The sequence below is a fragment of the Sphaeramia orbicularis genome, chromosome 5 (genome assembly GCF_902148855.1).
Source record: "Sphaeramia orbicularis chromosome 5, fSphaOr1.1, whole genome shotgun sequence".
Taxonomy (NCBI): domain Eukaryota; kingdom Metazoa; phylum Chordata; class Actinopteri; order Kurtiformes; family Apogonidae; genus Sphaeramia; species Sphaeramia orbicularis.
In genome coordinates, this window is record NC_043961.1 from 42,446,207 (window position 1) to 42,503,560 (window position 57,354).

The 57,354-nt window shown below is 42.0% G+C and overlaps 1 protein-coding gene and 2 long non-coding RNA genes across 3 annotated transcripts; 2 read left to right on the forward strand and 1 right to left on the reverse strand.

The window, feature by feature from the left end:
* Window positions 1-209: 209 nt before the first annotated feature.
* On the reverse strand, window positions 210-18,557 carry LOC115420080 (uncharacterized). Its single transcript, XM_030135286.1, has 5 exons — window positions 17,719-18,557; window positions 17,401-17,568; window positions 17,144-17,322; window positions 3,368-3,611; window positions 210-889 (listed from the first exon to the last, which is right to left on the reverse strand). Exons 1-5 carry the CDS (start codon window positions 18,301-18,303, stop codon window positions 425-427), a joined length of 1,641 nt encoding a protein of 546 aa, XP_029991146.1. The 5' UTR covers window positions 18,304-18,557; the 3' UTR covers window positions 210-424.
* A 22,399-nt stretch (window positions 18,558-40,956) lies between these two features.
* LOC115418956 (uncharacterized) lies at window positions 40,957-41,390 on the forward strand. The gene is made up of 3 exons (XR_003935380.1): window positions 40,957-41,007; window positions 41,110-41,143; window positions 41,340-41,390. It is a non-coding gene; the product is annotated as an uncharacterized LOC115418956 (long non-coding RNA).
* Window positions 41,391-42,578: 1,188 nt separating this feature from the next.
* On the forward strand, window positions 42,579-43,362 carry LOC115418957 (uncharacterized). The gene is made up of 3 exons (XR_003935381.1): window positions 42,579-42,648; window positions 42,729-43,045; window positions 43,295-43,362. It is a non-coding gene; the product is annotated as an uncharacterized LOC115418957 (long non-coding RNA).
* Window positions 43,363-57,354: the final 13,992 nt, after the last annotated feature.

Consider the following 57,354-nt stretch of genomic DNA (forward strand, 5'->3'; position numbering starts at 1 on the left):
TGATGGACGAGTCCACCTCTGAGACCTCAGCCTCTGCTTCCTCCATGGAAGGCGTGGCAGTGGGATATGCAGACCCTTTAATGATAAAAAAAAGCAGCTACAACCTGTAAACTGTGTTGAAGAATTCTTCAGTCTCTGTCCTTAATTATTGCAAACAAAGGCTTTAATCTGAAACCACCTGGATTTACTGGTTACTGGTTATTTAATGGTCACATGCCCATCACATGGCCGTCACATGATCGTCACATAACCGTGGGGAGCTGCACGTCAATCAGGTGACAGTTTTATTTACCGTTCCAGTGAAACATTCAGTGATTTTTCTAAAAGTAAAAAATATTCAACATAAAGCATCAGTCTCTGCTCTCCTACAGTTCCCAGAATGCATCTCAGCAGCCCTACAGAATGGAGGCGGGGCTGGGTCTGGTCAGGGGGCTGACAGGTCGGAGCGTCCCACCTCCGAGTGTCCTTTGAGGAGGCCAAGTCGAACCACCACCACCCTCCTCTTCTTCTGCTCCGGGCCTTCGTCATCATCCTCCTCCTCCTGCCGTTGCTTCCCTCGCTCCTTTTTCTTCTCTTCCTCCTTCCTCTGCTTCTTGGCCTTTTTCTTCCTCCTCCTCTTCTTCTCCTCTTTCTCCTCCTCATCTTCATCCTCCTCATCTTCCTCCTGAACTCCGTCCTGAACCTCCTCCTCCTCCACCTCCTCTTCCTCCACTGCCAGCTCCATTTGCGTCATCTCTTCTTCCTCGTCTTCATCTTCTTCATCTTCCTCATCTCCTACCTCCTCCTCCTCTTCATCCTCCTCTTCATCGTCTTCTTCTATGTCTGCCATTTGCTCTGCTTTCAGCTGTTCTTGTTTCATCTTCATCCTCTGCCGTCCATTCTGTGTTGGCTGATTCAGATAACAGACAGTTAGTCTCTATGTCATCCCCTTATGGCAAAATATCACATATTAACAAATAAACAAATCTGATACTATCTCCCTGTGGTCTAAACAGTCCTATTTGCCAGTGGATGATCCTGACTGACTTGGAACAATCCACATTCAAAATATTCAAAGGAAGAAGCTTCACTGTCTTCTTTATCGCCTCCTTTAGAGGAGGACACACTGGACTGTCCTCCACCCAAGGACAGACAGACAACCAAACCACAACAAACACAACCATTCACACATACAGGATGCACGTTTTCATCTCATTCCACAGCTGATGACATGGAGGACGACATGTTTTAAAACTTACCGCAGCGTATGACTTTCATCACAATTTTTTTTTCAAATGTGTAAAGCCCCAGTGATAGCCTAATTATCAGTAATCCATTAGTCTTTCTGTGCTTATACACCTGAATCACTTCCTTCACGGTGAACAACTTCAAAGATGACTCCATCATAAACACAGTGGAGTTTTTTACATAACAAACCAAAACAACACTCAGGCCTTTCCAGAATTTTGGCGTTAAGTGCATTGTGGGAATGACAATTCCACACAGCAGCAATTTAGCTGTCTCTTCGTGAGTGCTGAACCCAAATGTCTCCTTTACCTCCATCCACTGACTATACTCATTCTTTAAAACAACCCTGGTGGATGTATAGTTTTATGTTGTAGCGATCTGGCTCATTTTCTTGCCGAATCTGCGACAAAGTGCTTTTACTTGGTCGCCATTCCTACAATGCACTTTGCAACAAAATTTTCGAAAAGGCCCATTTCAGTTTGTTATGTAAACAAGCGTACTGTGTTTATGATGGAGTAATCTTCAAAGTGGTTCACCGTATGGGAACAGATATGGGAATCAGCAAACAACATGTCATCAGTCTGTCATAGGGCAACAAAACCCAATTTAGACTTCTTCACTGTCTACAGATTACTCCCTTGTTCAGACACAAACTGGACAACAGTAAATCAGAACTGCGCACTAAATGTAATGTTGAGGTGGGGAGTTTTATTCATTGTGTCCAGACTTGTAGATACATTGATAAATACTGGCAAGATGTAGAAAATTGACTACATTTAATTTTTGACATTAAACCTAAAAAAAGACCTGGTGTGTTTACTGTTTGGTCTGGCGGACACACAACTTACAAGTACACATTCCAAAAGACTCCTCTCTTTTCTCACTTCATGTGCAAGGAAGAACATATTGCTGAAGTGGATAGATTGTAAATCCCCCACAATAGCTGGATGGCATAGGTTATTTTTAACATGCTACCCATGGAATACTTAACATAGAGGTCTAGCTGTATGACTTAAGTTTTCTTCAGAATCTGGTCCCCATTCCTGACTTACATTGGTACAAGACTAACTACCATTGTTTTGAAGGGCCTGGTGGACCATAAGTTAGAAAATACAGTACAGATCAAAACATAGTGGGTTACCTGAGTTACTATGCAATTGATGCTAATGATGCTGCTGTGGTGGAATGTTAAATATGGATGCTGTCTTTGGGGGGATTCCACCCACTCTTATTTCTATGTATCATACATGATTTTTTTGTTTATGTATGATATGGCCCCATCCCCTGTTGTTTTTGTTGTTGTTATGGTTGTTTTTGTCTAAAACAGCACTGTTGATGTGCTTGTCTATGCTGGTTTGTGTCAATGTATATTTGGCTATTCATAATGACATATGATACACAGTATATGAAGGAAAAGAAACTGTATTTTATTTTTGTCACACATGGCATAATCTTCCATTCATGTCTCTCCAGCCTCTTGCTTTATATTTGTATTTATTCTTTTTGTTTATTTTTTGTTGTGTTGTATGAAAAACCCAATAAAGATATTGACCAGAAAAGTTGTTCGCCATGGGGAAAGTGATTCAAGTGAATTAGCACGGAAAGACTAATGGATTAGTGATAATTAGGCTATCAATTGGATTAGGGTTAGAGGATGGACAGAAATACAGATGTAATGAAGACAGAGGACAGACAGAAATACAGACGTAATGAAGACAGAGGACGAACAGAAATACAGACATAATAAAGACAGAGGACGGACAGAAATACAGACATAATGAAGACAAAGGACGGACAGATATGTAGACATAATGAAGGTAGAGGATGGACAGAAATCCAGACGTAATTAAGACAGACAGAAATACAGATATAATGAAGGTAGAGGACGGACAGAAATACAGATGTAATGAAGACGGGGCACACAGGAGAAATGCAGACATAATGAAGACAGAGGACAGACATATATACAGACAATAAAGACAGAGGATGGACAGATATACAGATATAATGAAGACAGAGGAAGGACAGAAATACAGACATAATAAGACAGAGGACAGACAGAAGGCTCCATGTATATATGTGTCTTTATTGTAGACCATGAATGGACCATGTGGTACTATGCAGTATTGTGGATACTCACCCCTCCTCTCTTGCCCTTGCGGAGTCGGAGCAGCAGTAACCTCACGGTGTCCTTGTTCTGACACAGTCCCATGGTGTTGAGGGCCTCCAGGGCAGAACCAGAGCAGCCCTGCAGCCGGAGCTCCGCCCCCAGAGCCGCCTGAAGGAAGTTGTTCTTCCAGATGTTCCTGGTGAACAGAGGGATGGAGAGTGCCACGACAGCCCGGCGCTCCAGCAGCATCTGGGCCTGTTCCTCCGACAGCTGGCTGAGAACGGAAACAAAACACACATAAACACAGGGACGGCTCTTTCTGGGCTGGGCCGGTACCGTGTTATGACAGACAGACACACTGGACCCTGTTATACAAAAGACCTGCAGTGCTGAAGTCCACAGATGAACACGGTACTGTCTAGTTTACAGGTGTGACTCAATCAATCAAAATGTATTTATATAGCACCAAATCATAACAAAAGTTATCTTATGACACTTTACATATCAAGCCGGTTGAAACCAGACTCTAAGCCAATTTATAGAAACCCAACAGAATCATCCAGGAGCAAACACTGAGCACACTGTACATGTACTACTAGGTACATGTTCAACTGTGTATATGTAGTACTGTTTAAATGTGCTACTGTTTAGTACATACAAGGGGACTTGTTTCAGTGTATGTATACTACTGTGTACTGGAGAAAATAGGAGCCAATCAGTTCTGTGACTTCCTTCAAACCAACAGTCAACTGGAGAATTTCCAGTCAGGTTTTAGGGAGCATCATAGTACAGAAACAGCACTGGTCAAAGTTACCAAGGACCTTGTAATTGCTTCAGATAAGGATCTTGTTTCTATACTGGTCTTATTAGACCTTAGTTCTGCATTCGACACTTGACCATCACATCCTCCTGCAACAGTTGGAACAATCAATTGGTATTAAAAGATATGCATTAATATGGTTAAAATCCTATCTAACAGATCATTTTCAGTTTGTTAATGTTAATAATTAATCCTCTCAGTGCACTACAGTTAGTCATGGAGTTCCGCAAGGCTCAATTCTAGGACCAATACCGTTTATGTTATACATGCTTCCTTTAGGTAACTTAATAGTGAAACACTCCGTCAACTTTCATTGTTACACTGATGATACCCAATTATATTTATCCATTAAACCTGATGAAGCCAATCAGCTACTTAAACTACAGGAGTGTATTAAAGATATTAAAGATTGAATTACCAACAACTTTCTGCTGTTAAACTCAGTCAAAACTGAAGTCACTGTGCTTGGAATGTCAATTCACACCCTGCACACACGCACACACACACACACACACACACACACACACGCACACACACACACAAATACACAAAGTGGCCTAAACAGTTTGTTAGCTGTCCTAAAATAAACAGTTTGGTTAATTTTGTTGTCAATGTTGCTCTTAAGTTTGTTAAAACAGAATACTAGTTTGTCCTTTTGCTAATGTTGCACTTCATGTGGAATTTTTTTGTTATTTTTATGCAGAATGTGTACTGACAGAACTGTGATTAGATTTTTGTTGTTTGTTCAAAACTACCTTTCAGGGAAAATTGCAAAACTAATGTTTAAAATACATTTAGTAATTATAAGAATTACATTACTCCTGATTTTCTATATTCTATTGTCTCCAAAAATTGGGGGGAAAATGTTCAAAAATTCATAATAAATGCATTAAAAAATATTTTGAGGGGTTTTCTTTCTTCCCGTACCGAACCAAAAAAAAAAAAAAAAAAGACAAACCATGGCTTTCAAAACTGAAAACGTACCAAACCGAAAATTCTGTGCACCATTACAGGCCTAATAATAATGTATTAGACTTCTATAGCACTTTTCAAGGCACCCAAAGCACTTTACATTATTGATCCATTATTCATTCACTCTCACAGTCACACTGGTGGTGGTAAACTACAACTGTAGCCACAGCTGCCCTTGGCAGGTTGACAGAAGCGTGGCTGCCAATCGTACCAAACAGCACCTCCGACCACCACCAATCATACACCAGTGTGAGTGACACTATCATTTAACTCACACATAAATAAGATTTCTAGATCTGCCTTTTTTCATCAGTGTAATACTGGTAAAATCAAGCATATTTTAACACAGAATGATGCAGAAAAAATTAATTCATGCTTTTATTACATCCAGACAAGATTATTGTAATCCACTTTTCTCAGGCTGTCCCAAAAAGTCTTTAACAACCCTTCAGTTAATCCAGAATGCTGTTTCCCTGAATGAGTATCAGAGACCACATTTGTCCTGTGTTGGCTTCTCTGCCCTGGCTCCCTGTAAAAGCTAGGATAGACTTTAAAATACTCCTCTTCCAAAGCCCTTCATGTCCAGGCACCCAGTTACCTGAAAGAGATTTTAGTTCCATACAATCCATCTAGAGCACTATGCTATCAACATGCTGGCTTACTGGTGGTTCCTAAAATCTCTGAAAGTAGGACGGGAACTAGAACCTTCAGCTATCAAGCTCCTCTTTTGTGGAACCACCTCCCTGTCTTGGTTTGGAGGAGACACCCTCTGCATGTTTAAGAGGAGGAAGAAAACTGCCCTTTACGATGAAGCTTATATTATGATAAAGCTTATAGTTATGGCAGATCAGGCTGATCTGAGTTCAGCTGATACAGACTTAGACTGGGAGATTCATCATGACATAGTGATCTCCTCTCTGCTCCTCCTCCTGTCTGTCCTCCTCTCTGCCTGACTTCTCTGCTCCTCCTCCTGTCTGTCCTCCTCTCTGCTCCTCCTCCTGTCTGTCTTCCTGTCTGCTCCTCCTCCTGTCTGTCTTCCTGTCTGCTCCTCTTCTTCGGTCCTCCTCCATCATCATTATTCATTACAGACTGAGCCCGAAGGGTGAGTTCCTCTCACTCACAGAGTGAGAGGACTTGCCTGAAGGCCCTATTGTACAGTATTTTGTTTGTATTTATATTACTCCACCTCCACTTTCAACTGGAATTTGACCCCCTCAACATGCTCAAAAATTCAACAAAATCTGGCTGCATATCACATCTGGCGAAATATTCGATAAAAAATATAAACATTAATCCCTTATGTGCCAACATGTATTCTGTAGCACCACCCACATACACAACAACGACCCTAGTGGCCAGTAGGAATGTCGTAGAGACATGAAACGAACACTGAAATTTTTGTCTGAAACCCGACAAATCATATGCTGAGTTAACTCCAACAGAAAGTTAGCAATTTACCTTTTGATGAAAAAAATGCTCGCACTCAAACTTCCAGTATAAAGGCTGTACAGACATGAAACCAATGCCAAAATGTTGGTCTCATCTAACCAATTCAATCAATTTTTGTAATGGTAAATTCCCAAAGAAACTTTGCAAAGTTTGCAATGTCGTCACACAAAAACGGTGACACCAATCTCAAGAATTTGGCTAACTTTTGATGCCCCACTTAACTAGATACTGTACACTGATTTTGAGCTCATTTGGCCAAATGGCCAAGGAGGAGATAGTTAAAATATGACGTCAGCAAGAACGCTGACTCAGCATTTTGGAAATTTCAATCCAATATGGCCGACTAAGGGTTGGTTTAGGGGCGTGGCCATAATAATATTTTTTGTTTGTCTCCTCATGTTAAATCTAAGTACGGATTTTCGTGGCTCTATGACAAACTTTACGTTGGACATACTCCCATTGGTGTAATGTATTTCCACTTTTCAAGGGGGCGCTGCCGCAGCATGTCTTTATCGACGTCTACGAAACCTATATGTAAATTCAATTTCTCGCACTTCTGAATTTTGGCAAAATTTGGTGAGTTTTCGTAAATGTTCAAGGGGTCAAATTTGAGCTCAAAGCGCAGGAGAAGGAAAAAAAATAAAATTAAAGCCGCAAGTGGCATCTAAAGGCCCTCGCCACGGGCACATCCAGTAAAAGTATGTCCATCGTTCAGCAGGTGGTGCTCTAGCACCAAATTTTAATGTCTTCTGATGAATGGGTGTAGGCCTGGGAGATTGACAATTGACTCAAATTTGAGGTAAATCAGTGTTCATATGTACGAACTAAAGACATTTTTGTATAAGTACATCTGTAGAGGGTGCTATGCAGCCAAAATTGAATTTCTTCCATTGAATAGGTGTAGGCCTGTGAGATGTACCCCTCAGTCAAATTTGAGCCAAATCGGTGTTTGTATGTCCAAAGTGATGCAATTTTACTGAAGGTAAATTGTAGGGGGCGCTATTGTGTGAATTTTCAATGTCTTCTGACAAATGGGTGTAGGCCTGGGACATTGACAACTGATTAAAATTTGAGGCAAATAGATGATCGCATGTCCAAACTGAACCACTTCTAGTAAAATTAAATTTGTAGGGGGCGCTATAACACCAAATTTAATTTTCTTCTGATAAATGGGTGTAGGCCTGAGAGACAGACGTGTGAGTCAAATTTGAGCCAAATTGGTGTTCGTATGTCTGAACTGAAGCAATTTTAATTAAAAAAAATGTTTAAAAAACTTGAAGGGGGCGCTGTGGTGCGAAATTTCAGTTTCTTTTGACAAATAGGTGTAGGCCTGGGAGACAGATGTCTGAGTCAAATTTGAGCCAAATCGATGTTCGTATGTCCAAACTGATGTCATTTTTGTAAGCTTTGAGCTCATTTGGCCAAACAGCCAAGGAGGAGATAGTTAAAATACGTCAGTGAAAACGCTGACTCAGCATTTTGGAAATTTCAATCCAATATGGCTGACTAAGGGTGGGTTTTGGGGTGTGGCCATAATAATATTTTTTTTTTGCCTCCTCATGATGAATCTGTGTACCGATTTTTGTGGCTCTACGAAAAACTTTACGTTGGACGTGCTCCCATTGGCGTAATGCATTTCCACTTTTCAAGGGGGCGCTGCAGCAACATTTCTTTACTGACATCTACGAAACCTATATGTAAATTCAATTTCTCGTACTTCTGAATTTTGGGCAAAATTTGGTGAGTTTTCGTAAATGTTCAGGGGGTCAAATTTGAGCTCAAAGAGCAGGAGTAGAAAAAAATAAATAATAATTAAAGCCGCAAGTGGCATCTAAAGGCCCTCGCCACGGGCACGTCCAGTAGAAGTATGTCCATCGTTCAGCAGGTGGCACTCTACCACCAAATTTCAATGTCTTCTGATGAATGGGTGTAGGCCTGGGAGATTAACAACTGATTCAAATTTGAGGCAGATCTTTGTTTTTATGTCCAAACTAAAGAAATTTTTGTATAAGTAAATCTGTAGGGGGCGCTATGCAGCTAAAATTAAATTTCTTCCGTTGAATGGGTGTAGGCCGGCAAGATGTACCACTCAGTCAAATTTGAGCCAAATCGGTGTTTGTATGTCCAACTTAATGCAATTTTTGTAAAGGTAAATTTGTAGGGGGCGCTATTGAGCGAAATGGCAATTTCTTTTGATAAATGGGTGTAGGCCTGTGAGATTGAAAATTGATTCAAATTTGAGCCAAATTGGCGTTCGTATGTCTGAAGTGAAGTAATTTTCGTAAAGGTAAAATTGTAGGGGGCGCTAAAGCTCCAAATTTAAAATTTTTCTGATAAATGGGTTTAGGCCTGACAGATAGACATTTGAGTCAAATTTGAGCCAAATTGGTGCTCGTATGTCCGAACTGAAGCAATTTTAATAAAATTTTTTTTTAAAGACTTGTAGGGGGCGCTGTAGTGCGAAATTTCAGTTTCTTTTGACAAGTAGGTGTAGGCCTGGGAGACAGATGTCTGAGTCAAATTTGAGCCAAATCGGTGTTGGCGACCGCGTCACTGGCGATTTCGTCCCCATGCGCCCACTGCAGACTCTATAGGCCCTGCGCCGGGTTTACTCGGCTCGGGCCTAAAATAAATAAATAAATAAATAAATAAATAATCTGAGCAAGAACAATATAGCCATTTCCGTGGCAACCACATATTTGGCCTTATTTGAAAGCTCTTGAGCTTCCCCACATGTCTGTGGGGTCAGATGTCACGTGTCGTGCACTGACACCCACGTGACTGACCCCAAGTGGGAGTGTCCCATTGACTCCCATTCATTCTGAGCAGGTGTAAATATGCGATTTGTGCACATGTCATATACATCTTTGGAAAGGTCTCAGTGCCGTGAATGTGAATATGTGTGAGAGTGGCGACAGTGATGAAAGGCGACCGCGTCACTGGTGATTTCGTCCCCATGCGCCCACTGCAGACTCAATAGGCCCTGCGCCGGCTTTACTTGGCTCGGGCCTAAAAAAAAAAAAAAAAGAATAAGAATCTGAGCAAGAACAATATAGCCGTTTCTATGGCAACCACATTTTTGGCCTTATTTGAAAGCTCTCGAGCTCCCCCACATGTCTGTGGGGTCAGAGGTCACGTGTCGTGCACTTACACCCACATGACTGACCCTGAGTGGGCGTGGACCTTTCACTCCCATTCATTCTGAGCAGGTGTAAATGTGATTTGTGCACATGTCATGTACATCTTCAGAAAGGTCTCAGTGCCGTGAATGTGAATATGTGTGAGAGTGGCGACAGTGGCGAAAGGTGACCGCGTCACTGGCGATTTCGTCCCCATGCACCCACTGCAGACTCAATAGGCCCTGCGCCGGCTTTACTCGGCTCGGGCCTAATGATAATAATCTGAGCAAGAACAATATAGCCGTTTCTATGGCAACCACATTTGGCCTTATTTGAAAGCTCTCGAGCTCCCCCACATATCTGTGGGGTCAGGTGTCACATGTCGTGCACTTACACCCACGTGACTGACCCCGAGTGGGCGTGGCCCATTGACTCCCATTCATTCTGAGCAGGTGTAAATATGCGATTTGTGCACATGTCATATACATCATTGGAAAGGTCTCAGTGCCGTGAACGTGAATATGTGTGAGAGTGGCAACAGTGGGGAAAGGCGACCGCGTCACTGGCGATTTTGTCCCCATGCGCCCACTGCAGACTCAATAGGCCCTGCGCCGGCTTTACTCGGCTCGGGCCTAATAATAAGAATCTGAGCAAGAACAATATAGCCGTTCCTATGGCAACCACATATTTGACCTTATTTGAATGCTCTCGAGCTCCCCCACATGTCTGTGGGGTCAGAGGTCACGTGTCGTAGGGCTGTGCAATTAATTGAAATTCAATTACGATTTCGATTATTACACGCAACGATTACAAAAATTATGTAATCGAGAAAAAACGATTATTAATTTTGAGTTGTTTTAATTCACGCACACGCAAGCTACCATGAGCTGCTCTGCCCCGCCCCCCTCTAAGCTCCAGCTGCCTGCAAGCCGGCAGGTCCACCCCAAGAGGAAAGTTGAACTTAGCGGTCTGGAAAAATGGCAGGAGAATCCCAGCAGAAGTGCTTGGTAAACAAAAAAGGCAAGTCAAATTCAATTGCATGGAATCCCTTTGGGTTTGATGAAGAAGACGAAGACCAAAAACACATCACGTGCAAAGTGTTTCGTAGTTATGTCCGCACCGACCGGTAACACAACAAACCTCTATAACCATCTAAAGTTTAACCACCGCCACCTTTATCATAATCTTATGAAAAACTAAAACGCATAAAAACAACTTCGTCCGCAATGCAATCTTCAGTTTCCGAATCTCTTTACGCTGCAACTCCCATATTAACCTAACCCTAACCCATATAACCCTAACGTGCGTATTCTAGATGGCTGATGTATACAGAAGGCCTGAACTGAAACCTCACGGCACGCCACTGAATTTACTATGTTTCATACTACATTTAACATACTTGAATTTATAATTTGCACTTTACGTGAGTTTTTTTTTTTTATTGCTACAGTTCTATGACAAGTCTATAGCAGTTTAATTACAGTGCACTATTTATTTACAAAAGGAAACATACTTGAATTTACAGTACACTTACTTGCATTCAAAGATTTTTTGGTTCATACAAAAGTGAACATACTTTGTTTTAGTGGTTAAAAGCTTTATTTATGTTTAAAGAGTATATTTAGGGACCGAGCCGAAAGGTAAGGCCCTCTCACACAGTGAGAGGCCTTGCCTGCAAGCAAGGCCCTATTGTTATTCGTTCGTTATGATATTATTATTATTCACACACCACTTTGACCTGGATTTTGACCCCCTAAACATGCTCGAAAACTCACCAAATTTGGCACACATGTCAGGCCTGGCGAAAAATTTGATAAAATGTAAAAATTAACCCCATAGGTGCCAAAATGAGCTCTCTAGCGCCCCCTAGAAACACAAAAACGGCCCTAGTGGCCAGTAGGAATGTCGTAGAAACATGAAACCAACGCCAAAATTTTCGTCTCATCGAGCCCGACAAATCACGTGCTGACACTCATGACCTAACTCCAACAGGAAGTTCAGAATTTGCCTTTCAAAGTAAAATGCTCAAATTGCAAACTTCCAGTAGGAATGTCGTAGACACACAAAACCAACGCAAAAACCTTCGTTTAATCGAGCCCAACAAATCACGTGCTGACACCTATGAGCTATCTCCAACAGGAAGTTCGCAATATGCCTTTCAAAATAAAATTTTTAAAACTAACTCCGATTACACTGTTTGTCGTATTGACTTCTAAATAGCACCAAAAGATAGAGTGAACCCTCCTCAAAAAAGTTACTTTGCACTTTTTCCATAACTGTCTTAGTTTTTTTTTTAGAAGCCCGCAAATTTGTGATGTTTGGAACTCATTTTTCACTTTGGAGTTTTTCCCCCACATGTGACATATCTACGCGTTCACGGGACTGAGAACAACGCTCACATGCAAAAAATTTTTGAGATAGGATGTACGGTTATTGATTTATAGCAATTTGTTTATTTTCATACTTTTTCTACTTCAGACTGCCATTTGACCCCCTTAACATACTCCAAAACTCACCAAATTTGCCATGTATGTCATGGCTGGTGAACACTTTGAATCAATATCAAATTTAACCCCTTGGGTGCCAAAATGGACTCTGTAGCGCCACCTATGTACTAAAAAACACACAAAATCTGCCCAAGCGGCCAGTAGGAATGTCACAGAAACATGAAACAAATGCCAAAATGTTGGTCTGATTGAGCCCGACAAATCATACACTGACACTCATGAGCTAACTCCAACAGGAAGTTGGCAATCTGCCTTTGAAAGTTACTCTACGTTTCTGCAATTACTGCTTATTCATTTCACACTTTTGAATGAAAAGTTATAGCTCATTAAATTCCCACAAGTCTGCAGAATCCATAAGTGAAAGAATTTTTCAGATACGACCTACGGTTCTGGAATTACGGCGATTTTTTGAAGACTGTTTAGTTTAACTTTTCACAATGACAAAGTCCCTATAAAACTCTTGCTGGTGCACACTGGCAGGTGTCTATAGTGCAGTGGTTCATGTAGCTACCTGTGGAACAAAAGGACCGGGGTTCAAGTCCCAGGCAGTCCAAATTTTTTCATTTTATTTTTTTTTTTTTAAACGCGTTTTACTGCATTGTATTGTGGATATTGGAAATTTTGCACACATTCAAAAGTACATGGAGTACATTTTTTCAAAATAAAACCCCAATTAACAATAATACAAAATGTCTATTACATAACTTCTTTTCATTTTTATGACCAAACGCTCAACTGTTTGTACAATGTTTCTTCATTCAAAAGTACTCTTTCTCACAGACACACATGCTCACACAATAGGGTTTTTCCAAAATAATAGCCTTAAATGTGATAAATCATCACTTTTATGCTCAATTATTCACACAATTCATGTTTCTAACTGATTCTTTCTCTCACATACAAAACAAATGCACATACACACAGTCGGGTTTCCAAAATAAAAGTCTCATTTAAAGGTGATGGTGGTTTCAGCAGAGGGTCGCTGGTGTTCTGTAGAGATGTAAGGAGGACAGACACTAAAGGGTGGGAACTGGTATGGGGACGGAGAGGTGTGAGTGGAGCTGAGGTGTCGACGGTCACGGGAGGCGGATCGCAGGGGAGGCAGAACGCCCGGTGCGAGGTCCCGCCCAATGCTGCTTGCAGCTTTAATTTACATTGCTTTGCAAGAAAAAAATAAACAACTTTAAGATTAACAAATAATCGTTTTTAATAATCGTGATTTCAATTATTGCTAAAATAATCGTGATTATTTTTTTTTCTATAATCGAGCAGCCCTAACGTGTCGTGCACTTACACACACGTGACTGACCCCGAGTGGGTGTGGCCCATTGACTCCCATTCATTCAGAGCAGGTGTAAATATGCGATTTGTGCACGTCATGTACATCTTCGGAAAGGTCTCAGTGCCGTGAATGTGAATATGTGTGAGAGTGGCGACAGTGGCGAAAGGCGAGCGCGTCACTGGCGATTTTGTCCCCGTGCGCCCACTGCAGACTCAATAGGCCCTGCGCCGACTTTACTCGGCTCGGGCCTAAAAAATGAGAGGGCCTTACCTTTCGGCTCGGTCTCTAAAAAAAAAAAAAAAAAAGAATCTGAGCAAGAACAACATAGCCGTTTCTATGGCAACCACATATTTGGCCTTATTTGAAAGCTCTCGAGCTCCCCCACATGTCTGTGGGGTCAGATGTCAAGTGTCGTGCACTTATACCCACATGACTGACCCCAAGTGGGCGTGGCCCATTGACTCCCATTCATTCTGAGCAGGTGTAAATATGCGATTTGTGCACGTCATGTACATCTTCAGAAAGGTCTCAGTGCCGTGAATGTGAATATGTGTGAGAGTGGCGACAGTGGCGAAAGGCGAGCGCGTCACTGGCGATTTCGTCCCCATGCGCCCACTGCAGACTCAATAGGCCCTGCGCCGGCTTTACTCGGCTCGGGCCTAAGAAATAAATAAATAAATAAATAAATATAATAATAATCTGAGCAAAAACAATATAGCCGTTTCTATGGCAACCACATATTTGACCTCATTTGAAAGCTCTCTAGGTACCCCACATGTCTGTGGGGTCAGATGTCGTGCACTTACACCCACGTGACTGACCCCGAGTGGGTGTGGTCCATTGACTCCCATTCATTCTGAGCAGGTGTAAATATGCGATATGTGCGCATGTCATGTACATCTTCGGAAAAGTCTCAGTGCCGTGAATGTGTATATGTGTGAGAGTGGCGAAAGGCGACGGCGTCACTGGCGATTTTGTCCCCATGCGCCCACTGCAGACTCAATAGGCCCTGCGCCGGCTTTACTTGGCTCAGGCCTAATAATAAGAATCTCAGCAAGAACGATATAGCCGTTTCTATGGCAACCACATATTTGGCCTTATTTGAAAGCTCTCGAGCTCCCCCACATGTCTGTGGGGTCAGATGTCAAGTGTTGTGCACTTACACCCACGTGACTGACCCCGGGATGGGCGTGGCCCATTGACTCCCATTCATTCCGAGCAGGTGTAAATATGCGATTTGTGCACATGTTATGTACATTTTCGGAAAGGTCTCAGTGCAGTGAATGTGAATATGTGTGAGAGTGGCGACAGTGGCAAAAGGCGACCGCGTCACTGGCGATTTTGTCCCCATGCGCCCACTGCAGACTCAATAGTCCCTGTGCCGGCTTTACTCGGCTCGGGCCTAATAATAATAATAATCTGAGCAAGAACAATATAGCCGTTTCCGTGGCAACCACATATTTGGCCTTATTTGAAAGCTCTCGAGCCCCCCCACATGTCTGTGGGGTCAGACGTCACGTGTCGTGCACTTACACCTACATGACTGACCCCGACTGGGCGTGGCCCTTTGACTCCCATTCATTCTGAGCAGGTGTAAATATGTGGTTTGTGCACATGTCATGTACATCTTCGGAAAGCTCTCAGTGCCGTGAATGTGAATATGTGTGAGAGTGGCGACAGTGGCGAAAGGTGACCGCGTCACTGGCGATTTCGTCCCCATGCGCCCACTACAGACTCAATAGGCCCTGCACCGGCTTTACTTGGCTCAGGCCTAATTATAATCTGAGCAAGAACAATACAGCCATTTCCGTGGCAACCACGTATTTGGACGTATTTGAAAGCTCTTGAGCTCCCCCACATATCTGTGGGGTCAGATGTCACGTGTCGTGCACTTACACACACGTGACTGACCCCAAGTGGGCATGTCCCATTGACTCCCATTCATTCTAAGCTGGTGTAAATGTGATTTTTGCACGTCATGTACATGTTCAGAAAGGTCTCAGTGCCGTGAATGTGAATATGTGTGAGAGTGGTGACAGTGGCGAAAGGCGACCGCCTCACTGGCGATTTTGTTCCCATGCGCCCACTGCAGACTCAATAGGGCCTGCTTTACACAGCTCAGGCCTAATAAACCCTCATCAAAAAATATTATTTGCAGCTCCCTTAGTTTTTTTTTTTTTTTTAGCCCTGAAAGTTGCAAAGTCCGCAACTGATCAGTCACTTAGGTCTTTTTACCCCCACATTTGATATATTTTTGCGTTCAGAAAACTCACAAGTCTCACATGCAAAAATTTTCAGACGCGATGCACAGTTATGGATTAATTTCAGTTTGTATGAGCGGTAGTTTCTCACTGATTTTAACACAGACATGTCTGCTCCATAAGGAGCCATGTTACAAACTCAGACACATAGCAGTCGTGTAGTAATAGTGATTAGTGCATCACACTGCCATGCAGTAGACTCAGGTTTGACGGGGGTTTGCCAAATTTTATTGTGCGTGTATGACATTTTGTTTGATTATCTATGCCAGTTAGTCCCCCACTATCTGATACTTCCCTTTTGATACTTAGATTAGATTAGACTTTATTGATCCACTCAATGGGGAAATTACTTTGTTACAGTAACAGCACAAGACGTAACAGGCTGCCGGCATCCCCGGCGCCATAAATCTTGACAGAATAATGCAAAGCACAAGTATAAGACATCATACAGTTTACACACAGTACACGTGGACACATGCTGGAATTTTTTTCATGGATTTAAAGGGAGTCGGGGGACAGTGTGAATAATTAGGCCGACAGCAGACGTCAAGTGGGGGGCGGGGGGGATGGGGGAATGGGAGATGCATGAGCTGTGTAAGAATTGTGGAATGTGTGTGCTAAGATAAGCGACACCAGTGGGTTCGCTCTGCCAAAATAAAAGCATTACCTGTATTGTTCCTCTCTCTGAGAAGAAACTGACCACTGTACCACCAAGCAACGGTTTAATATGAGTGCAACAGGTGTAAGCAACGTGAAGTAAATGCTTAGCAGCTATTAGGGTTTACAAAATACAAGCTTAATGAACAAAGTTCATCATGAGTATTATAAAGTACCCCTTTTATGACACACTCAACCGTTTCTACAATTTCAAATAATTAAAACTTATTCTCTCTCGCTCTCTCTCTCTCACACACACACACACAGGGCAGGGTTTTTCAAAATAAAACCCTCATTAAAAATGCTAAATAATGAGTATTAATCACTTTTCTTCATTGTTATGATCAAACGTTCACCTCTGTACAATTTTTTTTTCATTAAAACTGATCCTTTCTCCCTTACCAGGTGATTAAGTAGTAGAAGATGTCTGGAAATGACACATCAGGCCACTGAATCAGATCCTTTGCCCAGTCTTTTAAAACATATGGACAACAATCCAACTCCAGTGTATTTAATTTTTTAATATATTGATCCATGTCAGAAGGCAATAGCAACTCAAAGTACATTATGACAACTTGTTATAGTTAGCAAAACAAGTTGAAATTCCACGTTTTTACATTAAAGCGGACAGGGGGGGAAGGGCTGTTTTCACCCTCAGGTTTCCACACCCCCAGCTGTGATGTTGTTGCCAACCATATCTATCCCCTCCAGGGGGTGGGGTCTGCAGACCCAGACTTACTGCCTGCTCTTGGCGAGGGCGTTCATGTCTGGGAACAGCGAGCGGAGGCAGTGTGTGACGAGTGGCGCTCGGTCCTGAGCCCAGTTCAGACAGCGTCGCCATGGAAATGAGGTCAGCGGCCTCCTGCTGGTCACCTTCTGATGGAAAGGACTGTCAGCCTGCCGTGACAGGGCCTTCATCTGCACAAACACACAAAACACATGTAACACAAACCAAGACTGTAACCAACGGAAACAGGGACGGAGCTTGGGCCTGACCTCCCCCTTCAGCTGTTTACTCAGGAAGTCCATCATGTGTTTCCGGGCTCCTTTGGCCGACCACAGCATCTTGAAGGCAGACTTATAACAGGACTTGCTCACTAGCAGAGCGGCTTTGCGCTTCTTCCCCATCCGACGCTCTTTCATCTTCTTGTCTCTTGACTCTGACTGAAACACACACAGGATTAAATACAGATGAGAATTATTCAACCAGAACATCTGGAGAGAAAGACTGTGTAAAAGCTCTGGGTGACTTTCCAACAGAAGGAAGGATAACTCTCCAGAATAGTCTGGAGGTCATGCCAGTCCATCACGTACCTGTTTGTTCGGGGGCGGCTTCAGCCAGATCGGTCGTTTTCCGGTCTGTTTACGTTTGCATTTGCTGCGGATCATCTGTGCACACGTCTCGCAGATGAATGATTTGTCATGAACGATGGCGCCCGGGAAGGCCCAGTGCACGGTGTCCGGGGTGGTGAAGGTGTACACCGCCCTCCGGTCGAACCTTCGGCCGCGTCGCTCAAACTCACTCTTGCAGCAGCTGCAGTTTCTGTCCTCCGGCCGCTTCGGTCGCGTGCGACCATCGCGTGGCACGGTAACAGCATGTCCGGTGTTGTCCTCGGTGTTTGGGGGATGAGGCCCGATCTCCACAACATTCCCATCGGCACAGTCCACCTCCGCACCGACGGCCGGATCCACGGACAGGGACGAGCCGTGCTGCCCGTTCTGATCCGGCTCGGTCGGAGCACTGAAGCGGTCTGGAGCGATGCCACAGCCGGAGAAGGACGCCTCCGCCGTTGGTCTGCCACCGGCGGAGGTGTGGGCGTAATCGTGCTCGTTAGTATCAGACTGAGGGCCTGGGTCCGCGTCGTTGGTCGCGATGGTGTCGGTGCTTTCACTCGCCATGATGAACGGAGGGTCCGGTCATAGCGTTAGTAGGGTTAGCAGAGCGGCTAACAACACGAGCAAACCTTCAAAACACCCGCGAAACACGGAACTCTGGAACTAAACTTCAAAGGTGACATTCACTGAATACTAGAAAAATACTTGATCATATCCAATCAATACAATAACCGAGTTATAAATATACCGCCTCTAGAAGCTAGAGACAGGGGGAAGCTTTGCGTGAACAGGAAGTAGTACACAGATAAACACAACGGCTTCCCCTGGTCAGGGAGAGGACGGCGCCCCCATCGGCGGGAGGAACACACTTTCCCCGACGAGCCCTGGGAATGGACCGCAGCTGTTATACATGTCATCCATGATGTTGTCCATGTCACCCATAATGTCACTTATGTTATCCATGATGTCACCCATAATGCCACCTATGACTTTACCCTTTCATTCTAACCCCCCCCATTTCCCTGTATTCTTGTTTTCCCCACATTTTACTATGTTGACATTATTTTGAGAAAATTTGGTATAAATTGGAAAAAAAAAACAAAAACATTAAACATTACAGCTTTGACAGTATAAATAGATAGATAGATGCGAATCTGGGAAATTGTAGTGCAGCAACAGCATTTGACAAAGTAAAAAATACAACACAAGAGCAAACACACTATACATAATAAATTAGAACTAAGTACAAACAGAACTGGGTAAGAAATCTGGATAATTTAACAGTAAGGTGAAATAATAAACTGTACTGTGAAATGTAACTTTCCAGCTGGATGGAGGTGCATAAATAACAGTAAAGTACTTAATGGAAATATGGTTTAAGACCAGGTTTAAACATCAGAGGTAAGTTTATTGTAAAGATGGCATATGACAGGACAGATTCCCTGTATTTGTCCGTTGGACAACGGAGCTGTAACTGTTTGCCTAAACTCTAAAAATGTAATTGTGAGAGAAAGGTCACATTAAAACAAACTATTATTCTACTGTTGTAGTGTTCTTAATCCAAATTATAGATAGATTATAGATCTGTCATCAGCCTCTTACTGAATCCAAATTAAAGAAAAAAATCTCACTTTTATCATGTAGCTGATCTGAGATCTGCAGTCCCACCACAGCTCCTTACTGTCTCTGTTTGTCATTAATCAGTCATATGACCCCCTTCAAAACGTAGTTTCTGAGAAGTTTCAGAAAACAAGGCTTAGGCTCCTCCTCCTTGCTTCTGATTGGCTAGCAGTGACTGAACACATCAGGGACACTAGACTAATCAGCCAGATGATGTTTGAGCCATGGCAACGCTACATCAGCTGGCTGCTTATCTCCATGGCAACTATCTCACAAGCTGTTCATGGTCTTTTTGCAGGGGATGGTGGAAACAACAGTTCCTGTCAAGAGTCCGGGCTGAGGAAAACGCAGACGCACATTGAACAGATGGAGAATGGAGACGTGGAACATGTGTGTGTTTGCTTCCTCTGCAGACAGTTTTTGGTCCAAACGGCATCAGTCCTCAGCCGGTCTGAGGTCGGAATGATAACAACAGCTGCTATTTCCTACTGAGCCTCAGATCTTCAGTTTTCTATCCATTCTAGCATCTTGGCTCTGTGTTCAGGACCACTGCACAATTTATAGATTCAGCATTATTATCATCACCATCAAACCAAGGGGCAAGGGCCTCAGCTCCAATAAAGCAAATGCAAATCTTAAAATTGTAATTGTACCATCACTGAAAACCCCTGACTCCAACAGACTCACTTTAAACACCTAAACACACCAGGGGCCTATTGCACAAAACTAGGCTAAGGGGTTAATATGTTGGTTATCCTGGCTCAGTTTAAGCACAAAAGCAGGATAGGGGAGAGTGGGATATGTTACAATATAAGTTACCATGGAGATTTATTCTGTGAAGCTAGCCTGCTCCACACCAGGCTAAATTCCAGGATTTATTTAATCTCATCCCTTATCTCAGTCAGCAGTCACCACAGATTGAAACCAATAGTTATTCCACTGCCCACTACACAATGGAATCACATTCAACTAGACCCACTGTCAGTATTTCAACATTTGTGATCAGTAATTTCAATAATTTTACATAAATTTGGATTTTGCAATCATTACACCGATTCAGTGTAATTGTGTTTGTTCAGACATTTCAAACGCTATACATTGTTCAGCATACAATGTTTGAAAAACTGGAGAGGAATAGGTTGAAGCCTAAGCTTATTCTGCCGACACCTCCATTCATATCTCAGAACAAAATGAAATAAAAGATACCAATGCCTTTAGCTTAGTAACAACAAAAAACCTAAGCAATTCAATAATTTTAGTGGAAAAATTAACATTCACATTCTTCATATAGTTTCATGAGATTTCTTTTAAACATAAACAGCGCTGTACCGTCTTTGAACTCAGGATTTAACTTGTTCCAATTAAACATTTACTCCAACAACACAAAGACTAAATGTCTTCATATTTGTTCAAACAGAAGGTTTGTTGAACACATGACTTCATCTGAAATTGTAACAAGTACAACAGAGGACCCAAGAGGAGAACCAGGAGCTCAATATGAACTGTCTTTATTTTATTAGCAGACAAGCAACAGAAAAGGAATGGGCAGCAGGTGAGTCAGGGACAGGCGATGGGTCAGTAACTGAGGGAGCCAGTGGAATGAAGACAGGAGACATGGTCAGGGACGGAAGGCAGGTTGGTTACCGGGGAGCGAGCGGGCGGGCGGGCGGGCGGGCAGGCAGGCAGGCAGCAGGCAGGGCAGGTCAGAGATGGTCAGGATCAGGATCAAGGTTCAGACAGGAAAAAAAACCCTGGAGACCAGGGCCGGACTGAGACTCATTTTCAGCCCTGGAGTTTCATACCTCAGACCGGCCCACTTTAGATCAAGACCGATTATTATTAAAATCATGCAATTATAACCTTACATGTTAGGTCTACACACTGTTCTGCAAAGCCTTCTAATTCAGTGTATTTTCTAAAATATTTCCAATTCAGCGCAAGTAAAGGTTGCTTCACAATGTGGATTTATTTCAAAAGTGAGTGCACATCTCCAACATTATTATTCCTCACAACACAACAATAACAGAATCTATATTTTTGTTCTTATAAGTGTTAACATTTTTCAAACCTTTAAAATGTTTGAAATGAAATGAAAGTATAAAAATATTAAAAATAAAAAAAAAAAAAAAATAAAGCTTGCTGCACTTTCTAATAACTATTATTTTTATATCCTCTGCAACAAAAGATTTCCATCACAACTTACTTGCGGTTTGTTCCATCGATGCTATTGAAAACTTTTGGTATAGTGATACTAGGGGTTTGATGAGGATGATAAGAAAAAAATATGTGTATCCTGTGACTGAGGGCGACCAAAGCAATCAAAGCTAACAGCAGACTAATCTTCATCTGTGTCATTTGTGCCTAGTGGTTCAGGGTTGTGCTGCTGAGCTGCTCCTCTGTCATCAGTAGACTCTGCTCTCCCTTTCACACTTCCTCCAGTTTCCCTAGACTCGCCTGCACCTGGATCACAATAAAAAATATCTACAGACATTTTGACTTACTGAACTAATTAAGATATTTACATTGGCAAAATATGCAGGCTTATTTGATATTACTTTAAGCTATTGCCTTTCAGTTGTGGGCTTTGTGTATTTACTGTCTCACTTTTAATAATAAAAAATAAAATAGGTCAGGACTATCATTTGGGTCTAGAAAGTGGTTTTAGTGGAACTAATGCTTGTTCACACAGTCTGTTCCAACAGCTCACCTTTTCCTTCCATCCTGACAGGAACAATCCCCTCATCACTACTGGCTCCTGGCTCTGCTTCTGACACTAAAGCACATTTTAAAAATGGTCATAATTCTCAGCACAAATCTTCTATTTTGCAAAGCCTTGGTGTCAGTTTCATCCATGTAGTGCTGAATCCTGGAGCATCTTAGAGCACCTTTCATACTGAACAGGCCTACACCATACTATTCATTGGAGCCTATTTATTAATAATCTTCCCTCTCTGAGCAGTCCTACCTGCCCACTCTGGACTTGTGGGCTCATGGCTGGTGTCTGCTGCTGGATGTTCTTTCTGACTCTGAGGAGCTACAAGACAAAGTTTCCCAGTTATGTGGCGTCGTATCATACTATTATTTAAATTACATAACGTTATGTTCCACGCCACAATGCCACACAATTCATTGACTCGATAATTAACTAGCTTGAAAGGTGGTTTATCCGGTTCGTCGTCCTTATTAGTTTCCAACTGGGAGGTCGTTTTTGTGAAAAAGTTGCCGATTTTGGCACATTTGGCTGCGTTTGCTTCCAGAGCTTTCCTCTTTTTAATTCTTGCCTTCTCCACACCACCTTTGCTCTTTCTATTATCCATGTTTCAAACAGCAAACACAGCTGACCATCCACAGCCTACAGAGCACAGATCGTATATGCTCCACAGCTACAGTACAGAGCTACTAACCGTATGCAAGGACATGTTACGCCAGGTCACGGTGTGTCCGCAAAAAAAAACAGGAAGAAAACAAACAGTTTGCTAGTAGAGGGGGTGTGGCCCAGGAACAGCGGCTGCAGATTACGTGATCAACTCAGTGCTATGACTGAACACCGGCCCCCAAAAAATAAATAAATAAATAAAATATTAAATACATATTTAAAGTGAACTCCGGCCCTCGCAGCCCAAATATTATACAGGCCCACCGGGAATTGTCCCGGTCCTCCCGATTAGCCAGTCCGGGCCTGCTGGAGAGTCACACACAAGGTAGAGAACAATGCGGCAAAGAACACAGAGCAGAGACGTGAATATATACACTCAGCCTGGTGAGCCACAGCTGTGCTCACAGGTGAGTGGAGTTAGCTGATGAGGAGGTGTGGTTGAATGAGAGAGAGAGGAGCGGCAGAACAGACAGAGGTGTGACAGAAATTATGAACACACATTTTAAACAAGCTCTGAATATGAACAGGCAACAGATTTTTTTTTAAATTTTAAACATAAATTGTGTTGTTTTAAAGTGGACTAAGTCACTGAACTTTAAAGTTTTTAACTTGATAATAAACTGATGTGTGTGTTCCCTATAGGACACTTCATTGATCACTGGTATTGGCCTTTTCTGAATAATGGTGATTGGATTTGTATTATTTCTGTAAGTATTCCCCCACACCTCCATGCAGTATGTCATATTTCAACTTCACTTCTTGTGTATAGTTATTCCAAGGAATTTGATTTCATTTACCCTTTCAGTCACTGTATTATTTATATTTAGATAACTGACAGTTTCCCATAGACTATATATGCCATATAAATATAAACACACAAAGAGTAACATGATGTTCCTTTATTGAATAAGGATAAATCAAAGTAAGTAAACCATCAGCTCCTTTAAAACTGAAGTCACACAGTGACTCAACAAGATAGAACGAACAGAATCAAAGCATATTATAGAACAGAAGAATAAATACACATTGAAAGGTAGAATACAGCCCACATGTCTGCACACTGAAAGAAATGCAGGACATTGCGGAGGACAGCACAAGCCACAGTGATGTCACAAGACCTCAAAAGGCTGACCCTTAAGTGGTGAAGACAGTGAAAGCATACCTTCAGGAGGTCAAAGGTCATTTGGATCCTGGCCCTTGTCCTGGCATGGGGATGTCTGTAGGCCTGTTGTGCTTCCTGGGGGTCTGTGCATGGTGTCAGGAGAAAAGGCTGGTTGGTGATGGCAGACCCCCTGTCCCGTAGCAACACATCAGACAATTCACCTGTCAATACAAAACCTCAGCATCACAACTTTTAGAAATACAGTGACATTCTGGACACAGCCATGATGTAAAAAGTGGTTATTAATAGAGGTTGTGTCGCTCACCTTGTGATAGGCGTTAATAGATTTCAGAGGTCTGATAGACTTGGGAGTTATGGACCGAGCCAGGCCACTTTGACACAACACTAATGAGACAGTCAGCATTGACCATCTGAAAAGATAAGATGAAGACTATTAACCAAACAATGCACATCACAAGCAATGCACAGTGTTCATTAACTCATAAAGGCCCAGTACTACTTTTAAATCAGTTCCCAAATGAATTTTCTCTGTATCTAACCTTTCTTAAGTGATTTATCACCATTCATTATAATATTCTCTTCTGTACTTTGTATTTCATCAGTAACTAGAAGCACTCGGAGAGCGCAGACCTCCGCCAAGGCTGATCAGTGGCCCCCCCCGTGGGCCCCCCCACCCCCGATCACCACCAAAATGTAATCATTTCTTCCTTATCCCATTTCCAACAAACCCTGAAAATTTCATCCAAATCTGTCCATAACTTTTTGAGTTATGTTGCACACTAACGGACAGACAAACAAACAAACAGACAAACAAACAAACAAACAAACAAACAAACAAACCCTGGCAAAAACATAACCTCCTTGGTGGAGGTAATAATCAGGTATTTTCTTATATTTAATTTGCTGACCATGAAGATGTTCATAAAAGATCAGATTAAAGTTGGGGGCATTATATCAAAAACAGAGACATTTTCATTCACTGTCATTGATCCTACTCCATGGGTTTTACTGGTGAATCAATGCTGTAGAAGATGACACTGTTTCCACATTCAGTACAGAGCCTCTGAACGTCCAAATGGGTCATATCTGAAGACCCTGAAAAGATGACAAACTGTATTTTGCACCAATAATTTATGTATTGATAGGATTAATTAATCAGTAGATGGTTTTGGTTGGTGATGGATGTGTGGGTCTTTATGGGTTAATTGACAACATTAGAAAGTCATGAATCATGATAAGATAAGATCTATTTATCCCAAAGGGAAATTCACCGAAGTCAGTGAGCTCATCTATTTATCAAAGTTATACAGTCTGATGGAGTTACATTTACACAATTTCACTCACATGTGCTGCAGGACAACTTTCGGACAGTCATCCCTCTCCTGTAAGGGTATTAAACTCTGGAACTCACTGCCATCAGAAATAAAATCCATCTCAGAGTTTAAGATGTTCACCACCAGAACCAAAACCTGGTTAAAGACAAAACACAACTGTTCTCATCTGTAAATATTGTGCATATTGTGTAGGAGAGTGAGTGAGTGAATGAATGCCTCATATAAATGCAACACTGCATTATTGAATTGTATGTTATGATTGTTTTAAATTATATATATTTTATATTGTACTGCAATGTTGTGGAAGAGCCCAGTCGGGGACTGGAATTGAGAATTAGCACTAGCTATAAACTCTACATGCATCACATCAACTGCAATTATGTTTGACTGCGTTGTCCCTGTCAAAAATAAATAAAGAAAGAAAGAAAGAAAGGCGGTACATTCCCCTGCCATTCTACATTTAGCAAATTTGCCTCTTGGGTCCTAGGGAGCTGGTAGCTGCCTGTGTTTGTGCCAGTAGCGGTAACCATAGACCATAGATCATATACCTGAGCAATGAAGAAACAAAAAAACCATAACAGCGTTTTTTCAAAAACAAAAGATTGCAAGTATCATATGCCTGTTGCCCATTGTTAACTTAAAAAGGCTTTTAGAACAGTTTCAAATCAGTAAAAATCTGATGGGCTGGATTTTAGACTTTTTAACGGACAGGTCACAAAGAGTGAAGATAAATGGGGTTCTGTCCGACCCAGAGTTCTCCTCCACTGGTTCTCCCCAAGGCTGTGTCCTGTCGCCACTTGTTACACACTATACAAATATGTTTCAGAGTAAATATGAAAACAGGGCCATCATTAACTATGCCGATGACTCGGTTATCATCAGCCTACTTAAAGAGGGGGAGGCCAGTCACGGACCTGTCATTGATGGCTTTGTCCAGTGGTGTGAGGAGTCCTACCTTCACCTGAACATATCCAAAACAAAAGATATGGTCATCAATTTTAGGAAACAACAGGACAGGCATGGAGTCATGTTAATTAAAGGTAAGACAACAGAGCAAGTGCAATTATACAAATACCTTGGGACTATAGTCGATGAAAAACTGAGTTTTAATGAAAACTGAAGATCTGTGTGTGAAAAGGGCCATCAGCTGCCTGAGAAAACTGGCACACGTCCACATTGACTGAACGATTGTAACTTTGTTTTTTACCTCCGCCAAGGAGGTTATGTTTTTGCCAGGGTTTGTTTGTTTGTTTGTCTGTCCGTTAGTGTGCAACATAACTCAAAAAGTTATGGACAGATTTGGATGAAATTTTCAGGGTTTGTTGGAAATGGGATAAGGAAAAAATGATTAAATTTTGGTGGTGATCGGGGGTGGGGGGGGCCACTGATCAGCCTTGGCGGAGGTCTGCGCTCTCCGAGTGCTTCTAGTGTTGAGTCTGTTTTATCTTTTTGCCTGGTGGTGTGGTTTGGTCCGACCTCAGTTGCAGAGAAAAACTCACTGAATCAAATAGTCAGATGGTCCAGTCGCCTGATTGGTGAGTCCCAGTCTTGTCCCGCCTCCCTGTTGTAATAGGCTGAGTACAAAGGCAGAACCCAAAAGCAAGACCACAAATACCAAATAACATTTAGTGTTTTTATTAAACACTTTCACAGAAGAAATAACTCTACACAGAGAATATTTGTCTTCTGAGAGGCCTCCGGTTCCGGGGGTAAACATCTGGACTGCAGGTGGGATTGACAGACGGCCGACTCGGGAAAACCCCCACGGAATCCCCACTAGGGACAGATAGAGGGTGGTCAATAGACAAGCCAGGTCATACACGGGAAGACAATCAATAAAGCAACGGTACATGGGGGAGAGACAAACTCACGGTAGATATCCAGGCGGAGGTCGACACACAGGTGAACGTTGGAGGCTGAGGTATTAAAGGGAGCAGGCAGAGACGAAGACAGGTAACGAACCAGGTCGGGAACAGGCAGGCAGGAAAAGGTCAGGCTGAATCGAAGGTCGAGGGACGAAAACGGGTCAAACACGGCAGACAAACGAACAGGATCCAAGTAATGCTGGTAAGTGAACACAACGAGTTGTAGAGCACAAACTGGCAAAGGAACAGGGGAAAACACAGGGTTTAAATACACAAGAGGGCGGGAAGACAATGAGACACAGGTGGAGATAATCAGGGAGGAGCAAGGTAATCAGGTGAAAGGTGAACACAAAAGGAAGTAAAGACACCAGACAAGACACATGAGGGAAACTTAACAAAATAAAACAGGAAATGACAAACAAAACAGAAAAGACAGACAAAGTCCAAAAGCCGACATGACACCTGTAGACTAAACAGGTACAGTGGATGGTTTCATTAATTCTTAATAATGACTCCCATCCTTTACGGGGGGAATTTCAGCTCCTTTCCTCTGGATGAAGGTTTTTAGTTCCAGGGTGCAGGACATGGTGTTATAAAAACAGCTTTGTTCCTGTTGCCGTCACTGAGCTCAATAAGAAATAGTGACATTGCACTTTATTTACTTATTTTAGTTATTTATCCTATTTCTTTGCTCTATTTATTATTATTGTGACTTCTAATTTTTAAATTTTGTATTCTTATCCTGGTTTTTATCCCAGAGGCTGTTTTTATCTTCTTGAGGTTTTTTACCTCCGCCAAGGAGGTTATGTTTTTGCCAGGGTTTGTTTGTTTGTTTGTCTATTTGTCCGTTAGTGTGCAACATAACTCAAAAGTTATGGACAGATTTTGATGAAATTTTCAGGGTTTGTTGGAAATGGGATAAGGAAGAAATGATTAAATTTTGGGGGTGATCGGGGGTGGGGGGGCCCACGGGGGGCCCATTTCCAACAAACCCTGAAAATTTCATCAAAATCTGTCCATAACTTTTTGAGTTATGTTGCACACTAACGGACAGACAAACAGACAGACAAACAAACAAACAAACCCTGGCAAAAACATAACCTCCTTGGCGTGGGGGGCCCACGGGGGGTCCACTGATCAGCCTTGGCGGAAATCTGCGCTCTCCGAGTGCTTCTAGTTATTATGTTTTATTGCATCTTGTTTTTATTTATTTGATCTTATTTATTTATTTTATTCTTTTACTTATCCATGCTGCTATACTGTTGAATGGTGGAACACTGAGCACTTTCTGTCTTGACACTGCTGAACAGGTACAGTGTATGTTTTGTTGTAATGCCAAATGCAATCACTATGTCTGCAAAACAAATTTACCCACGGGTATAAATAAAGTAACCTCGAACTTTGAACCTTGAACCTTTAACTTCCCCAGATGTGGCAGATATTCATTTTGTAATATTTCATAATCTGACTCTGACCATAATAAAAAGGCATTTTTACTTACCTGAGGCAGACTAAATGTAAAATAACAAGCTTTTTAGGCTGCTATTAACACTTTGACTGCCAAGGATGTATTTATACATCATCTGAATCCATCACTTGACTGCCAAAGACATATAAATATGTCAAAAGCATTTTTTTATTGCATTGTTATGCTGAACGTCTTGTCCAGCTCCTCTGTGTTGATCAGACTTGTATCTTCAAAATAAAGTCTATAAAACTGCATTTGAATACAAGATAAAGAAGTATAATACAGTTATGTCACATTTATCTCACATTCCCCAGTCATTTGGCCAAAGGCGGGGCTGGCTCATCCTAGTTGTTCTGAAGCAGGAAGAGCAGCTGTATTAGGTCTTAGAAGACAGGGAGTAGAGTAGAGTAGAGTAGAGAGAGGGAGAAATCTCAATATTCTAATTACACACACACACACACACACACACACCTATCTATCTATCTATCTATCTATCTATCTATCTATCTATCTATCTATCTATCTATCTATCTATCTATCTATCTATCTATCTATCTATGATATTTGTGAAGTGGCCGTAGGCCTGACGTTGGAAGGTCTCAAGGTATTCTTACAAAGACTTTGACAACTGTAGATGGTGTTCATACGACACAAAATCATGTTATTTTCTCACGGAGGCCTCAAGATGCTCTTGCGTTTTGAATGGCAGCTGTGCTGACTTTACAGGACGGCCGTAAGAAACTATTGCTCCCTCCACGAATGTCTACGAATGTCTACAAACTCCAGAACTCGTAAAAACCAGGAGATTCATATGAACCCATTGTTCGTAAGAAGCTTTGTGACTGAGGCTTTATCTTAAGCAGTTAGAAGGTCATTGGTAACTTTGACCAGTGCCATTTCTGTACTATGATGTTCCCTAAAACCTGACTGGAAGTTCTCAAATAGACTGTTGGACTGAAGGAAGTCACACAACTGATTGTCTACAGTTTTCTCCAAAATCTTAGATATGAATGGAAGATTTGATATGGGACTATAGTTAGCTAAAACTGCAGGGTCAAGGCTAGGTTTTTTAAGAAGAGGTTTAATTACAGCTACTTTAAAGGACCGTGGTACATAGCATGTTGATAATGACAAGTTAATCATATTGAGGAGGTGGCTGCTAAGCAAAGGTAAAGTGTCTTTGATGAACTTTGCTGGAACTGGGTCTAAGAGAGAGGTAGTTGATTTTGATGAAGAGACTATTGAAATTAGCTGACTGATCTCTATGTGAGAAAACAATCCATAAAACCAAATGGTTCAGTAGTCAACTGTAGTTTCTGGGTCTACAGACTTGGCTATTGAAGCATCTGGTTCGATAGTCATCACATCTATTCTGGATCACTGACAATCTATAAACCCAAATTGGTATGAATTCAATCAATAGTTTTGCTGCTAGTGTTAACAAACAAAGCAACAAAGAGACAAACAAGTGGTGCCAAGCACAACAAACCCTATCCCTTGCATGTATAGTAGCTTATTTTGGGATCGATCCAGTTGATGTCATCATGTCTATGCATGTGCTGATGTCAGCAAATCAGTCACCTCTATATATGCCCCAAGTTTGAAGTAAACTGAAACAAAATTCATGTTTTTTAGATATTTGAAATTTCGCCCAGTATAAGTAAATGGAAGAAGAAAAAAAACACTCAAAAATTAAAAAAAAAAAAAAAAAAAAAAAAAAAAGGGAGCTTTGACCTAATTTTCTCAAAATGTAACCACATCTATTCTGCACTTGCAATCTATAAACCAAATTTGGTTTGAATTCAAAAATGAGTTTTGCTGTTACAGACATTTGAAATTTCACCCATTATAAGTGAATGGGGAAAAAAAGATTGGAAAAATTCATACAAAATTTTTACTTTGGCCTACTGTTCCCAAAATGTAATGAGATATATTCTGGGTCACTGGCAATCTATAAACCCAATTTGCTATGAATTCGACCAATAGTTTTGCTGCTAGCGTGTTAACAAAGAAGCAATCTGAACCAAACACAATACCCATTGCCTCCCATTTAGGGCGCGGGGTAACAAATGAAACTGCCATCAGCAGTGCGTTTGCTGATGGTTTTCGACAGAACTTTGGCCTATATTTTCACGCTTTATAATCTGATACTTGTTGTTTTTCTCTATCTGCAAAATTGAGCAAGTTACAGTCAAAAATTTGGTATTTTGAAAATCATGACTTTGAGTTTGACCTTTGAAGGCCATCAAAGGTCAACAAAATTGATACCAAATGAAAGACCATGTCCAACTTCCTGTAAGTCAATAATATAAAGTTAGTCGATATTCATCTTAGTTTTCAAGATAGAAGTCGTTTTGTGAATATGCAAATTAGGTGCTTGAGCCCTGGTCACTTTAGATCCCAATAACTCAAAATCTATGAATATATATATGTGTGTGACAAATGATGTAGGTAATGAATAAAGAATTGAATTTCCAATAAGTACCCCACCCCAGAAGGGAAGGCAAGGGGTATTGTTTTTAGTTCAGTTTGTTTCTTTGTGTGTAAACAGTCTAGCAGCAAAACTATTGGTTGAATTCAGACCAAATTTGGTTTATATATTGCCAGTGACCCAGAATAGATCTCATTACATTTTGGGAACAGTATGTCAAAGTCCAAGTTCTTTATGAATTTTTCAAATCTTTTTTTTCCCTATTTACTTATAATGGCCAAAATTTCAAATGTCTGTGGCAGCAAAGCTATTGGTTGAATTCATACCAAATTGGGTTCATAGATTGCCAGTGACCCAGAATAAATGTCCTTAATTTTGGGAAAAATAGGTCAAAGTTTAAATTTTTTATGAATTTTCAAAAAACAAAACAAAAACAAAAACAAAAAAAAACAACTTTCTTTTCCCTCCCATTTACTTGTAATGGGTGCGATTTCAAATGTCTATAAAAACATCAATTTTGTTTCAATTTACTTCAAACTTGGCACATATATATAGGTAATTCATGTGCTGACATCCGCACATGCATAGACATGATGACATCAGCTGGATCAGTGCCAAAAATAAGCTACAATACGTGGAAAGGTGGAGTTTGTTGTGCGTGGCACCACTTGTTTGGCAACAGTTTGAAATCGCTACCATGAATGGAATGGAAGTTATTAATGACAGACAAATTTTATATGCATTATCATGCAACCATAAGTCATACAACCTAGAGTTGTGAAATTAGGCATATGAGAAGGAACTTGCACCGAGATATTGCATGTCAGATTTTGGTATGATCGGATGAATATTGGTGATATTACAGCCATTTTAAATGTCAGAAAATTGAGTTTACTAACCCCCTGATATTTACCCTGTGGTGCTAATGAGGGCATGGCCCTTATGATGTCATGATTCATACCATTGGATGCAGAATGGGAAAATGCACAATTTGGCTTGGTTTCAAGTTGATATGATGATTTTGACAGAAGTTAGGGTGAAAAATCCATTTTTGAACTTTGGCCTATATCTCAGCTGTACTTTGGCCTACTATTGGCAAAAACTAATTAGGTCAACTAGAGAATATGGCAAATCATTTAGTCATGTTTTTTTTAATCAATAATGCTTAAAGTGTGACCGTTAGAGCAGACAAACAGACAGACAGACAAACAGACATATGAACTGACCAATATGTTTGCCCTCCGGCAAACAACAAACAAACTGAACCAAAAACAATACCTCTTGCCTCCCCCTTGTAATAAAGGTTCCCAATTGTGGCCAAGCCCCTCCTTTCCCAGAGCAAAAAAATATCATCAGTCAGTGAGACCAGAAAGGCATGGTTCAGATTGAGCAGGGTGTAGGCGGAGATTTCAGCCAACTAAAGCAATTTTCTTATTTGATACCAGACTTTAAGAGAGCTTGTGACTATGAAATTATTACCTGCAACAGATGTTGGGGGTAAAAGTAAAGAGAAAAGTAGAGCGGGGAGAGAGTTTCTAGTAAGACTCTGTTCTATATCAAGCCAAGACAAGATGTGGGCAGTAACTCTATGCAGATATTTATTTTGCCAGTACATAAATGCTATACTGTTTGCAGCCCAGTAATACTGGCTAAAGTTTGGTAGGACAAGTGTGCCGGCCGACTTTGGTTTAACCTCCTAAGACCCAGGACATGCCAGCAAAGTACAAGCTTTTTTTTTTTTTTTTTTTATTAAAAAAGTGCCTATATTGGAAACATCATGATGCAACAGTTTTTTCGATGCAGTTTTTAAATTTTTAAGTAATGTCCTTTGTGGTGGACAGTTTTCTTTTCTTTTCTTTTTTTTTTTTTTTTTTGTATAAAGTTGTCAAACTCTTGTCCACAAATGTGGACAGTGGGTCTTAGGAGGTTAATTATATGTTTGTTTGTTTGTTTTTAGAAATTTGATGTACCTCAAAGCCCCACACAAAGGGTAAGATGATAGAGACTTATAATTTAAAAAAAGGTTTTTGGCAGGAATATTAGTATGAGAGATAATGGCAACAGCCACCAGGATTCAATATCTGATTTTAATTTGTCTTCCATACCCAAAAAATTTATTGTATGAATTAATTTAGCATCTTTGGGAATAAGTCCTAGGTATTTACTTCTATCAGAGAATATTTGGAATGGTAAGTTATTTAGAAAATTTGGGTCTAATTCACCTTTAACCCTAAGTCTAAAATGGGCTGCCTGGACTTTGTTTTATTATTTTAACTCTGAAAATGTTAGAAAACATACTGTGAGTAAAGGCTTTTGCACATTTTCCCAGAACACTTTGAAGTTTGAATATCTAGCAGTCATTTACAATTTACTGCGTGTTATAGTACTGTAATAACAGTTTAATATAAAGAAAAACACAAAAACAGAATTTGATTTTAGAGTTTTGTTAGAGAAAAACACTTAAATTGAATATGGATAAAAGACTTTGAATGTTAAATGAACTTTTAAATGTATAAAAACTATTTACAACAAAATGTATGATTCTTTGTCTTTTATTGTGCAAAAACAGGGCAAAAGTGCAAACTATATACACGCATTTTTGTCTCTTCTCTGGCCACAGAGTGCCTTGATGTTCAAAGTCATTGGTGGTGCTGCCAGAAACAGTTCGTGTCTCCCTACAGACACAGGCCCATATCACAGGTCTCACACATCCAGGCAGTGCTCCTATGACAAAGTTTGCAGTGCCGGCACCCCTGGCCAGCTCTGCGAGTTTCACTAAGTCTGCTGCTGGTGGGGACAGGTAGGTGTTTCTTCCCTGGGGGAATCTGAGGGCCATTTTTCAGAACCACGCCAAGGAGGTGTGCAGTCAGTACCTCATGAAAATGCTGCTGGGTCATAGGGTTTTATTGCAGGCTGGCACAGCACTCTTTGTGTTTGACAATAGAGTTTGCACTGCAATGTCTACCAGATGCTTAAAAACAGTGGTGGGCCATCTCCTAGTCTTCCCGTGGACTGAATTTGTACCAGTCATCATGTGTCCACTCCCCCCATGTATTTATTATACTGTGTGACTGTTGTTGGTCTGGTGATCGTGATCTTTTGTTTTGACCCATCATCTGTTTTCTGCCAGCACCACTCTGTGTCCCCACTGTACACAGGGTGGACACTTGAACATATGGAGACTTCTCTCACAACCATCCACTTGAGGAAAAGAAGCTCCTCATCCCTGATCCACAGGATACTGCCTCAGGGTTTTTTGGTGAGGGAATTTTCATTGGTGGTGGGGACACTGACACTTCTCTGCCTGTATGAGAAGAACATTACTTTCATTGCTGTCATTTCAAAGTACTTGTATATGCTGAAACAATTTTATTCTCTACATTTGGCCCATCCTTTATATGATACACATCACTACTGTATGAGCAGTAAGCAGCCATTGCACTTTGCCCGTATGTTCCACAAGCTTAGAATCCCTGCTGCCTCAGGTGTCGGAGGAGTATGGGACTGGTGTAGAAATTGTTTGTATAGACAATATACCCAGGCCCTAGGTAGTCTTTGTTGATGACTGCTGCTATAACGTCAAAAAACAGCCTGTTACCCGATGCCACGGTGGACTTGCCAGTATATAGAATGAAGTCTGTGGTGTAGCTGGTGGTGCCAGCTAGGGGTGTGCAATATGATGATTTTAGATCGTGAAGGATTAGAACATATCGATGATCCAACGAAGCAGAGAGATTGTGGGATGGGGCGGGGGGGGGGGGGGGGGGGTAATACGGTGGTGCATTCCATGCCGCATATGCCCCACAATGACAGTCAGGCGTACTTGACTCTGTGGATGTTACATCACACACATTGACCTGTTTTAAATGTGAAATTGGTGCGCTCGATTATGAAACCTCAAGCGTACCCGCACTGTATGCCGACATGAGTCCTCCACGTACTCCACATACAGGTACATCGCATTATACTCTTAGAATAATGTATGTCAACACTAAAAACCTGTTCAATCAGCTGAAGAAACAGCATCCTAAACAGTAAGAGTCAAACTGAACTAGAAGACCAACCACACCACATCCAGAGGCAACTGGTATCATTAAACAAAAGCAAACAACTGTGACCCAAGCATTTAGTAAAGGCACTGTATGAGAAGCGTAGCAAGTATGTTCCACATAGATTCTTTTTTGCAGTGCCTGGATTCTTCTTCTCAGGTTGGACTTCTTCCACCATCCAAGTCCACCCAATACACTGATTAGCTACCAGTTGAAAAGCCAGAATTACCCACCACCTGTTCTGGAAGCCTGGAGGATTATTTGAAACAGACATTTCTTCATTGATATTTTTTTCTGTATTTTTTTTTTTTTTTTTTTTTTTTTTTTTTTTTTTAACTTTTCAAGTTTATAGAAAGCTACCTGAAAAACCAAGTGCATTTTAGTTTGTATGTTCAAGAGAGTACTTAATCAGAGTGGTGTTGTTTACATTTTAGTATGTTTTTGTTCTTGGCACATGTTGGCAAAACTGCACAAACTACATTAAAAATGTTCTGGAAGGTTCTTTGGGCTAAATATATATATTTTTTTTCTTTTAGGGCTGTGTTTTACATAGGGAAATTGTTTGGTGGTACTGTTGAGAAACTTCCAAATTAGTCTCAAAGATCAATGTAAAGAATCGTGATAAAACTGACATGGTGATTTTATTTTTTAAAAATCGTGATATGATATTTTTGCCATATCCCCCACCCCTAGTGCCAGCCAGCACAAAAAGTTTCCGCCCCCACTTTGTCAGCTTAGCCTTTGTATATTGCTTTATGCTGAGCCTGGCCTTGGTCTCAACCATCCTCTCATCCACTGCAAGGTGGCGTTTTGGATAATATATGGATTTGCAGTTCATGCACACCTTTTCCATGAGTGGTCTGACCCGGTGGAGATGGTCATAATCGTCTGCGCCCTTTTTCTTATCATTTTCTTCACATTTTTGTGTGTCACTCATATGAAGATTTGATAAGATGGCCACAAGCCGGTCTCAGACCATGATGGTGGCAAGGAATGTATTATGACCCAGGGCCATAATTTATGTTTATACGTGTATATTTGTTCTGATATAGTGCTGTATTTTCCCCCCAGTTCTGCAGGGGTGCTGTGCCTTTTTGTTTCTTTTTGTTTCCCATGCGGGAGGAAGCTGATTGGTGGCACCAAATTAACCCACCTTTAAAAATGGCCCTGGATGCAGCACCTCGGTCTCTCTCTCTGGTCTCTGAACAGCTCCCAACAGAGATCATGTCCCTGTTGTCCAGCACTGGTGTTTATTTGTTCTGTAGTTTTGTCTTGTGTAAATAGTAAATATCCCATTCAGTCTTAATTTCTGGTTGGGGAGGGTGGCTCATTTGTTTTGACATTTTTCTCTTGTTTTGATTAAAGGAGTTTAGATTAGTTTATTGCATTTTTATTTCTTGAATTTATTTTTGAGTAGTGTCACAACAGGGGAAATGAGAGGACTCAAATGCACGGTACTAAAGGGAAAAAAAAAACACAAGTTTATTAAACATAAATGAAAACTAAACAATGGAAAAACACAAAACCTAACACAAAACCTGGGTCAGAGTCCGTAGAGAAGATGAACAAATGTCCGGATTATGGAGAGGAATGGACCAGCGCTGCATGGCTGCAAACCTAATCCTTAAATAGGCTGGAGGTAATTGGCTGCAGCCACGCAGCACCAGCAGGTGAGTCAGATACTGATTAACTGAAGAGATGAGGAGAGGGAGGAGCTGAGGGCCACACAGGTACAGATCATGACAGGGAGGGAGGAGCTGAGAGTCACACAGGCACAGATCCTGACAAGTAGGAAATTTAGTTTGACTTTGAAGATGGTTTTGTTTGTTGTTTTGGCTGAGCCCTCCCCGAACATTTTTTTTTTTTCCCTCCGAGTACTTTAAAAAAATATATTTGGACTGTAGTTTTCTGGTCTGGCACTGTGCTTGGGAGTTAGGAGAGGACAAAGGGAGCACATTATGTGCATCCTGGTTAACCCCTTGGCGGGATCGTAACAATGCCACATGAAAAACTGAGTTTTGAGGGTAAAGTCTGTCATCCTGGGGAGATCCAGTACTGACACGTAGAGCAGCATGCCAATAACTTCTGCATTTCAACAGAAGTAATGTCAGTCCAGCTGAACTTTTTTCCCTTCTCCAGATTTTTTGTTGTTTGTGTATTCACACAGTCTTCTGTATTCTTGTGTATTCACACACTCGTACGCACACAAAGTAAAACATACTACAAACTTACATATATTCTACATGGTTCATACTCTATTCTAAAAAAAACAAACAAAACACCAGACAATATAAGTATCGATTTACACATACAATCAAGTAAAACAAGTTAAAACTAGGTAAAGAAAAGTAGAGTGCTTTCTTCATTGAGAAATTCAACTAGGAAATGTAACTTGGCTAACTTAACCTTTCTTCTTCAGGTGTTGCTCCCTCAGTTGCTCCTTTTATCACAAAATCATCCAAAAACCTCGAGGGTGGTCTTGTCACTCAAGATGACCATCTTGTCGATATATTCTGACAGTAAATCTAAGTTGCTATGAAACGCTGTTATCCGCCCCATTATCCGCTTGATTACTCAGGTCTACAGGCTCCTTCTCCAGGCACAAAATGGCATCAGTATGTCAGTATATGGCCACTTGACCTGATCGAATGCCTTTTGAGCATCAAGTGGAAGAATAGCAATTTTCAAATCATTACTGAATTTAGAGTACATAATATTCAGCAGACACCTAACATTAAACAAATGTATATCTCCCTGGAATAAATCCAGCTTGATAACGATGTATTATATTTGCTATACAGTTGTTGTGTCTATCAGCAAGAATTTTAGTAAACACTTTTAGGTCACAGCCAAGGAGGGCAATCAGACAGTAAGAAGATGGGTCAGTTTGGTTTTTGCCTTTTTTCAGGATCAGGGAGATGTTAGCCAAGTAAAATGTATCAGGGAGCAGGCCAACAGAGTCATTGAGCTTTCTTAACATGAAGGGAGCTAAAATGTTTAAATAAGCTTTGTGAAACTCAATACTGAATCCAGTGACAAACTGAGTTGAGTTGCCTTTCTTAGTCTTTTCTGGTAAGCCTGTGATTTGGAAATTGACGCATGTAGATCGGCCCTCCAGATCAGTGAGCTTGCACCTGATGGATTTATTAGCCTCCATTAGCTCCGTGCACCACTGCTCCAAAGGTGTGAAACGAGACTCATGGTCAGTCATGCACCCCTCCAAGTTGGCAATGCATGTGGTATGATCTGTTAAGGAAGCCTGCACCTTGTGAAGGTTGGAATCAAGCATGTTGAATCTGGTATTCATATCCTTGTCTAGCTTACTGATGGCTGCTAGAATGTTAGCCAGAGCGGGCTGTGAGCTTGAATGTTCTTCAGTGCTGGCATCGGTGGCAGAGTAGCTTGCTAAGCTAGGCTAGGCTGAATGCTAACGTCGCTGTTGCTCTTTTCCATGACAGAAGCTGTTTTGTCCATTTTCTTTAGGTTTAATTTTGGCTGTATATGTTTCTTCTTGGTTTTGATTCTGCTGGAGACACTCATTATTACCTCCACCAAGGAGGTTATGTTTTTGCTGGCGTTGGTTGTCTGTTTGTTTGTTTGTCTGTCTGTGCAAGATAACTCAAAAAGTTATGGACGGATTTGGATGAAAATTCCAGGAAATATTGATACTGGCACAAGGAACAAATTATTAAATTTTGGTGGTGATCGGGGTAGGGGGCACAGGGGCCCACTGATCTGCCTTGGCAGAGGTCTGCGCTCTTCGAGTGCTTCTAGTTGCTAATGTGTTAATTTTAGCAAGTTTTTGGTGAGGATGTGTGGGAGCTACCCAGTGACACATCTACTCCATCTGGCGCTCATTAGCCACACCATACCAAAGACCTCTGTAACATCATCCCTCAGTGATTACCACCCTGTTACATTCACTGCCGTCACCATGAAGTGCTTTGAGAAGCTGGTGATGAGGCACCTGTACGGTGGCCGACAAGGGCCAAACACAATGCAACGGCCCAATGCGCATCAGTTAACGAAAACAGCTGCGAGTACAGAAATGATGCAAAATCACAAACACAAACAAAAGTCTAAACAAGGTACAAAAAGAGGATCGTGGTGCAAATGGAAAAAATGCGCTGTAAGTCACAAAAACAAATGCATAATCATTAAATGTGCTGCAAATAGTGAAACGATGCAAAACACAAAAGATGCACAATAAGACAACATCTGCAAACGAAAAACGCTGCATAACCAGTCAGTAGAACGGAACTGCTCCAAACCTGCAGGGGGCGCTCTTACCGGAACAGCTCAGTGGAGACACACACAGGATAGTGAAAGATACCGAGAACAGCTGACTGACAGTGTTTCAAACTACAGCAGGAAGGTGCAGCTCAGCATGGTAATGTGACTTTTATTTGATTATATTTTACACCAGTTTCTACACCATAAATACATCACTGTACAATGCGCCACGTTACGTGACATTTATTTTCTCGTATTTTACACCAAACTGTAGTCTGTAAATATAAATAACTGTACAACACTGCACATTTGCATGTCTATTGTTTGCCTGCTTGTTAATAGAGATAAGATAAGATAAGATAAGATTGGAGATTGACACAAAACACCCGTTTTAATAGTATGCTAAAAAGTCCCACTTAATCCCAGTTTTCCATACCTAAACCCTGTCCTTTTTTCCCTTCGCAGATGTACTGTCCATTCTGTGGATCTGCGCTTACAGCCTCCCCTGCCTTTTGCTGTGTATGTGGCAAAAACATTCAATTTTAAAGCATGTCAACAAGGAGACACCTGCCACTAGTGCACATGTTGATGTTGCACAACCTAGCACCAGTGCAGGTAAACAGATTCAGGATTTTGTGACATAAAATGATTAGAAGGGGTTGAAATGTTTAGATCTTGTTGTTGTATATTCAAAATCACTTCTCTCTACCACTAGCCTGGTTTAGTAACTAGCGTCTGAGGCGTACTAAAATGCCTTGCAGAAAGTAATTTTATATGAACCTAATTGTAAAGTCAGTTGGAGTGTTGAATCAATATATAATTCCTATGTGTTTTTTTTCTAGTGGGAACTAAAGCATAGAGACGTTTTTCAAGTTTAGGGCAGTTAAAGAGAGGGAGAGAAAGTCATTCTTTTCAAAGAAACGTCAGACCTCAAAGAGCCAACAGAAAGAGAAATCAGTGAAGGTATGATCTGTTGTTTACATTACATAGGTTGTACAGATTTAGCTGTCAGTGAAGACCCACGTCTTGTTACATGACCAATCATATTGTTTTGCCATGTTGTATGAATTTCCATTTTATTTACTATGTTATTTATTTTTTTTGCAGATATATGTTGGGGTTATGAGGTTGACAGGTGACTCCCTAAAACCTGTCGGAGGGAAGTCAATCCCTCTTCACATTCAGCCTCACTGGACATCAGAGCAGCTGCTGGCTGCCGCTGTTAAAAAGCAAATAAATTTTAACCAGAACATGTAGGATGTTGTCCATGTTTTGTTGTACCCTGATGGCAGAGAAGTGAGAAACATCCCAGGTACAGAAGAACCTTTCACTGTCCAGAAGTACAAGGAGGCAATAGAGAAGGCCTACCAGAGAATAACACTCTACATTTGCACTGCAGAGGATTTTGAAACCAGCCGTAAGTGTTCTTTATGCCAAATTCCATTTTGTATTACATTCATGGTTTGATTTTCAGAGTTTTTTCCCCCGTCTATCTTACCTGTGAAAGATTAATTCTGCCCAATTACTCAAAACATTATAGTAATTTTTCAAAGGTTGTACAGGACAGTCTTCTAGTGAAGATGACAGTGTTGTCCATGTGAACTTGCCATCTGAGGAAAATGAACTCTCCGACACTGTTTTAAGTGTGTATATCTTAAAGATTTCATTTAATGTAATTTGTTATATATGTGTTATATTATGTGTTGTATGCAGGTGTGGGACAATCCAGATAAAGTGAGCACCCCAAGAATGGAGAACATTTTGCAGGGGTAAGATTTGCCTTTGTCAAGTTTGTTTATTTATTTATTTATTGAACAAAACAAGTAATCAGTAGTGGAGCTGTGAAATTCATGTGTTATTGTTATTCTCAGACCCTCTGGATGCCAACAACCAGAATCTCATCAAGTAAGTTTTTTTTTAAAAGATTAACCCAATAGTCTTGATTGTCTTAACATGAAATTGTCAAATACCAGTAAATAATTTTGAAAATTCACTCCAGTCATCTTAAAGTCCTTTGTATCCATCCTTTATGACGTGCATTAGTTCTAAACAGGTGGACAATGCAAAGTGATTAACTTCAAAAATTTATTATTTTCACTAGGATGGACAGCAACCAACTGCCCAGGATCAGTTAAAATCTTCACAGAATCTGAATACCTGCTATAGGTAAGTTGGTGAACAGTTGTAACCTTAACATATTTGGTTAGTGTGTGTAAATATGTGTTGAATAAAGAAAATAATAGATATCTAGAAAATGGAAGGCATTATGCTAACATTTAGCCTATTTCCTGCAACCCTTTCATATTTTTGATACTTTTTTCTTGGAATGTCCAACTGTTTATTCACATTCATTTTTAGTGCTAGATTGCAACATTACAAAATGTCAAGCCTGTCCCCAGACGATAGTCTGGTTTTGTCTGTCTTTTATGTTGTCTGTCATTTCCTGTTTTATTTTGTTAAGTTTCCCTCGTGTGTCATGTCTGGTGTCTTTGCTTCCTTTCCCTGATTGTGTCCACCTGCTCTTGATTACCTGACTCTGCCCTAATTTGTTCCACCTGTGTCTCATTGTCTTCCCTCCCTTCTGTGTATTTAAGCCCTGTGTTTTCCCCTGTTCGTTGCCAGTTCGTATTTTCCTTGTGAAGTACTTACCAGCGTTTTTGATCCTGTCTGCCAGCCTACCTGTTTTTTGACCCGGTTTGCCATCTCGTTTTTGCCTGTCTGCCTCATTCTGACCTCTTGGTTTTGACCTCCTCGCCTGATTTTAACGGTATGTGAGTTAGCCTGATCCCTATGTCCTGTTGCCTGTTTGACTGCCTTCCCGTGTATGACCTGGTTCTGCCACTGACCTCCCTCTGCTTCTCCCCAGTTGGGAAACCGACGTGTACCACCGAACCGGATGGTGGGTTTTCGTCTCCGGTCCAGGGAACTCACCCTGAGAGGATCCCCGCCACCATTATCCTCAAGATTTTGTTCTGTATCATTTTTACTGAACTGTCAGTGAGCTTGGTGTTTAATAAACACTGTGAATTTTTCAGTCTGTCTCTGGGTCGGGCATCTGTGTTCAGTTCTCGTACTCTGAGCATTACAGAAAATGCTTATTGAAGACCAGTTTTTCTACATTTTCAAACAGCTACCCTAGCACACACCCAAATCAAAATAACATCAGAACTCCAACAAACACATTTTGAAAATTTCTGGGCAGTGTAAGAATGTACTAAATATTCAGGTATCGTTGGTTTGTCATCCTGTGTAAAACAAACAACTGAACAGACACAAACAGTTAAATTTGTATTTTACAGCTGAATCTATGAACTCTTTCCCTGCAGCAACTACACCAACATGTATGCACCTATAGTTGTTGACAGTGAGTCTGAGACAAATGACCACACAGACTACCCTGCAAAGGAAAGGTAGGATTTATTACTAGTTAGTACCTCACTCTTATTTTGGGCTCCAGTGTTGGAAATTTTGCGCTGATATTCTCTTACAGTCCACAGGATTTGAGCTTGAGTACTGTAGACATTATTTCAGAACTGGCCTCCAAGATTACCAATACATCATACAGCAGGTTCAACATCAACAGGGCAAATATATGGGATGAAGTACTCAGAGGCTTCAAGTGACCAACATATGATCCATCCCATGAAATTTTGGTTAAATTCACTGATGATGAGGGACGAACAGAGGATGCAGTAGACACTGGTGGTCCCAAATGGGAGTTCCTTACCCTGCTGATGGACTGCCTTAGATTACGGAGAATCTTTGATGGTCCAGAAGATAGGAAATTTCTCATGTTTGACTGTGCAGGTAAACATTTAATTCAATAAAGCTATTTCATCAAAAAGACATTTAAACACTGCGTTGATACTAAAGTGATTCAGATTTAAATTAAGCACATTACATTTCTGAAAGTAATCTTGGAATTCATGCTGGGAATTCTACATCTGGTGTTAGCTCTGCACCTGAATCCAGTGAAATTAACCCTGATGTGCGTTTTCCTGTGTGTTTGGTAACTGATTTTAATAGTGGCACTAATTGATGGTAAAATATCAACAGCTGCCAGAGATGATGAATAGTTTCACATTGGGAAGAGGATCGCTACATCAATAGTCCATGGTGGTCCACACTGTAACAAATTTTACCATTAAATAACAGTAAAATACTGGCAGCTAGAGTTGCCAGCATGCTACTGCTATTCTACAGTATCTCTACTGTAATCTACAACTACAGTTTCTTACTGTAAGAAGTATTATGGTACTGGGCTGTACATAATGTTCCTTTTACAGTAAAATACTGTTAGCCACAGTTGCTGCATTTTACAGTAACTACTGTATTCCAAGAAACAATATATTACTGTAAAATGTATTTAATGTAATATTTACATTATAACACAGCGAAAAGCTAGGATTTTAACATTTCAAGTTACATTTTAAAATACAAAATCATGAATATTTCTAGAAAAAGCTCAAACAAGAGATGACATTATTATATAGAACCATGTAAATTGACACGCTGTTTAGTTTAATGGTGTCCACTTCGCAGCTAGCAAGTATGCTTCAACTTAAATTAGCTACATGTTTGCTGGACATGGTTAGCACCTTGAAATATGCAGTATTATCACGCGTGTTATACTGTGCAAGTTGCGTCTGGTGTGAATGCAGTTTATGGAGGCAATTTAATGTTTAATGAACCCAAAATGCCACAGTTACGTTGATAAAATCACAATTACCTTTATAAATGAACAACTGGAGCAGGATGGAGTTATGGCAGTGTTGGTAGAGAAGCATCAGGTGATCTCCGTCCCTGTGCTGTATAGGGTTAAGTCCAGGTGAAAATAGCCATCCTCAGTTATTTTCTCTTTTTATTTTATCCTTCTGCTTCAAAAAAGAACCACTTACCTTTGATGCAGCAAGTCTATAGTTAACGTTCATTGGATTGAATCTTTTCTATGTTTATGTTTATGTTTATGTTTACGCATTTGGCAGACGCTTTTTTCCAAAGCGACTTACAGGGGAAAACCAATTAAATCACTCAATCAATCAAATTTTATTTATATAGCGCCAGATCACAAGAAAGTTATCTCTTGACATTTTATATATAGAGTTGGTCAAAACCAGACTCTAAGTCAATTCTACAGAAACCCAACAGAATCCTCCAGGAGCAAACACTTGTGACTGGTGACAGTGGCGAGGAAAAACTTCCCTTTAACAGGCAGAAACCTCGAGCAGACCCAGACTCCTGGAGGATGGCCGTCTGCCTTGACCAGTTGGGGTTAAAGAGAGAGAGTAGAGAAGGGGAAAAAGAGAGAGCGATAGAGATAGGGACTGGGGGAGAGGGGGAGAAGGGGGGAGTAGGGGGAGACACATGGAGGCGGTTGAGGATAAGTGAGTGGTGATGATGAGGGCAGGGAAGAGGCCGGACCACCGCAGCAGGTCCAGAGATAATCGTGAAAGAATCTGTGGTTGTCCTGGGAAAAACCTTATTAGAATATTTAAAATGGAATGTTTGAAAGTGCTAGGACAGGAGGTGCTCTCGGAAGAGCTGGGTCTTCAGGAGCTTCTTGAAGATAGGCAGGGATGACTCTGTTCTTGTAGCACTTGGTAGAGCGTTCCACCAACGTGGAACGACCCATGAAAAGAGCCTGGATTGTCTTGTACAAGGTCTGGGGACCACCAGACTACGTTCCCCAGACGAGCGGAGTGGTTTTCTAAATGAGATGGTGGGATTTGATGCCAGATGACTTTGTTCAGACCAGTTATGGGTGGACAGCAGTTAAGGGATTGAAGAAAATACTGTATAATACTGTCAAATTTTGTAGTTGCTTACTTTTTAAAATTTGCACCTTAAAGACCTCATTGTTTACAGCATTATACTGTATTTACAAATAACAGCATGATGCTGTACAAAATTTACTGTTTTTTACAGTAGTCTGTTACAGTGCAGGCCCTCGATACTTGTTGAAAATGCTCTACAACCACCTCATGTGATAACGTTAGTACAAGCACTGAATTCAAATGCAGAACTCTGACACAAAAAAATAAGGTTCAAAAGATTTATTATTTACACACAGGTGTAAAAATAATATTAGTGACAGAATCTTGAGGATAACGGTTGGGGATTTCCTCCTCTGATTCGTCCTCCGGATCGAGGGCGACAGCCCGTCTCCCGAGCGGCCTTTGGGGTATTTTTCCCGACTAGGGAAAAGCAAAGGGAGGTCAGGGACGGAAACAGGTCATGCACAGGCAGGCTATCAAACAGGCAACAGGACATAAGGACAAGGCTAAACTCACGTACCAGTAGTCAGGGCGAGAAGGTCAGAACCAGGAGATCAGATGAGGCAGACAAAACCGACAGGGAGCAGGCAGAAGGCAAAAAACAGAGGAATCCAAAAACGGGTCACAACAGGCAGACAAACGAACAGACGAGGTCAAAACGCTGGTAAGAACTACAAGAGTTACAAACTGGTGTCTGACAAGGGGAAGAGACAGGGTTTAAATACACAAAAGGGAGGGAAGACAACTAGACACAGGTGGCACAAATTAGGGCGGAGACAGGTAATCAGGGGAAAGGTGAGCACGATCAAGGAAAAGGAAGTAAAGACGACAGACAAGACACATGAGGGGAAACTTAACAAAATAAAACAGGAAGTGACAAACAAAACATAAAAGACAGACAAAACCAGACTAACGTCTGGCTGCAGTTATGACACCTCATGGGAAAATTGACCACTGATGTTGAAGCAAGGATTGAGGACATCATGGATGATACCATGAGAGCAGCCTTGCTTGAGGTTTATGGTCAAATCAACAAAGCTAACAAAGTGTTATTATCACACAACACCTTTCTCAACTGTCTATTTACAGTCTATCTTAACCTCTGAAACAAAATTTTGACTCATTGGGCCCCTGAATTTTATTTTTTTAACCAAATCTCCATTCTCAGGTATTGTTCTATTCTTTTTTAAAACATGAATATTGAATACTTGTAATCTAACAAGCCAGCCCTTTGTAGTAAAATCCAATTGGCACCATCTTGGAACATTAGCTTAAATAAGTCCCTCCTTCCTATTTTATGGCATGGACAATTTGAAAATTGTTTTATTTCTTTCCACCTGTATCTTTTAGTGTTGGAAGTTGGCGGCATTTCACTTAAATGTATGGTAACTGTCTCCCAGACATTCAGTGCAGCAACACTGGATGAACTGCATGCAGTGATCGACAAACATTCAAGTCTGTTGCAGACTGCTGATTGTCTTCAGTACCCAAATGTTGTAGGGGACAAGAAGATAATCATAAAGGACTTCATGCTGTGGTACTTCATTTACCGCAGCCATTTCCCAATACAAAGGTAATGTGCTTTTTTTAGACTTTATATGAAGTATCAAGTAAGTCGTATGCTTTAAGCAATAATTCAGTATTTGGGCAGAGAATGGAAGTGACTCATACCATTCTGTTCTCTGAGCAGCTTGACCCCCCCCCCCCCATCTCAAAATAGGCAATGATAATTAAGGATAATGTACCTACTCATAAACCTATAGTGATTATGGCAATAGGCCATATTGCCAAAATGTTTAACTATCCCTTTAATGTTACCAGTCTTCTCTGATACTGCTATTGTTCTAAGCATTTTAGAGTCTTTTCTTTTTTGCTCTGAATATTTTGTAGGTTCAAGGATGGGCTTTAAGCACTTAATGTGATTCAAGCTTTGGAACAGCATTCATCTATATTCAAGACATTTATGTGCTCAAGTGTGGAACAGATGACATCCACAACACTGGATAATCTTTTTGAGGTTCAACTCAGTGAACAAGGCACCACGAGACGCCAAGAAGAAGCCAGAGTACTAGCATTCTGGAGAGATGATCTCCTCGATACAGAAGGTTTATTAAAATAGCATGTCATTCCATTTCTCTCATCTTTTATGAATGACAGCTTTAATAAAACACAATTTGTAACAGGCACAATAATAATAATAAACAAACAGGACTCTCCCTCTCTGACATCCTGATGTTTGCCACAGGACTCCGTTCTCTGCCCCCATCTGGAATCAAGCCAAGACCAAAGCTGGTGTTTCAGAGGGCGTCTTGCTTCCCATGCAGCAGAACCTGTGCAAACACAATAGAAATTCCACTGTCAATGACTTATGAAGAATTTCAAAAGGATATGGACTTTGGAATACAAAACTCACCTGGTTTTGGACTGTACTAAATTGTTTATTGTATAACAAACTGTGATGTTAACCTTTAGTGTCTAAACTTCAAAAGTTATTACCTGTATTTTCAGTTTTGTTATAAATCATCCATGTTCTTCAATGTGATATAAAGTTCCACACAGGTGTCCCAGGTCATTGGCTACATTAGACCACTTTGTCTCTGTAGATACTCAAAGCGTGACTGGAGGTGGCGATCTCCACATGGACTGTGTGTTGCCTCAGCCTCGAATGGCCGCAGTTCCTCCAGTGAAACTGGAAACCTGTGAGAGGCTAAGTACAAAGGCTGAACCCAAAAGCAAGACCACAAGTAAATAAGGTTTAGTGTTTTTATTAAACACTTTCACAGAGAATAAGGTACAACACAGAGATAATATAATTTCTGTGGAGCCTCTGGTTCCGGGGATAAACGTCTGGGCTGCGGGTGAATACAGCAGACGACCGGCCTGGCCGAGCCGGGAAAACCCCAACGGAATCCCCACTAGGGACAAACAGAGGGTGGTCAAAAAACAGGCCAGGTCATACACGGATAAGCAGTCAAACAAGCAACGGTACATGGGGGACAGGCAGACTCACGGTAGTAATCCAGGCGGAGGTCGAAGCACAGGTAATCAGTGGAGGCTGAGGTATTTAAAGGGAGAAGGCAGAGACAGAGTCGGGTACGCGAACCAGGTCGAGAACAAGCAGGCAGGATAGGTACAGGCTGAATCGGTGGTCGAAGGACGAAAACAGGTCAAACACGGCAGACAAACGAACAGGATCCAAGAAACGCTGGTTAGTGAACACAAACAAGTTGTAGAGCACAAACTGGCAAAGGAACAGGGGAAGACACAGGGTTTAAATACACAAGAGGGCGGGAAGACAATGAGACACAGGTGGAGATAATCAGGGAGGAGCAAGGTAATCAGGTGAAAGGTGAACACAAAAGGAAGTAAAGACAACAGACAAGACACATGAGGGAAACTTAACAAAATAAAACAGGAAATGACAAACAAAACAGAAAAGACAGACAAAGTCCAGAAGCCGACATGACAGTACCCCCCCCTCTAGGGGACGGCACCGGACGGCCCAGGAACCTCCGGGTGGCGCTGATGGAACTCCCGAATCAGGTCCGGGTCCAAAATGTAGGAGGCGGGCACCCAGGAACGCTCTTCAGGGCCGTATCCCTCCCAGTCCACCAAGTACTGGAACCCTCTCCCTCGACGACGGGCTGCCATGAGCCGGCGCACCGTGTAGGCTGGGTCCCCATCGATGATCCGGGGCGGTGGAGGTGGCTGGGTGGGGGGGACTAACGGACTCTCCTTTGCGGGCTTGACTTGACTGACGTGAAACGACGGGTGAATTCTCATTGTCCTGGGTAATTTGAGGCGTACAGAGACAGGATTAATAACCTTTGATATAGGGAAAGGACCCACGAACCTGGGTGCCAGTTTTCGGCTCTCCACCCTCAAAGGGAGATGCCGGGTCGACAGCCACACACGCTGGTCACGCTGGTAGACCGGAGCTGGAGTCCTGTGCCGGTCCGCCGCAGTCTTGTAGATGCCAGACGCCTTAAGCAGAGCCTGTCTGGCACGAATCCAGGTCCTTTTACATCTCCTTATCAGAGCCAGGGCTGACGGAACGCTGACTTCCTTTTCCAGGGCCGGAAACAGAGGAGGTTGATATCCAAAAACTACATGAAATGGAGACAGACCAGAGGAAGCACAGGGTAACGAGTTGTGGGCGTATTCCACCCAGATCAGCTGGCGGCTCCAGGATGCAGGGTTGTGGGAGGCCAAAACTCTAAGACCGGCCCCCAACACCTGATTGAGCCGCTCAGTCTGACCGTTAGACTGGGGGTGGTAGCCCGAGGACAAACTGACAGATGCCCCGATGAGGGAGCAAAAAGCACGCCAAAAACGTGCGACAAACTGAGGGCCCCTATCAGAAACAATGTCCTTAGGGAACCCATGCAGACGACAGACATGAAACAGAACCGCCTCTGCAGTCTCCTTAGCAGAGGGGAGCTTGGGTAACGGGACAAAATGGACCATCTTAGAAAATCGATCCACAATAGTCAGAACAGTGGTATTACCTTCAGACGGGGGTAATCCTGTCACAAAATCCAATGACACATCAGACCAGGGTCTACTAGGGACGGAAAGCGGATGCAACTGACCAACCGGGGGTTTGTTGGAGGTCTTGCATGCTGCACAGACGGGACAGGACGCGACGTACTCCGCCACCAGCTTTTCCATGGCTGGCCACCAGAAGCGCTGTTTGATGACGAACATGGTTCGCTGGACTCCCGGGTGACAGGACAGCTTAGAGGTATGGGCCCAGTGAATCACCTGTGGACGGAGGTTAGGGGGAACAAACAGACGGTCTGGCGGGACGCCAGCCGGGATGTTACAAGCCTTTAAGGCCTCAGAAACAGACTTTTCAATCTCCCAACGCACCGCCCCCACCACGCAGGACTCAGGCAAAATAGCTTCGGGCTCCACACTGGCTGTATCAGGTGCAAACAGTCTGGACAAGGCATCGGGCTTCACATTCTTGGAGCCCGGCCGATAGGAGAGTGAGAAATTGAAACGTGTAAAGAATAATGCCCACCTGGCCTGACGAGAGTTGAGTCTTTTGGCGGTCCGCAGGTACTCTAAATTCTTGTGGTCAGTCCATATTAGGAACGGCACTTCCGTTCCCTCCAGCCAATGTCGCCATTCCTCCAGCGCGACCTTTATGGCTAACAGCTCCCGGTTGCCGATGTCATAATTACATTCTGCTTTAGTCAATCTTCTGGAAAGGAAGGCACAAGGGTGGAGCCTGTTGTCCTTAGGCGACCGTTGCGAGATGACCGCACCGACCCCCAGGTCAGAAGCATCCACTTCCACGACGAACTGGAGAGCTGGATCCGGGACTGACAGAACGGGGGCCGAAGTGAAGACGTCCTTCAGCCTTCTAAAGGCTTTTTCAGCTTCGGGACCCCATCTAAACACAGACTTAGGAGAGGTTAGAGCATGCAGGGGGGCAGCCACACTACTGAACCCCCTAATGAACTTTCTGTAAAAGTTGGCGAATCCAAGGAACCTCTGGACGTCCTTACGACAACTAGGGGTAGGCCAATCCCTAACTGCACTAACCTTCTCCGGGTCCATCTGCACACGTCCCTCTGCAATGATGAACCCCAGAAAAGACACAGATGGCCGGTGGAATTCACACTTCTCTGCTTTTACAAATAACTGATTCTGAAGGAGTCTCTGGAGCACTTGGCGGACATGATGGACGTGTGACTCGACATCCGGGGAAAAAATCAGGATGTCGTCTAAATAGACAAATACAAAAACATTGAGCATGTCACGCAGTACATCGTTTACCAGGGCTTGGAAAACAGCGGGGGCGTTGGTGAGACCAAATGGCATGACCAAGTACTCATAATGCCCACTGGGAGTGTTAAATGCCGTTTTCCACTCGTCACCTTCTCTGATTCTGACCAGATGGTAGGCATTACGGAGGTCTAATTTAGTAAAAACCTTCGCACCATGTAATAGCTCAAAAGCAGATGACATGAGTGGTAATGGGTACCTATTACGAACAGTGATATCATTTAAGCCCCGGTAGTCAATACAGGGGCGGAGACTCTTGTCTTTCTTGTCTACAAAGAAAAAACCAGCACCGGCTGGAGACGATGAGGGCCGAATTAAACCAGCTGCTAATGATTCGTCGATGTATTTTTTCATGGCGACTGTCTCCGGGCCCGACAGGGAATACAACCTTCCCTTAGGGGGGCTGGTACCAGGGCGCAGGTCTATGGCGCAGTCATACGGTCTGTGAGGAGGCAAAGCAGTGGCACGGGCCTTATTGAAAACTTCTTTCAGGTCATGATAACATTCTGGTACCTTATTAAGGGCAGGAAAATCAGTCTCTGGCTCCCTCAGGGCCTCCACAGAAGCCACAACAGGCTGGACTGGAGCGGATGGGAGACCCTGGGACCGGTCCTTTACCCCATGGTCCACACAAGCCTCTCCCCAAGACAAGACCTCTCCTGTCTTCCAATCTACCCGGGGGTTATGAAGTAAGAGCCACGGGTGACCTAATATGAGGGGTTGAGTATCAGAGTGGAAGATATGAAAGCTAAGCTTCTCTGAATGACCATCCTGGAACTGAAGAGTAACTGGTTGAGTGCGCAGCACCACACGACAGATGATGTGATCGTCCAAAGCCCGTGCCTCCAGGGGGTGCTGCACCGGTACCAGTTCCAGGTTTAGCTGCTTAGCCAGTCTCTCATCCATGAGGTTAGCGTCTGAGCCGGAGTCTATCAGGGCGGAGTGCTGTAGCGAGACAGAATTAGAAGACAAACAAACCATAGGCTGCACCCGAGATGTGTTGAGCATACACACAGTATGGCTCAAGAGAGCGCCCTCACCTGCCGGAGTTTTGGGCTTCAGCGGACAGCTGGCGACCCGATGTCCATCTTGTCCACAGTAAAGACACAGTCCGGTTGTCAGACGGCGGCGATGCTCCTCTGCGGAGAGACGTGTGCGGCCCAACTGCATCGGCTCCTGCCTCAAGGCTTGGCCAGGTTCCGGTACGGGTAACGGAGGATCTACAACCTTCTTGTCACTATCAGCTGGTCGAAACCCAGACGGTTCAGTCTGCCAGATGCCCCATTGGTCCGTGACCAGGATGGCAGCTGAGATGACGTCATCCAGAGTGCGTAGTTCCCGACGGAGCGCCATCTCACGCCCAATGGTGCGATTCAGTCCTGACTGAAAAGCAGTGATTAATCCTGCCTCATTCCAACCCGACTCAGCTGCCAAAGAGCGAAACTCACTCACATATTGTCTGATTGATCGGTCTCCCTGCCTCAGCCTCATAAGTCTCATCGCAGCCTGCTGGCCACGAATAGGATGATCATATATTCTTTTAAGTTCGGCCAACAGGCAAGATGCAGACTGAGCTAGGGGGGAATTCTGCTCCATGAGGGAATTGAAAAAACTTAATGGAGGTCCTTCCAACAAACTTGCTACATAAGCAATCTTAGCTGACTCACAAGAAAAGCGTCTGGGTTGAGAATCAAAAATTAATCGAATCTGGGTACAAAAACTTCGACATGTGTCCGGGTTACCAGAGTACTTTGAGGGAGGAGGGATGTTAGGTTCCTCCGTGGCTCTCACAGATGGATCTGAGGGTTCAGGTTCGCTCGGGGAACTCTGGGCGGACGCCTGATTACCGGTGAGCTGGGAAATCTGGGAGGACAGCTGAGACATCTGGTCCATAAGGGACTGCAAGAGCTGCTCATGTCCCCCCATGCGTTGCCCCTGTAGGCGGATAGCTTCCCGGACCTGGTCTAGGTCTGCTGGGTTCATACTCTTGGCCAGTTTGTACTGTGAGAGGCTAAGTACAAAGGCTGAACCCAAAAGCAAGACCACAAGTAAATAAGGTTTAGTGTTTTTATTAAACACTTTCACAGAGAATAAGGTACAACACAGAGATAATATAATTTCTGTGGAGCCTCTGGTTCCGGGGATAAACGTCTGGGCTGCGGGTGAATACAGCAGACGACCGGCCTGGCCGAGCCGGGAAAACCCCAACGGAATCCCCACTAGGGACAAACAGAGGGTGGTCAAAAAACAGGCCAGGTCATACACGGATAAGCAGTCAAACAAGCAACGGTACATGGGGGACAGGCAGACTCACGGTAGTAATCCAGGCGGAGGTCGAAGCACAGGTAATCAGTGGAGGCTGAGGTATTTAAAGGGAGAAGGCAGAGACAGAGTCGGGTACGCGAACCAGGTCGAGAACAAGCAGGCAGGATAGGTACAGGCAGAATCGGTGGTCGAAGGACGAAAACAGGTCAAACACGGCAGACAAACGAACAGGATCCAAGAAACGCTGGTTAGTGAACACAAACAAGTTGTAGAGCACAAACTGGCAAAGGAACAGGGGAAGACACAGGGTTTAAATACACAAGAGGGCGGGAAGACAATGAGACACAGGTGGAGATAATCAGGGAGGAGCAAGGTAATCAGGTGAAAGGTGAACACAAAAGGAAGTAAAGACAACAGACAAGACACATGAGGGAAACTTAACAAAATAAAACAGGAAATGACAAACAAAACAGAAAAGACAGACAAAGTCCAGAAGCCGACATGACAAAACCCACAGTCAGTTCCATCAAACCTGGGAGTGAAAACATATTCATAGTCTTTGTGTTATGTGTTGCTTGGACTCAACTAGCTGAGTAAGACTTTGCAGCATCTTTCACGGGATAGTTCGACATTTTTGGCCAAGTGGCATATTGTTATATAGATTTTACAATGTCCATAGTCATATGAGTAAATACATTACCTTTAATTATCAGTGCCTGTTTTGAAAATGTTGAACTGTCGCTTTAGAATTTTTTTCAATTGTTTACACAAAAAACTTTTATGTAGCACACAATTTCTAAAACCTTTCACTCAGACTTCACAACTCCACATCAAATCAGCAAAACCATAAACTAATTCTCAGCCTTGAGACAGTTTTCAATTTAGCTTTTAACTTTTTGCATATCAATACACACAATTCTCTACCTTCCACACAAAAATCTATCAGGAAGTAAATTGACTTCCTATTTCAAACACAACCAATCAAAATGCCACACTTATTCATCAGTGCCTCAGACTCTGCCCTCACATGTGCAAGCAATAATTGCTTTACTGAACCCCAACCAAACACTGCCTGACACTGGCCTATAAATAGGTAGATATATGGTTATACAGGATAATGTAAGCTTTCATCGCTCTCAGTTGGTCCAAAATTGGTTTGTCAACCATCCAGTTTTTTCTGTTGTAAACTTGCCTCCATATTCACCTTTCCTAAACCCAACTGAGGAATTCTTTTCAACATGGCGCTGGAAAGTGTATGATTTCCGTCCCTATGCCCGCCTGCCACTTCTCCAGGCAATAGAGGAAGCATGTGGTGACATTGATGCTGCCTCTATCCAAGGTTGGATACACCACACAAGAAGGTTCTTTCCTCCTTGTTTGGCAAGAGAAAATATAGCATGCGATGTGGATGAAGTACTGTGGCCAGATCCAGCCAGGAGGAGAGATGGACCCTAAATACACACCCAACTAGCTCTCCCTCATCGACACACACACACACACACACACACACACACACACACACACACACACACACACACTCTCTCTCTCTGTCTCTTTTTCATACGAATCTCTATTTTTTGGTTGCTGTATCACCATATGTGGTGGTTGGTGTACTTTGTTTTTTCTTATGTGCTGTACAAAACTGAACTCATAACAGCAACTGATTTATTCAGAAAATTAAATATTTTTGGTTCCAATATTGCTTGGGTTGAGTTCGATTTGCATGTTACTGTATTTTCACTCTTATATGGCAATATATAAAAAAAAATCCATAAAAACAAAAGAGCTTTAGATTTAGAGCAACAGAGTGTAAATGATATACATAAGTACATAATACTATGGAAAATGGGTTTATGATATGAGACAAATGCTTGCTTTTGAGATAGGGCTGTGCAATTAATCGAAATTCAATGATGATTTCGATTATTACACGCAACGATTACAAAAATTATGTAATCGAGAAAAAACGATTATTAATTTTGAGTTGTTTTAATTCACGCGCACGCAAGCTACCATGAGCTGCTCTGCCCCGCCCCCCTCTAAGCTACAGCTGCCAGCTAGCCGGCAGGTCCACCTCAAGAGGAAAGTTGTACCTAGCGGTCTGGAAAAATAGCAGGAGAATCACAGCAGAAGTGCTTGGTAAACAAAAAAGGCAAGTCAAATTCAATTGTATGGAATCACTTTGGGTTTGATGAAGAAGACGAAGAGCAAAAACACATCACGTGCAAAAAGTGTTTCGTAGTTGTCTCCGCACCGTCCGCTAACACAACAAACCTTTTTAACCATCTAAAGTTTAACCACCGCCACCTTTATCATAATCTTATGAAAAACTAAAACACGTAAAAACAACTTCATCCGAAATGCAGTCTTCAGTCTCCAAATCTCTTTATGCTGCAACTCCCGTATTAACCTAACCCTAACCCGTATAACCCTAACGTGCGTATTGTCATACCTGCTGCCAGACGCTAGTCTGGTCTTGTCTGTCTTTTATGTTTTGTTTGTCACTTCCTGTTTTATTTTGTTAAGTTTTCCCTCATGTGTCTTGTCTGTCGTCTTTACTTCCTGTTCCCTGTTCATCCTGACCTCTGTCCTGATTACCTATCTCCGCCCTGATTTGCTTCACCTGTGTCTAGTTGTCTTCCCTCCCTTTTGTGTATTTAAACCCTGTCTCTCCCCTAGGTCAATCGCCAGTTTGTAACTCTAGCAGTTCAGACCAGCGTTTTGACCTCGTTTGTTCGTTTGCCTGCCTGTTTTTGACCTGTTTTTGGATCCCTCGGTTTTTCATCTTCTGCCTGCTCCCTGTCTGGTTTTTGTCTGCCTCTCCTGATTCCTGGTTTTGACCTTCTCGCCCTGACTATCGGTACGTGAGTTTTGTCTTGTCCTTATGTCCTGTCGCCCGAGAATTTGCCTGCCTGTGTATGACCTGTTTCCGTCCCTGACCTCCCTTTGCTTCTCCCTAGTCGGGAGAGAAACCCCAAACACCGTACGGGGAGACGGGCTGTCGCCCCCGATCCAGAGAACGAATCAGAGAAGGATATCAACTACCATTATCCTCAAGATTCTGTCACTGTTCATTATTTTTCACCTGTGTGTGATAAATAAACCTTTTGAATTATATTTTTGTCGTTTGAGTTCTGCATTTGGATTCTGTGTTTGTACCAGCACCATTACACGTATTCTAGATGGCTGATGTATACAGAAGGCCTGAACTGAAACCTCACGGCACGCCACTGAATTCACTGTTTCATACTACATTGAACATACTTGAATTTATAATTTGCACTTTACGTGAGGTTTTTTTTTTATTGCTACAGTTCTATGGCAAGTCTATAGCAGTTTAATTACAGTGCACTATTTATTTACAAAAGGAAACATACTTGAATTTACAGTACACTTATTTGCATTCAAAGATTTTTTTTGTTTCATACAAAAGTGAACATATTTTGTTTTAGTGGTTAAAAGCTTTATTTATGTTTAAAGAGTATATTTTACATTGCTTTGCAAGAAAAAAATAAACAACTTTAAGGTTAAAAAATAATCGTTTTTAATAATCGTGATTTCAATTATTACTAAAATAATCGTGATTATTTTTTTTCCCTATAATCGAGCAGCCCTATTTTGAGATATGTTTAGAATATTTTGAATACTGTGTTTCATTTTGCAAGCGATAGGGCACTTTTTGAATTTTGTTTGAGCAATAATTGAATTTGTGTGTAGAGCTTTGGGAAAAACAGATGGAGCTTTGAAATTGTGTGTAAGCAATTGAAAAAAAAAATGTAACATCAGAATCTGCATATATGGTAATTCTCTACCCTATGGCAGTGAAACTCACTATCTACACCTCAATGACACACAGTTGACTAAGATTTGGTTAACTATATCACCAAGCACTGTAAATTTGTTACACAACACAAGCTGTTAAAAGTCACATTTACATTAATACATTTTACATAAAGACATGATGTGAACTATATCCATATTATTACAAAACTGGATATGAGCATTTTATTTAAATCTCTATTCTGCATAAACAAATAATTAAAGTCCACCTACTGTTGTCTGCACCTTGCAAAAATTGCACATTAGAGCCACATGAGCCACAGAAAGCTGGAATGGTTCCCAGATCTTGTCCACAGTAAGGACAAAACATAGTAACCTGGTAAAAAGATCAGTATAATCTAGAAAACTGAAAATGAGCAACATGAAAGGTAACGCTGAGATGGGTATTTATACTCTTTACTACCTCTTGATATACACAGACAGTGGAGATCATTCTTAAGT

Coding starts and splice junctions, on each gene's coding strand:
- LOC115420080 (XM_030135286.1), bottom strand. CDS start 18,303: ATGGCGAGTGAAAGCACCGACACCATCGCGACCAACGACGCGGACCCA. Junction 3,612..17,143: donor GCCCTCGCCAAGAGCAGGCA/GTAAGTCTGGGT, acceptor TTCCGTTCTCAG/CCAGCTGTCGGAGGAACAGG. Junction 890..3,367: donor GCAAGGGCAAGAGAGGAGGG/GTGAGTATCCAC, acceptor TATCTGAATCAG/CCAACACAGAATGGACGGCA.